General features: G+C 44.2%; 3 protein-coding genes across 3 annotated transcripts in view; 2 read left to right on the top strand and 1 right to left on the bottom strand.

The window, feature by feature from the left end:
- Window positions 1-3,730: 3,730 nt before the first annotated feature.
- Window positions 3,731-12,275, top strand: LOC143670232 (nuclear RNA export factor 2-like). Its single transcript, XM_077144900.1, has 12 exons — window positions 3,731-3,888; window positions 6,284-6,458; window positions 6,683-6,842; window positions 7,963-8,046; window positions 8,161-8,265; window positions 8,577-8,646; window positions 8,805-8,893; window positions 9,013-9,120; window positions 9,288-9,397; window positions 10,947-10,983; window positions 11,301-11,398; window positions 11,652-12,275. The coding sequence occupies exons 1-11, from the start codon at window positions 3,885-3,887 to the stop codon at window positions 11,316-11,318; spliced, it is 960 nt and encodes a 319-aa protein (XP_077001015.1). The 5' UTR covers window positions 3,731-3,884; the 3' UTR covers window positions 11,319-11,398; window positions 11,652-12,275.
- A 14,207-nt stretch (window positions 12,276-26,482) lies between these two features.
- Window positions 26,483-35,682, top strand: LOC143671870 (uncharacterized). The gene is made up of 4 exons (XM_077146976.1): window positions 26,483-26,515; window positions 31,306-31,390; window positions 34,328-34,428; window positions 34,563-35,682. The coding sequence occupies exons 1-4, from the start codon at window positions 26,483-26,485 to the stop codon at window positions 35,604-35,606; spliced, it is 1,263 nt and encodes a 420-aa protein (XP_077003091.1). The 3' UTR covers window positions 35,607-35,682.
- Window positions 35,683-65,069: 29,387 nt separating this feature from the next.
- Window positions 65,070-71,571, bottom strand: part of LOC143670257 (nuclear RNA export factor 2-like) — a 9,296-nt gene continuing 2,794 nt past the window's right edge. Inside the window, exons 2-13 of the mRNA XM_077144937.1 lie at window positions 70,674-70,848; window positions 70,290-70,449; window positions 69,085-69,168; window positions 68,866-68,970; window positions 68,669-68,749; window positions 68,485-68,554; window positions 68,237-68,325; window positions 68,010-68,117; window positions 67,733-67,842; window positions 66,147-66,183; window positions 65,766-65,829; window positions 65,070-65,481 (exon numbers count right to left, since the gene is read on the bottom strand). Coding sequence (XP_077001052.1) covers window positions 65,794-65,829; window positions 66,147-66,183; window positions 67,733-67,842; window positions 68,010-68,117; window positions 68,237-68,325; window positions 68,485-68,554; window positions 68,669-68,749; window positions 68,866-68,970; window positions 69,085-69,168; window positions 70,290-70,449; window positions 70,674-70,848 — 1,055 coding nt within the window. The 3' untranslated portion in view covers window positions 65,070-65,481; window positions 65,766-65,793. The remainder of the gene's footprint in view (window positions 65,482-65,765; window positions 65,830-66,146; window positions 66,184-67,732; window positions 67,843-68,009; window positions 68,118-68,236; window positions 68,326-68,484; window positions 68,555-68,668; window positions 68,750-68,865; window positions 68,971-69,084; window positions 69,169-70,289; window positions 70,450-70,673; window positions 70,849-71,571) is intronic.

A 71,571-nucleotide genomic window follows, 5' to 3' on the forward strand; every position in this document is an offset into this window, starting at 1 on the left:
AAAAAATTCTAAACCAAGCCCACCCTCCCCCATCTTTCTGCAACAAACCCTTACCCCATAGCTGCCTTAGCTGATTAGGCCCTGGAGGAAAGGATAGGTAAGATAGAAAGAATGAAGCCTGGTTTTCAAAGTTTTAAATGACGGTAGTAGTATTTAAGATCCCTAAGAAGGTCTTAGCATTTTTGAGAGTTTTTTGCCCTTTTTTTTATTTACCATTTTTTGTTGTAGAGTATAACATGCATACACAGCAAAGAAATAAAAAAGCAGCAGTCTTCAAAGTACTCTTCAGCAAGTGGCTACAGGATAGATCCCAGAGTTTGTCATATTATTCCTTCTAGCTGCTCCAGAATACAGGAGGGTAGAGGGCTTAAATTTTTTTTTTCATCATCACAATAGACTTTTTTCTTTCTTTTTTGGTGAAAAATAACATATATACAAAAAAAAAAGCTATACATTTCCAAGCACAGCACCACAATTAGTTGTAGAACATATTTCAGACTTTGACATGGGTTACAATTTCACAATTTTAGGTTTTTATTTCTAAGTGCTCTAAAATACTGGAGATGAGAAGAGATATCAATTTAATGATTTGGCATTCATACTCATTTGTTAAATCCTATCTTCTATATATAACTCCACCATCACCTTTGATCTTTCCATACCTCTGTTTAGGGTTGTTGGGCTATGTCAATTCTAAATATTTGATATTGGAAGGGTCTGCCACTAATATGGGGTAGGGAGATGATGCTATTTAATGTTCTGGAGAGGCTGGGCTACGTTTCAGGACTTATGTGGACTAGGGACCCATATGGAGGTTGTAGGTTTCTGGAAAGTTACTCTAGTGCATGGAACCTTTGTGGAATCTTTTATATTGTCCTAGGTGTTCTTTAGGATTGGCTGGAATGGTCCTGGTTGGGTGTTGTATTTTGCCCTTTTAATTGTTTCCAATTATTAGATTATTTTGCCTAAAGCTGTGACCTGGAAAATTGGGAAAGTCTTTGCCTTTTCCTAAGGTAGCTCTCTGCCACCTACATGAAATTTCAGAGGTTCGTTTATTTCCAATTTTTAGGTTTGTTTACAGTAATTACGGTACTAAGGCTTTGACTCTTGGTGCCCAGAGGATTCTTCCGATTCTTCTTTTTGGGACTCCAGGAGTACTAATACATACATACATACATATATATATATATATAGTTTATCCTTAAGCAATTTGAATAGAACTCTTTAAAGAATTTTTGTTTACCAATTGGTATCACCATCTGGATATAGGAAAATATGCATTACACCAACAAGACGCCAGTCACATATAGAAAGTTACACAAACACAAAAAACCCAGAAACATAGAAATATAAACCTCACCAACTTGAACGCCACTTTTTCATCCTTTTCTGATACCGTGCCTGTGATTTGAAAGGATTATGTACCCTAGAAAAGCCATGTTTAATACTGATCCATCTTGTGGAAGCAGCTGTTTCTCTTAATCCCTATTCAGTACCCTAGGTTGGAAAATTGATTAGATTATCTCCATGGAATTGTGGCTATTAACCTTTGATTAGAGGGAGATGTGACTCCACCATTCCAGGTGGATCTTGATTCGTTTACTGGAATCCATTAAAAGAGGAAACACTCTGGAAAATGCTTGACAGCACCAGAGCCATGAGAACTGCAACAGCCCCCACGGTAAGGGAGTTTTGGAGATGAAGAAGGAAAACGCCCCTGGAGGAGCATCATGAAACAAGAGGCCTGGAGAGAAAGCTAGCAGATACCGCCATGTTCGCCATGTGCCTTTCTAGTTGAGAGAGAACCCTGAACTTCACCGACTTTTCTTGAGTGACGGTAACCTCTTGTTGGTGCCTTAATTCGAACATTTTTTATAGACTGGCTTTAATTGGAATATTTTCATGGCCTTAGAACTTAAACTGGTAATTTAAAAAAGTCCCCTTTTTGAAAGCTGTTCCATTTCCAGTATACCACATTCTAGCAGCTAGCAAACTAGAAAAGATATGCTTGAATATCAGTTCCAATTTGTTGAGCTATAGATTGAACTGGACTTTCTATTTTCTTAGGGCCTTGTCTATAGAGTAGAGTATTATTTTTGAAATTCATCTAAATCTCACGTTGAGAATGGGGTATGCACATATACAAATCCTCTCAGGCCTCCCTGTCCATTTACTGCTATAGGCACTTGCTGAAGGGGTAGAAGTTTTGCAGGTGGCTCTGCTGCTGGTTTTAGAGAACAGCCTTGGCCAAATTGAGTACACTGGCATGTATGGGAGGGGGAGACCATTTCTATCTCGGAGTCTTTGACCTCTGATAAAGAGGGATACTGAAGAAAATTTTAACCGAGAAATGAAGAATTAGTAAACGATTCTGATTACTGAACCATATATAGATGGTTTTCTTTCTCTATTGTAGAGTAGGCAGAAGTTAATACCTGAAATTACTGAAGCTCAATTGGTCTCACCCTTGTTTATACTTTCTATTATAATGGTCACTCTTGCTGGTATCAGCCTTGTGTATACTTACTATTGTAATGGTAACAACTCCACCCGCCCCCTTGTTTGAATCCATAAAAACCCTGCACTCTTAAACTCGAGGAGATAGATTTATTTTATGTGCTTTCCTGCTTTGCACGTAACATTAAACTGTTTCTCTCTATGAAACTCCACTCTCATTGATTGGTTATTACGCAATTGGGCAGAGAACCCAGTGCTTCTGTCCAGTATCAGATAAGGGGTAAGAGAGCTTCCTCCTTTCCCGATCTATTGGCCCCTTGGTTGTAGGACAGAGGTGGAGCCAATGTTAATAAAGGGTCTATTGGAGCCTCTAGATTTGAATAGTGAGGGCATTTTTCTTTTCCCCACAAACATTTACAGGCAAAAATTTTACGTTTTATCATCAACATACATCGCTGGGAGAGAGAAAAGATTAAACATGCATCATATCATCCCATTTCTGTTCTTTTCCAGAATAACTTTAATACAGTGTTCTTTTCCATACAGCCATTCTCAGGCCACTTCTCTCCTAAATCTAAATCATGATGAGTCCAGGTTGTGTTATACAAATAAACTATTATTTGTTTTTTAGAGGCTTATAATTAAAATCTTTCCAATTTTTCAAAAACAGCCCAAAGCGCTCTGTTTAGGAATGCTATTAGATTTAGAATTACCCATTTTACAGAATTTCCACAAGCAGTAACCAATTAAAACACTTTTACAATACAAATGCAGTAACATACCAACAAAATTTAAACAGATGCTTAACCCTTGCTGTATATTTAAGTAACACACCAATTAATTACTAGACTGAACACGCAGATTAAGAATTAAACAGCATTAAACACTTACTATACCTAGGTAATATGCCAGTTAACAGTTAAACGGGCATATTAATTTCATTAAATACCAGTTAATTGTTGGATTACTTATTTTCTAGGAATATACTCAACAAACAACTCAGGGCAGGGCCTTGAATCTCATACAGATGGACACAGGTCCTCAGAGTTCTCTGTATTTGCAGAATGAAGGAACACGATGTAATGCCGAACGGAGATTGAACTAAAGCCTCCCTGACTAGTTAAGCACATCTGCAGGGATGGCTCCTTTGGAAACAGCTCCCTGGTTGTTAGGCTGGTAGCAAACCTTAGGGGGCAGTAAGAACAGGAAGTTGTCGCCCCCAGCCCCCCCCTCCCCGTGCCCTCAGGACAGGGACTTCCTGTGAGGACTCCATCTTGTGGCGGTGACAAGGTGGTTTGGAGCTTGCGCTAACTTTTCTCTTCAGCCTCTCTCGAACTATCGTAAACCCCGATCTCCCGATCCTGCAGACTCCCCCACGAACAGTCTGTGAGGACAGTGGTGACAAGTTTCTGTCCACAGGCCACACCATGGGTGAGTTGATAGTGCCAGGGCTCCGTCTCAGCCTCCACACGCAGGGGTTCTGGGCCCCCCCCCACCCACCTCAACGGACACCCAGGGGACCCCGTTTAGTTGGGGTGGGTGTGAGGGCACAGGCTCACTTTTCTACTCTCCTGTGGCTGTGGTCACGGCTGAGGTGAAATTGTCCCTCTGGTTGAGGGGAAAGACCTGTTGTATGATCCTCTCAGGTTCAAGGTTTGGGTGACTGGAGGGCCACCTGGGGTGGAGGGTGTTGGAAATTAAGGTTTTGGGGATTCATGCTAGAAGTGGGGGAGGGGCGGGGAACCCACCATTACTCGGTAATTCCCTTGTTCCAGCCATTCAAGGTAGATTGAATTGCCCCTGTAGAAACTTTGGGTGGCTTGCTTTATGGCCAATGTATGATGTATTGTGGAATGTTCCGTGTAACTTAAAGTGTTCTATGTCAGTATAGTAAATTTTGTTTACTTAAATAATCTCCATTTAATTGCTTTTTGTCTGCCTATTTATCTGTCAGTCAGTGAGGTATGTTAACATGTCCCACTGTGACTGTGGACTTGTCTATTTCTCCATATATTCTGTCAGTTTTCACTGTGTATATTTCTGCTCTATGATAAGAGGTCCACACAAATTTTAAATTGTTTTATTAATATTCTCTTTTTGAATTGAACCATCATGAAATCTCCCTCTTTTCTTGTGGTAATGTTTTTCTTTAAAGTATACTTTTTCTATCCTTAATATGGTTATACCAGCTTTCAGTCGTTCAGTGTTGAAAGGTCATGATTCTTGCCATTTTTTTATTTCAAATTTTCTATATTGCTGAATTCTACATGTGTTTCTTTAAGAGTGTATGATTGTATGCTTTTCATCTAGTCTGATAACGTCTACCTTTCTATTTGGAATATTTAGTCTGTTTTACATTTGAAGTAGTTACAGATATAATTTGGTTTAAATATACATATCGCTGTTTGTTTTACCTTATTTTTGCCTGTTCCAAGTTCTTTTTCTTTTCTTTTCCTTCGAAATGATTAATATTTCTAAGTATTCAGTTTTTATCTCGTTTGGTTAGGTAGTTAAACCTCCTTTGACCATGCATGTAGTGTTTACTCTTATAATTGCAACATCTTTGCCTTATCAGTCTAGTGTACATTAGTTCTTTTACATGTCTACATACAGTGCAGGAACTTTCAAACAGACTGAATCCATTTGACTTATTGTCATGCATTTTAATTATATATATATTAAATCCCTGCAGAAATTATTGCAATTGTATTATACAGTCAACACTCATTTAGTTTTGCCTACATATTTGCCAGTGTCACTGTACTTCCTTTCCTGCATCTATGTGGTTCCACTTAGGATTGTATGTATTCTACCTGAAGAAGAACTATTAGTATTCTATTTGAGTCTTTTAATAACAAATTTGCCTGAAGTTTGTAACATTAGCATTTCTATGTCTTCCAAATTTAAAAGATAACTTCTTTCTAGATTTGGAATTCTAGGTTGACAGTTACTTTTCTTTTGCAGTTTGAAGACATAATTTCACTTCAAGCTACCATTGTGTCTTCTAAAATAGGCCAGTTTGTTGCTCCTTTAAGGGTAATCTCTCTTTTTTTCCTGTTAGCTTTGAATATTTTTTTTTCCCTTTCTTTGGTTTTCCACAGTATTACTAAGAGAGGCCTAGGTTTGATTTTACTCATACCCTTCCAGGCTTGGCATACATCGTGCTTCATGAATCGTGACTTGATGTATTTTGTCACTTTTGGAAACTTCTCAGCCATGATCTCTTCACTGCTTCTGCACTGTTCTCTCCACTCTGGGACTCCAATTAAGCATATATTAATTTTAAATATTATTCACTGTATCTTCTTTAACCTTTCTTTTCAGTATTCTCCACTTTTTCTTGCCAGGCTTAATTCTGGTTATTTTCTTCAGACTTATCGTTCATTTCTCCTATTCTCCATTCATATGGAGAACTCAACTTTAACCCTTGCAACAAAACACCACACATTCAGGGTAGATTGTATTATCCACCTAGAGTACAGGAGCGAAGTGCGGGTTACAAATGTTAAGCAGTTTGTCTCGATCACTCAGCCTGAAAACAGTATAGAAAAGGCTAACATCCCAAGCTGGACCCTCTGCCCAAACCCTTCCCCCTATCCTCACCTTCTGCTCTAAATGCTCCCCACCTCTCATGCCCCTGGAGGCAGAACAAAGGCAGAGTCTCCCAAATTTTAAGCACTGTGTTATCTGTCTTGCAGAATATAAAAATCAGGGATATTTCTTCATTAATTGCAAGGCATTGGTCTATTATTCAGATTACTGATGTGTTTTCTACCTTGCTTTGGTTTGAGTTTTATTTATTTTATTCTGTTCTTCCTAATTTCAGAGTACAATGAGAGCCGTGCCCCCTTTCAAAGAAGAACAAGATGCTGGGGTATTTTCCGAAGGAGGTATAGAAATTGGTATGAACGAGGCAGTTCTGCCATTTATCGTTCATCCTACCAGGAAGAAGAAGGAGATACAGCAATGAGTGGTCCCTATATGGGACCCGGAAAAAGATAGTAAGTAACCTGTCAGTATGGCTGGCATGTACTAGTCAGTGGAATAAATACCCCTGTCGTTAATTATATAATTTTTCTCTTCTGCAACCCAGCAGAGTGAGGAATGCTAGGACAAGATTACTGGTTGTGCGAACTTTATTGTAGCCTGGTATCGGTGGGGCAAGGGAGTGGAGAAGATGTTTTTAGCACTCTTAGACCCCTTCCTTCCATCTGCTTCCTCATAGTAATCCCCATGCGAAGCAATCCTACCCTAAGAGTGGCCAATGGCATTATCAGTGCCACGTCCGTACTGATATAGACATGTGGAAAGAGAGATATCCTCTAGAGAGAGCAGTGGAGGAGGAAAGGCGGGATGGAACCCCAGGAAGATGGTTCAAGGTCACAGTGAGTATCTTGGCAAAAAGTATGGAATGTACAGGAGATACAGATCAGGGGAAGTTATGTTGGTCTATGTAGAGACACGAGGTGCTTTTCTGGGGAACAGGTGGGGTTTGTAATCTGTCTCTTTTATGGCTATGAGTTAACATCCTTGATCATCTAAAGGCAGGTTCAGAGAAGCAGTGTAAATGGAAAAGGCTGGCTGCAGGATGGCTGGGGGAGGTTGGCTAAAGGCAAAGGTGGAAATTACTGCCAAGAAATTGGAGCAAGTTCCCACCAGATGCCTCAGTTTTGCTGTAGCTGTGTGTATGGGAAGGGGAGGTATGGTGAATCTCTAGAGTCCTTGGTGAGAGGGGCAGGCAGGATCTGCATTAGTCAGGCTCTCCAAAAATCTTTAAAAAGGAAGATCACGTCTAACACCTTAACTTGATTAATTGCAGGAGAGTGTTTGAATGGACAGAAAGGGGATTTAGAAAATCTACTTTTGGCACACAAAAAAAGAAATCATGGTGTTTTAGTTTGTAATTTGATGGAATGCAATATACCAGAAATGGAACAGCTTTTAAAAAGGAAATTTATTAAGTTGCAAATTTACAGTTCCAATGCTACAGAAATGTCTAAACTAAGGAATCCAGATAAAGATACCTTAACTCCAAAGAAAGGGCTGATGATGCTCAGGGTTTCTCTCTCAGCTGAAAAGGCACATGATGATGTCTGCTAGCTTTCTCTTCTCATTTCATAACGCTTCCCTGGAGGCATTTTCCTTCTGCGTCTCCAAAGGTCCCTGGCCATGTGGGCTCTGTGGGCTCTAAAGCTTTTTCCAAAATGATTCTGTCTTAAAGGGCTCCAGTAAGCAACTCCACCTTGAACGGGTAAAGACACATCTCCACGGAAACCATCTAATCAAAAGTTAGCACCCACAATTGGTGGATCACATCTCCGTGGAAACAGTAAAAAATTCCCACTCAACAATATCGAATGAGGATTAAAGAACATGGCTTTTGGGGTACACAACAGTTTCAAATCAGCACGCATGGCAATGGTCATTTCTTTAGAAAAAGGTCTGTTCTCCAGCCTTAATTCCATGTGGTCACTCCTGTCTCTCATCCTTCCTTTTCAACTCTAGGTTCCTTATGGGAGAAAATATAACAGGGCATGGCTACTGGACTCAATCCAGAGTTTTTGCAGTGTCCCCTTCACCCCAGTCGATGTAAGAAAGAATGGTGAAACTGTATGTGTGGGCACAGGGGAGAATAAAGGGGGCCTTGCTGAGCAAGTGGGATCATGCCTACAACACTATTGCTGTTGTCTCCTTTTCCTACAGTTTCACTACGTGAAAGGTCGGGCCAAATTCTTTGTTCAGGACTCTAGCACTGCCTCTGCATTGAAGGATGTCAACCTCAAGATTTGTGATAAGGAGAACCGAAAGGTTTGTGTCGAAGATATTAACCATGCCAAACCGAGGTGCAGGAGTACAGGCCAGGGACTGGGTTGTCTTCTTTGGGATTAGAGTTCCTAGTGCTTACCCTACCTCTCTTTATGCAGATATCTATCTTTGTCAACCCCTCTTCTGTTCCCCACTCTGTGCAGAATCAGTTGAATCCAGAACAAATGGAGCAGCTAAAGCTAATGCAGACTCAAGATAATGTTGTGATTCCATATCCAGACCCACCTCTTCTTGCCTCCCCTCCCAATTTCCCCATCACTCCCCATAGCTCAGAGTTGTATCTGTTTCTGCAGCTGACCATGTACAAACGATATGATGTCTTCCGGGGAGCTCTTGACCTCCAGAGCTTATGCTTTGATCCAGGTATGACTGACAGTAGTCATTTTAGGGCAGCAGAGGGCAGATTAGGGGTCTGCTTATGAGGCAAATTTAGGGATGGTAAATTATAACGGGGTTGGGCCTGGCTCTAGTCCAACTGGGACCCTCTCAACCTTCTTATCTCTTCTCTCGGCTTCCTGAAGTCTTGGTGGGCCATGGTATTGACATGATCCTGAATAGAAGAAACTGCATGGTTGCCACCCTGAAGATCATCAGAGAGGAGTTCCCTGAGGTGATGCCTCAGGCCCAGAGCCTGTATTTAGGTGGAGGGGCGAAATAAGGAGATAGAGAGCAGATTTTTCTCCAAAGCCCAAGATAATAACTATCACTCTAATTCTTCTTCCCCAAAAGCTGTTCTCTTTGAATTTGCGCGGTAACAAACTGTACCAGCTGGATGGCTTATCTGACATAATACAGGAGGCCCCCAAAGTCAAGATCCTGAACCTCTCCAAAAACGAAGTGAGAAGTGGGAGTCTGATCAAATTTAGAGTGTGGGTGGGGGTAGTGCTCATCTAGGTGATGACAACAGACAGATGGAGGTAGTTGTGGGTGAGGATGGGAGCTCGGGGTGCAGGGGCCCAGATATTTCTCTTTCACTGGTTTTTCTTTTCCCTGATTCCCCCCAGCTGAAGTCAGTGTGGGAGTTGGACAAGATGAAAGGGCTGAATCTGAAAGAGCTGTGGCTAGAAGGAAACCCATTGTGCAACAACTTCTCAAATCAGTCCACCTACGTAAGGTCAGTGTTATCCACGATCACTCCTCCTTGGGCACTTTGCCCTTTTAGAAGCCTGAGCTACCCTGACGTGCCCACCTGCAGGAGGTGTTAGCCCTCGTCCTATGAGAGGACTACATATCATCCCCACTTCTCTCTCTGTGCCTCTCAGCTGTGCTTAGATCTCCTTGCCTTCTTATCTGGCCCACTGGGGCTGGGGTCTGTTTCCCGTCTCTCTGCATCCAGCCTTCTGTAGCCCTAGAATGACTGCTACCACTGCATTGCTTCCTCTGTCCTCTGGCCCAATGCCAGGACTGGGCCATCCTAGAGAGAAATCTGGGTTCCCTGAGTTAGGGGAACAGAGGTGAGCCACGGCCAGCAAGCAGAGGACAACCAGAGGCAGGGGCAGTGTGAGGAAAGCAGAGGGGCAGAGGTGGAGGAGAAGATAGGAGGACAGCCCTCTGAGAGGCATGCCCCTCTCCCACTCTCCGTGTCACAGGCTCCTGCCCATCCTTCACAGGAGCACAGAGTAGCCCAAGGCAGGTGGGATTCCTCAGGCAAGGAACCAACTAAGGCCCAGTGGCACAGGGGACATCAGGAGAAAATGTGGTGACCATAGGAGGTGACCAGAGACCCTCAATCCCCTGCTGTATGGGGCCCTGGCCTTTTACTCCTGGGAAGAGCTCCTGCCCCTAGGGCTGCTCTTTTCCCATGCCCAGCTGATACTGGTAGAGCTCACACAGGTGACAAAAGCTCAAATGCTGGGCCCAGCCCAACAAGTGTATGTTTTCCGTTCCTCCCTTGGGCCTCAGGACCAACCAGCAGCAGAACAAGGCAAGGACTGCAGCAGGGAAGCCATTTCTCCATTATCTCTCTTTTCTTTCCTTAGCCCACACCACCACAGTAGAGCTCTTTTCCATTCCCTTTCCTATTTTTTCCTTTCTCCTTTGTGTTGACTGACTCTCCTATATCTCCTCCGTATCTACCTCCCACACCTACACTCCCTTGCTGTCCTCATCCCTCGCCTGTGTCATTCCTTCCCTGTTTCCTGAGCCTTGTCCCACTCATCTCCCTACCCCAACATCCTGGGTCATCACCCCTGAGTAATATCCTGGTCTTGTATAAGGCCAGTCCTGGCTGAATGCTGGACACTTAGTGAGGTTGGGGCCTCCCTCCCCATTCCCTGTTCCCTTCAGAGCCTTCTCTGATGACTTGAAGGAGGTGAGGGAGCCAGGGAGGGGAAGGAACCCCTGGATCCTGGGCTCAAAATGCTACTTCTTGTGGCCTGACATGGGAATCAGAGCAGTCCATGCTGAAGCTGCCCAGGAGGAAGGAAAGGGAGGGGAGAAGTAGAAGGAGAGTAAGGGAAAGAGGAAGAGAGAGAGTGTATGTGTGTGCTCTCCCTCTTTTGTCACTCCATAGCAGGTTCCAGGGTCCCTGAAGAGGCAGTGGACCTGGAGTGAAGGTGGGGCATATGGGGTTATGTCTCAGGTGTAAGTGTGCTTGCTTCCATAAGGCAGGGCAGCTCCACGCTTTCACTTTCTTTTCTCTCTTTGGTCTTAATTTTTGACAGCTCCATCCTGGAATTGTTCCCCAAGTTACTACGCCTGGTAAGTGTATTCCTTTATCATTGACTCATCTGTCACTGATGCCACCCATGACCTCCCTTAGGTCTTTCCCAAGTTACATTTTTGTTTCTGAACCTCGTTGGAAGAGACCCATGTGGAAGCCAAACAAAGCCTACAGACATTCTCTACGGGCTTCCAGGATGCCCTGGAGAAGACCCTAATGGTAGACTTGCCCATGGAATTTCTAGGACCCTTTGACCCCTGACCTCTCACTCCCATTCTTTCCTAGTCATGTTCATCTCACTGCTCATCCAATGCCACCTCCCTGGTCTGCACTAACTTCCTCTTTCCTTCTCCAGGATGGCCAGGAGTTATGATCAATCACCGTTGGCATTGAAGCCCCCAAGAGGCTTCCAACCTGCCAAGAGAGGAGGCCACCTCAAGCCGGCTTGGGGTGGTACACATGGAGGGGATATCATCTGTGGTCCTAGGACTGTTTTAATTCCAGGGGAGCTTCTTTGGTTCTGAGACCTTGAAGAGTCTAGTCCTGCAATTCCTGCAGGAGTGACTACCCCTAGGACACCAAGGCAGGGAGGGCTGGGATGGGACAGGCCAGTCAAGCACAGGTCTGCTCATTGGGAGGAGGGGCATTTAAGTCCCCTTAGGGGCTGAGACCTCACAGATAGCCTGTCCCCTTTGCTTCCCTACAGATATTACTTGATCTATGACTGTGGAGCCTCGAGCAGAACTGAAGCATGCTGCATTTCATACTTACGTGCATTTACTAAGTGAAGAACGTGAAGCCCGGAGAAGGAAAGGGATAATGTTGAGGTCACATGGAAGAAGTTGCCACTCAACCTAAAATCGTGAAATTCTAATGCATACCACACTCTGAAATCTACTCTAAAAGTAATCGTTGCGATGTGCTTTGAAATGTACTGCTTTGTTTTTATTTTTTTTATTAATTAACGGGAACAAAGAAATTAACCCAACATTTAGAAATCATACCATTCTACATATGCAATCAGTAATTCTTAACATCATCACATAGATGCATGATCATCGTTTCTTAGTACATTTGCTTCGGTTTAGAAGAACTAGCGACACAACAGAAAAGATATAGAATGTTAATATAGAGAAAAAAATAAAAGTAATAATATTAGTAAAAAACAAAACAAAACAAAACAAAAACCTATACCTCAGAGGCAGCTTCATTCAGTGTTTTAACATGATTACTTTACAATTAGGTGTATTGTGCTGTACATTGTTGAGTTTTTGTATCTAGTCCTGTTGCACAGTCTGTATCCCTTCAGCTCCAATTACCCATTATCTTACCCTGTTTCTTAACTCCTGCTGGACTCTGTTACCAATGACATATTCCAAGTTTATTCTCGAATGTCGGTTCACATCAGTGGGACCATACAGTATTTGTCCTTATTTTTTGGCTAGACTCACTCAGCATAATGTTCTCTAGGTCCATCCATGTTATTATATGCTTCATAAGTTTATCCTGTCTTAAAGCTGCATAATATTCCATCGTATGTATATACCACAGTTTGTTTAGCCACTCGTCTGTTGATGGACATTTTGGCTGTTTCCATCTCTTTGCAATTGTAAATAACACTGCTATAAATATTGGTGTGCAAATGTCCGTTTGTGTCTTTGCCCTTAAGTCCTTTGAGTAGATTCCCAGCAATGGTATTGCTGGGTAGTATGGCAATTCTATATTCAGCTTTCTGAGGAACCGCCAAACTGCCTTCCACAGTGGTTGCACCATTTCACATTCCCACCAACAGTGGATAAGTTTGCCTCTTTCTCCGCATCCTCTCCAGCACTTGTCATTTTCTGTTTTGTTGATAATGGCCATTCTGGTGGGTGTGAGATGATATCTCATTGTGGTTTTGATTTGCATTTCTCTAATGGCCAGGGACATTGAGCATCTCTTCATGTGCCTTTTGGCCATTTGTATTTCCTCTTCTGAGAGGTGTCTGTTCAAGTCTTTTTCCCATTTTGTAATTGGGTTGGCTGTCTTTTTGTTGTTGAGTTGAACAATCTCTTTATAAATTCTGGACACTAGACCTTTATCTGATATGTCGTTTCCAAATATTGTCTCCCATTGTGTAGGCTGTCTTTCTACTTTCTTATGAAGTTCTATGATGCACATATGTGTTTAATTTTGAGAAGTTTCCATTTATTTATTTCCTTCTTCAGTGCTCTTGCTTTAGGTTTAAGGTTCATAAAACGGCCTCCAATTGTAAGTTTCATAAGATATGTCCCTACATTTTCCTCTAAATGTTTTATGGTCTTAGACCTAATGTTTAGATCTTTGATTCATTTTGAGTTAACTTTTGTATAGTGTGTGAGATATGGGTCTTCTTTCATTCTTTTGCATATGGATATCCAGTTCTCTAGGCACCATTTATTGAAGAGACTGTTCTGTCCCAGGTGAGTTGGCTTTACTGCCTTATCAAAGATCAAATGTCCATAGATGAGAGGGTCTATATCATAGCACTCTATTCGATTCCATTGGTCGATATATCTATCTTTATGCCAATACCATGCTGTTTTGACCACTGTGGCTTCATAATATGCCTTAAAGTCAGGCAGCGCGAGACCTCCAGCTTCGTTTTTTTTCCTCAATATGTTTTTAGCAATATGGGGCACCCTGCCCTTCGAGATAAATTTGCTAATTGGTTTTTCTATTTCTGAAAAATAAGTTGTTGGGATTTTGATTGGTATTGCATTGAATCTGTAAATCAATTTAGGTAGGATTGACATCTTAACTATATTTAGTCTTCCAATCCATGAACACGGTATGCCCTTCCATCTATTTAGGTCTTCTGTGATTTCTTTTAACACTTTTTGGTAGTTTTCTTTATATATGTTTTTTGTGTCTTTAGTTAAATTTATTCCTAGGTATTTCATTCTTTTAGTTGCAATTGTAAATGGGATTCGTTTCTTGATTTCCCCCTCAGCTTGTTCATTAGTAGTGTATAGAAATGCTACAGATTTTTGAATGTTGATCTTGTAACCTGCTACTTTGCTGTACTCATTTAGTAGCTCTAGTAGTTTTGTTGTGGAATTTTCCGGGTTTTCCACGTATAGTATCATATCATCTGCAAACAGTGATAGTTTTACTTCTTCCTTTCCAATTTTGATGCCTTGTATTTCTTTTTCTTGTCTAATTGCTCTGGCTAGAACCTCCAACACCATGTAGAATAATAGTGGTGATAGTGGACATCCTTGTCTTGTTCCTGATCTTAGGGGGAAAGTTTTCAATTTTTCCCCATTGAGAATGACATTAGCTGTGGGTTTTTCAGATATTCCCTCTATCATTTTAAGGAAGTTCCCTTGTATTCCTATCTTTTGAAGTGTTTTCAACAGGAAAGGATGTTGAATCTTGTCAAATGCCTTCTCTGCATCAATTGAGATGATCATGTAATTTTTCTGCTTTGATTTGTTGATGTGGTGTATTACATTAATTGATTTTCTTATGTTGAACCATCCTTGCATACCTGGGATGAATCCTACTTGGTCATGATGTATAATTCTTTTAATGTGTTGTTGGATACGATTCGCTAGAATTTTATTGAGGATTTTTGCATCTATATTCATTAGAGAGATTGGTCTGTAGTTTTCTTTTTTTGTAATATCTTTGCCTGGTTTGGGTATGAGGGTGATGTTGGTTTCGTAGAATGAATTAGGTAGTTTTCCCTCCACTTCAATTTTTTTTGAAGAGCTTGAGGAGAGTTGGTACTAATTCTTTCTGGAATGTTTGATAGAATTCACATGTGAAGCCGTCTGGTTCTGGACTTTTCTTTTTAGGAAGCTTTTAAATGACTAATTCAATTTCTTTACTTGTGATTGGTTTGTTGAGGTCCTCTATGTCTTCTTGAGTCAAAGTTGGTTGTTCATGTCTTTCCAGGAACCCGTCCATTTCATCTAAATTGTTGTATTTATTAGCGTAATGTTGTTCATAGTATCCTGTTATTACCTCCTTTATTTCTGTGAGGTCAGTAGTTATGTCTGTTCTTCCATTTCTGATCTTATTTATTTGCATCCTCTCTCTTCTTCTTTTTGTCAATCTTGCTAAGGGCCCATCAATCTTACTGATTTTCTCATAGAACCAACTTCTGGTCTTATTGATTTTCTCTATTGTTTTCATGTTTTCAATTTCATTTATTTCTGTTCTAATCTTTGTTATTTGTTTCCTTTTGCTTGCTTTGGGATTAGTTTGCTGTTCTTTCTCCAGTTCTTCCAAGTGGACAGTTACTTCCTGCATTTTTGCCTTTTCTTCTTTTCTGATATAGGCATTTAGGGCAATAAATTTCCCTCTTAGCACTGCCTTTGCTGCGTCCCGTAAATTTTGATACATTGTGTTTTCATTTTCATTTGCCTCGAGGTATTTGCTAATTTCTCTTGCAATTTCTTCTTTGAACCACTCGTTGTTTAAGAGTGTGTTGTTGAGCCTCCACATATTTGTGAATTTTCTGGCACTCTGCCTATTATTGATTTCCAACTTCATTCCTCCATGATCCGAGAAAGTGCTGTGTATGATTTCAATCTTTTTTAATTTGTTAAGACTTGCTTTGTGTCCCAGCATATGGTCTATCTTTGAGAATGTTCCATGAGCACTTGAGAAAAAGGTGTATCCTGCTGTTGTGGGATGTAATGTCCTATAAATGTCTGTTAAGTCTAGCTTATTTATAGTAATATTCAGATTCTCTATTTCTTTATTGATCCTCTGTCTAGATGTTCTGTCCATTGATGAGAGTGGTGAATTGAAGTCTCCAACTATTATGGTATATAAGTCTATTTCCCTTTTCAGTGTTTGCGGTGTATTCCTCACGTATTTTGGGACATTCTGGTTCGGCGTGTAGATATTTATGATTGTTATGTCTTCTTGTTTAATTCTTCCTTTTCTTAGTATATACTGTCCTTCTTTTTCTCTTTTAACTGTTTTACATTTGAAATCTAATTTGTTGGATATTAGTATAGCCACTCCTGCTCTTTTCTGCTTGTTATTTGCATGAAATATCTTTTCCCAACCTTTCACTTTCAACCTATGTTTTTCTTTGAATCTAAGATGTGTTTCCTGTAGACAGCATATAGAAGGATCCTGTTTTTTAAACCATTCTGCCAATCTATGTCTTTTGATTGGGGAATTCATTCCATGGACATTTAGTGTTATTATTCTTTGGCAAAAATTTTCCTCTACCATTTTGCCTTTTATATTATATATATCATATCTGATTTTCCTTCTTTCTACACTCTTCTCCATACCTCTCTCTTCTGTCTTTTCGTATCTGACTCTAGTGCTCCCTTTAGTATTTCTTGCAGAGCTGGTCTCTTGGTCACAAATTCTCTCAGTGACTTTTTGTCTGAGAATGTTTTAATTTCTTCCTCATTTTTGAAGGACAATTTTGCTGGATATAGGAGTCTTGGTTGGCAGTTTTTCTCTTTTAGTAATTTAAATATATCATCCCACTGTTTTCTAGCTTCCATGAAATCTGCTGAGAAATCTACACATAGTCTTACTGGGTTCCCTTGTATTGATGGATTGTTTTTCTCTTGCTGCTTTCAAGATCCTTTCTTTCTCTTTGACTTCTGACATTCTGACTAGTAAGTGTCTTGGAGAACGCCTATTTGCGTCTAATCTCTTTGGGGTGCACTGCAGTTCTTGGATCTGTAATTTTAGGTCTTTCATAAGAGTTGGGAAATTTTCAGTGATAATTTCTTCCATTAGTTTTTCTCCTCCTTTTCCCTTCTCTTCTCTTTCTGGGACACCCACAACACGTGTATTTGTGCGGTTCATATTGTCATTGAGTTCCCTGGTCCCCTGTTAAATTTTTCCATTCTTTTCCCGATAGTTTCTGTTTCTTTTTGGAATTCAGATGTTCCATCCTCCAAATCACTAATTCTATCTTCTGTCTCCTTAAATCTATCATTGTAGGTATCCATTGTTTTTTCCATCTTTTCTACTTTTTCCTTCACTTCCATAAGTTCTGTCATTTGTTTTTTCAGTTTTTGTATTTCTTCTTTTTGTTCAGCCCATGTCTTCTTCATGTCCTCCCTCAATTTATCGATTTCATTTTTGCAGAGGTTTTCCATTTCTGTTCGTATATTCATCATTAGTTGTCTCAGCTCCTGTATCTCATTTGAACTATTCGTTTGTTCCTTTGACTGGGCCATATTTTCAATCTTCTGAGCGTGGTCTGTTATCTTCTGCTGGCATCTGGGCATTTAGTCAGATTTCCCTGGGTGTTGGACCCAACAGGTTGGAAGATTTTTCTGTGAAATCTCTGGGTTCTGTTTTTCTTATCCTGCCCAGTAGGTGCCGCTTGTGGCACACGTTTGTCTCACGTGTTTGGAAGGGATCCGCCCAGTCGCCGTTCTCCGCGGCCTGGGGATTTCCGATCCAATTCTCTCAGTTGGTCCGGGGGGCCGTGCGTGGTGGGGTCGCCAGCCGCCACAGCTTGAGGGGACCCTGTGGCTCTTTTATTAATGCCCCTATTGGTGTTTGGTTGGACCCAGTCCCTGCCACTGTAGTAAATTCCCTCCTCTCCCTGAAGGGGTGCCGGTCGCCGGCCGCCGCGGCCCAGGAAACTCACCACCGGACCAGGAAGCGGCCCTCAGGGGCGGCGCGCTGATTGCCGGCCACCGCGGCTTGGGTAGCCCTCTGATCCGAGACTCGTAGCCGGTCCAGGAAGCCGCCCGCAAAAGAGGGGCACTGACCGCTGCGGCTTGGGAAACTTGCCTCTCCGAGATGCTCAGCTGGCCCGAGAAGGAGGGAGTGAGGAGCTCCGGCCACCAACTGCTGCTAGTCGGGGAAGCACGCGCCACTCGGGGATCTCACCGCAGCAGAGTCTCGCAGTTAGTCTAGCCAGTCCAGACTGGGGTACGCTGTGTGTCCATTCCGTGCCGTGGCCCCGGGAGCTGTTCTGCACTGTTCCTGTTCATCTAGTAGTTGCTCTGGAGGAGGAAGTAAGACGCCTGTACCTTACTAAGCCACCATCTTCCTCCCAGCCTGCGCTGTGTTTTCTTTGCATTTCCCTAATAGAAAATGACGTTGAGCATCTTTTCTTCTATGTGTCTGTGTGTGTGTGCATGTGTGTGTGTGTGTGTGTGTGTGTGTGTTTTAGCCATTTGTAAATCCTCTTTGGAGAAATGTCTATTCAAGTATTTTGCCCATTTTCAAATTGGGCTGTTTTTCTTTTATTGCTTGGGTTGTAGGATTTCTTTATATATTCTGGATAGTAAACCCTTTTCAGATAAACAATTTCCAAATATTTTCTCCCACTGGGTATGTGACTTTTCACATTCAATGATAACGTCCCTCAATGAACAAAGCTTCTTAACATGGATGAGGTTCCATTTCTCATCTTTTCTTTTGTTGCTTGTGCTTTGAGTGTAAAGTCTATGATGTCGTTGTCTAACACAAGATTCTGAAGATTTTTCCCTACATTTTCTGATAGGAAGTGTATCATCCTGTTTCGTATATATGAGACTTTGGTCCATTTTGAATTAACTTGTGAATGGGGTGTGAGTAAGGTTCCTTCTTTATTCTTTTACATATGGATATCCAGTTCTCCCAACACCTTGTGCTGAAGAGTTTCTTCTTTCCAATGAAGTGGATGTGGCAACCTTGTCAATAATCAGTTGGGATTTCTGGAAAGATGGCAGGATACGAAAGATAGAGTTCCACTGTGCACCAAGGAACATGGAAGGACAGAAAAAAGACAGGGGTAACAATTCCCGGGTGTAAGTTACCAAGGAGGGTCTTCTCCACCATCTAGGGAGAAACTAGTGGCAAAAGCTGAGGAATTGAGATACAGTGATCCAGAGCCTGGCCAGCTCATGCAAGCAGCCCAGCATGTCCATTTTCACACGGAAACTCGGAGCACTCAGGAGTGCATGGACAGACAGACAGGTACAAGGAAGTAAGCCAAGCCTACCGCCCTGGCTCCGTGACCTGCGACTACCCCCACACCCCACACATCTGAACCTGTCACCCGGGCCCCACCACTGAACCCCTGCTTTGATACCCTTCCCCACGCATCCCTCCCCCACACCCATGCCCCATGCATGCATGCAAGCCTGTCCCAGCCTGACTCACCTCTGCCACACGAGTGCACGGTATCACCCAGCCTTTCCTGAAAACTGTTTAACCGTGGCCAGCACCTCGATTCCCACCTCCCCCTCCCTGCTCCCTGGAGGCAGTCACCTGCACATCCATGGTGCAGATGCTCACCTTCATAACCGGGCCACCCCTGCACCCAGCCCGTATGGTTCTTCAACCCGAACCGGCCCCCACCTGCACACGTGCACATCAGCATCTGGCACCCACGGATGTACGCACGTGCACACGCCCACTCATGCCGTACCCCTCAGCTCTGCACAAGCACTGACCTGCGTATCTGGACCACACCTGTCCCCGGGCCACACTGGCAAAATCCCTCCCCGCTGCGCCTGAGCTCTGTCCTCGTGCACAGCAGTGCCGTGCTCCCCAGGTCCATGCACCGGCATAGCCATATCCTCCCTGGTGGGTACCCACGTATCTGCACTTACCGCTGAACCCCTACACTCCACCTTGCCTGCCCCACACACATGCAACCACTTGCACCACCCCACGACACAACTGCCCTTCTCCAACACCTGGTAGGTGATCTTGGGTATATCTGTTCCACGTAGCCTCTGCTTTGCACAAGCAGGCACCCTTACCCTACCCAACCCGTGCACCTGCAGACACATGCCAGGGCCCCACCCACCCTACATCATCCACCCCGACACACTTTCGATACCTCCGTGACCTGTGCCCCACCCCTACACACATGCCCATCCTCACCCCAACCCCTTCGGAGTCCTCCCTCTGTGAAAGGACACAAACACACCCCAACCCCCCCCGTGCCACTATTTTTATGCTCTGTATTCCACAACCTGACACCCACAACGCACACACTTCATGCTGCCCCCTGAATCCTGTCCATACACTAGCCCCTTTAGCTCAACACCCCCATCTGCCTCATACCAGCCCCATTTGCTCAACACCCCCATCCGCTTCAAGCCAGTCCCATTTGCTCAACACCCCCATCCGCCTCCTGCAACACCCTAGCTATGTGTCAGCCATGCTGCACACTGCTACTGTGCTCCAGATTCCCTCTGTATAACATGGGAATCCCCAAGATTATCATAGGGATGCCATGACCTTAAATAACACCTGAACACACAGATGCATATATAGCCCTGTTACTAATGGCTGTCTGGAAAGCGTGTCTGTATTCAGGAAATTTTTTTATTCTCCATGCTACCTGTCCCTATTTGCAACTCTGGGGCTTATAGGAAGGAAGTGGTACCAGGATAGAGCTGAATGAGTTTCCAAAAGTGATAGATATGTTGGAAACCCATAGCCTTCTGCTACATCTATAGCTGACCACTGCTTCTAGAGTACAGAAATAGTTCCAATCTTCATCCCTAATGTAAAGCATAGCCAGAGAGCACTTGGATATTGCATGGGTTTCTAGGGCTTGAATTAAGGAAATGGGACAACTGTCTCTGATAAAAAGGAAGAAAGATGAGGAATACAGAGGGTGTGAGTCTGTGTGTAAGGAGGTGGTGTCTTAAGGATTGTGGCAATCATTCAGTGGAATTGGAGGCAGTTTTCACTTTTTGCATCACCAAAATGCTTGGTAGAATCCTAGGTTTGTGACTGTTGGTTTTCAGGGAGGGAAACTAGAGTGAGAGTCCGGAGCTTGGCCTGGGTCTCAGTGCCTGAGCCATTCTAGGGTGATTTCCTTCCCCTGACTTGGCCCGCACCATCAAACCGGTGTTCCCTGAGTATCCTTCACTGTTCACACCCCCAGTGGCCCAGGGTCTGCAGAGGTCTTGGTGATTACCACACAGGATGCAGGTTCTTGTGGAAGTTACTGTGGTCTCTGCCCACAGAGACCTCTCGGGTTTCAGAGACCCCTGGAAAAGGTGTTGGGCCTGGTATAATGGGCAGGACTTGTGAGGAAATGGATGGGTGAGAGGGTCCAGAGAGCCCCACCTGTCTGAAGTGAATAATAGAGGCCTCCCAGGTGAGCAGATAGCGCTCCAAGTCAATCATAAATCTAGGAGTCTGAGGACATACAGGTTGAAGACTCATCAAGAAATGGCTACTGGACTGGATGATCAGTAAGGCTTCATCTGTTAACAGAATGGTCATTAAGTGCTGACCGGTGCCAGGCATTGTGCTGCCAGTGAGAACATGTTTTGGATCCCATGCTCAACAATGGCATTCTACAGAGGAAGAGCAAGGTCCTGGATTACTCTGGCTACTGGACTTCCTCAGGGTGTGCCTTTGATGTCACCCTCTCCAATCCCCAGAAAACGTGCCCTCCTACCGTTGCATCATCACCTTTCTTTGATGCAGGTTAGGGTGATAAAAACAGCCAGACACAACTTCTTTCCATTTTATTTTTATGGGGTTGAGGGACAGTGCATAACCTCGCTTGATCTAGGTTTGAGATTTCTGCGCTCAGATAGGGCCCTGAGAGGGGTGAAGTGCTCGCATCCGATCCCTGGCATCTTGATCAGGAGTTGCGGGAGGATTGCATTACAAGGGATGGTGCATGGAGGGGAAGGCTGTGATCATTAAGGGCACGGTGCCATTAAAGGCTTAGATCAGCCAAGTGGGACCAGGCGAATCCATATTTAGGAAGACAAGCAGAAGTTAACTCTAGGGCTGGAGCCAGGGCCTATAGGCAGGGAACCTAGAGGCAAGGTTATCTGATGAGTTTGGAGACAAATGCTGGAACAAAGTGTGGGGTGTGGAGAGTGAAACAAGGAAGCCAGAGATATTCTCAAAGAAGGCACACATGTGAATTAGAGAAAAGGGCTTTATTAAGGCCACTTCCCAGGAGTTTCTGCAGCCGTTTCTGGGTCCCCTTCCCTACAGAGGTTTGCACTCTCTGTTGGGGACGGGGGGTGGTTCCATCACCACTATGGCCCTGTCTGGCCCCACCCCCACCATGAACACTTGTAAGAAGTGTACCTCATCGGAGATGCCCTTGAGCTTGATGCCTTTGTACATGATGAGGCATGGAAAGAAGAGGCTTATGGGAAATAATGCTGCCCCTTGAAGCTAAGCCCGTGGGAATCCCACAGCCCCAACCTCCTTACCACCCTGTCCTTAAGCACAGTGTGCCAGAGCCCAGGGGGGTGGACAGAGCAACTGAAGCTGGACCCTCCTGTACAAGGCTCCCATTTGCTGCCTTCTGTTCTAATCAGCCTGCCAACACCATGTTCCATACCATACCACAGGCAATCTACACACTTCCTTAGCATAGGCATCTGGAATAGAATCTGACACTCTCATTGATCAGTGTGGAGCCAAAATACCGTGGAAACAAGGAGTGACTGGGCTTAGGAATCCCTGCACTGACACCTCAGGATGGCCCGTCAGTTCAGCACCATCACACTGCCAGTGTTCTCTAGCCAAAAGACCACCATGCTTATACCTGCTTATAACCAAGCAAACCTGGGGATTTTACTCATTGCAGGAAGGGAAAATACGCCCCGTGGAGATTCTCGTATCCTGCAATATGAGGATGTTATGAATGATTTATTATGGGATTTGGGCTTGTGGTAGGTCTTTTTGGGGAAAGGTTCAGGAAAGTCAGGTGTGCTCTGGTGGTGGTGCTGTCAAGAAGCAAGAGTAATTCAGAGTGGGTATCTTAGTGAATTTTATCTAGAAGGAGGGAAGAATACAGCAAGGCTAAGGATGTATTTGGTAAAGAAACAAGTCACTCACAGTAGCCAGGAGAAGGGGCGTTTGATTATTTTTGTGGTGTGCACAGTGGTCTTGTATTTTTCTCGCTTCATTATAGTCACAGAGTGACTTTTCCTGAAGTTGGTGTCTGTGAGATGGTTTCCGTTCAGCAGGAGAACAGTACTATCCAGCTGTGAATAAGCCAATTCATGATGGAGAATGATAGGATGGCAGGCAAAGCAAACCTGAGAGGCTGAGTACTTAAGGGGACAGGCAGTGTACTGGACTAGACAAAGCCAGGTGTAGATGAAGGATGAAGCCAATGAGGACGGCCAGACCAGTTACCCAGAGATAAAGATCTTCTGTATTGTTTTCATATCTGAGTGCATGATGGACAAACTTGGACACCACTGTGCTTGGAGGTAATGGAACCAGAACTTAACCCCATATCTGCTTCACTGTCATGTGCTCTGTCCTGACCACTGAGATTCGGTGCTGTCCTCTTTTACAGATGAGACCGGCACAGGGGAAAGGACTCACTTCTTCCAGGGGGTGTTTATTCCATGTAAAAGAACGAGCCGACAGACCGAATAAGTCCTGAAATGCCGAGGGGCCAGCCCTTCTAGAACATCAACTAGTTCAATCTCCCTACTCCATATTATCGACAGCCCCTTGCAACATGAAAATGTTAGAATGGGCATGACCCAAATACCCCTGAAAGAGTGGGAAAACGATCAAAAGTGGTAGTGGAGTTGCACAGAGAAGGCCGAGTTTGACAAACGAGTATGAGTGCTGAATCATTATACTGATATTTCTTGTAGCCTCCAGTAGCTTAGAGCAGCTAGAAAGAAAAAGCCAAAATTGTGGCATCGTAATTCATACCAAACTCTGAAATCTGTTCTACAACTAATTGTTGTGATGTACTTTGAAATTTAGTATACGCACACACACACACACACAGACACATATATATATGTTATTTAAAGAGAATCAGGAGTATAACAGAGGAGATAGGATATAACAAATGAGTACGACTGCTGAATCATTCTATTTCTGTTTCTGTTGGTCTTCAATGTCTCGGAGCAGCTAGAAGAAAAAACGAAAAATGTGGGACGGTAACCCATACCAAACTTTAAAATCTGTTTTAACCTACTTGTTCAAATGTACTTGAGAACTTATTGCTTTTTTTGTATATGTGTTATAGTTCACAATTAAAATAATTATTAAAAATTTGCTCTGTAACTACTTGTTAAACTGTATTGGAAATTTATAGCTGTTTTGCATATATGTTATATTTTTCAATGAAAAGAAACATTCCAATAAAGAAAAAACAAATGAGCCAACAGGTAGAATGTAGCCTGTGCAGTCAGGAAAGGACTGGGTTGAGATAAGTGAAGTGTGGCTGTTTATGTTCATATAGTGCACCATCACACATGCCTGTGATTTCCAAAGAGGAAAGCATGCTGTGAATGAAGTTTTCAAACTTTGTCTTCTCGTGCTGTTTAGTGCTCAATGTAAAGTATGAATATGTCATTCTTTCTCCAGTAGAAAGTCAATTTCCCTTCGATTGTGAACATTCACCACTGTGCTTTAAACTAACAGGCTGTACTCAAGCCTTCTGCCAAATCACTTATTTTCCAAGGAGCTGAAAATTAATTGTCTCGATGGGAAGAAAATGAGTGAGTCGCACTCAGGCATATTTGTTTTGAGAATACGATGGATGGCATTTAAATGGCATCGTGGTGTATCACATAAATGGGCAGATTCAGGAATTTTGTTCAAGTTTCCTATGAGCAGGTATGAAAGCAACTTAATTTTACCCTCGGTTTCTACCTGCATTATCTATAAGTAAATATGTTGGAAGGCAGATTGCAATGGCAATTTGATTTAAAATGAAACACTCTCTCAGAAAACAAGGAACAATGTTCCTTGAGGGTTTCTGCCTGGGTTTGGCAGTGATATTCTTGCAATAATTATGTCATTCTGAAACATAAATGATACTTAACTTTTCTCCTCTGTTAAAAAGAATATTCATGTAATTGATGTAAAACTGTAGAAATGAAGACAAACAGTTGTCGCAAACATCACAGTAAGTTGAAACTAGGTTTTAAATGGTTTTCAAGTGTCAGAAAAGAAACCCCAAAAGTTGAGCGTAGTTTGTTACTGGGTTGTGGGAATGTCGGTTAGCGGAACTTCCCCTCCATCCTTGAATCTGTCTTCCGTATTGCCTAAAATGAGTGCAAATCCCTCTATGGTCAGAAAAAAAGCCCATACAATTCTTATATCCAACAATCAATGCGTGGCCGGGTGAAGTAGTGGACAGAGTAAGGGCTTTGGGGTCAAGAAGGCATGGATCCCATTCTGGACTCTCTTAATGACATGTGGCCGGGGAGGACAGTTACGCTCCCCAAGCCTCAGGTCCCCTACCCAGGGAGTGGGGAGAGGATTCCCTCCCGCATAGGGTCCTTGTGGGCATCTGAGGAAATCACAAAGGCAGTGAAGGTCATCCAGAAGCTTTGGCCTCAGTCATGCCAGAGATCTGAAACTCAGTTTCGTCAACTGTAAAGAGGGAACCATCAGGTCAACTGTGAAGGTTAGCTAAATGGATTAAATGTTATGTAAATTACAAGATGTCATTGCCCTATTGAAGCAGGGTAGGACAGGGGCCTGGGAGGGGAGATAAGATACTGTGAAGGAGCCTGTTTCGGTTTGCTAAAGCTGCCAGAATGTCATATACCAGAAATGAGTTGGCTTTTGCAGAGGGCATTTATTAAGTTACAATTTTACAGTTCCAAAGCCATGAAAAGGTCCAAATTAAAACATCACCAAGATGATACGTGGACTCAGAAGAAAGGCCACTGGCATCTGGAACACCTCTGTCATCAGGGAAGGCACATGGCTGGCTCTGCTAGTACTTGCTCCTGGTACGCTGCCTTCAGTTTCTGATTCCAGGGGCCTCCTCTCTGTGTCCTGCAGGTCTTCTCGTAGTGTCTCCAGAGCTTTTCACTCTCTAGGCATCTGTGGCTCCTCTCTTTGTATTGTTGGTTGGGACCTTTGGGTTAGATTGTTTCAATGGAGATGTGATCCGACCCATTTAAAGTAGGTCTTAATCCACTTTTTGGAGTTCATTAACAGATAGACACTTTGGAGACAGCTTTGGAAAATAGAACATAGATGCTTGAAATCAGAAAATGCCCTGGAAGATGCCAAGCTAAGTGATGAAATCCAGAGTTGCCCCAGAGAAGAAAAGAGAGGTGAGTCAAGGGTGATTGATGAAGGGTGGGCGGGGCCCTGGCACGTGTCTTCAGGTGCACGGGTGGGGTGGGGTAAGGGTGCTTGCTTGTGCAAAGCAGAGGCTACGTGGCACAGATATGCCCAAGAGCACCTACCAGGTGTTGAAGAAGGGCAGTTGTGCCGTGGGGTGGTGCAAGGGGTTGCATGTGTGCGGGGCAGGCAAGCTGGAGTGTAGGGGTCCAGCGGTAAGAGCACAGATACGTGGGTGCCCACCAGGGAGGATATGGCTATGCCGGTGCCTGGATCTGGGGAGCATGGCACTGCTGTGCACGAGGACAGAGCTCAGGCGCAGCGGGGTGGGATTTTGCAAGTGTGACCTGGGGACAGGTGTGGTCCGGATACGCAGGTCAGCGCTTGTCCAGAGCTGAGGGATACGGCATGAGTGGGCGTGTGCACGTGCCTACATCCGTGGATGCCATATGCTGATGTGCACGTGTGCAGGTGGGGGCCAGGTCGGGTTGAACAACCATACGGGCTGGGTTCAGGGGTGGGCCGGTCATGAAGGTGAACATCTGCAGCCTGGATGTGCAGGTGACTGCCTCCAGGGAGCAGGGAGGGAGAGGTGGGAATCGAGGGGCTGGCCATGGTTAAACAGTTCTCAGGAAGGGCTGGGTGACACCGTGCACTCGTGTGGCAGAGGTAAGTCGGGCTGGGACAGGCTTGCATGCATGCAGGGGGCATGGGTGTGGGGGAGGGATGCGTGGGGAAGGGTATCAGGGCAGGGGTTCAGTGGTGGGGCCCGGGTGACAGGTTCAGATGTGTGGGGTGTGGGGGGAGTCGCGGGTCGCGGGGCTGGGGTGGTAGGCTTGGCTTACTTCCTTGTCCCTGTCTGCCTGTCCATGCACTCCTGAGGGCTCCGGGCTTCGGTGTGGAAATGGACATGTTGGGCTGCTTGCACGAACTGGCCAGGCTCTGGATCAATGCATCTGAATTCCTCAGCCTTTGCCACTAGGTTCTCCCTAGATGGTGGAGAAGACCCTCCTTGGTAACTTACACCCGGTTATTGTTACCCCTGTCTTTTTTCTATCCCTCCATGTTCCTTGGTGCATAGGGATACTCTATCTATCCTATCCCGCCATCTTCCCAGAAATCCCAACTGATTATTGACAAGGCTGCCACATCCACTTCATTGGAAAGAAGAAACTCTTCAGCACAAGGTGTTGGGAGAACTGGATATCCATATGTAAAAGAATAAAGAAGGAACCCTGCTCACACCCCATTCACCAGTTAATTCAAAATGGACCAAAGTCTCATATATATCAAAGAGGATGATACACTTCCTATCAAAAAATGTAGGGAAACATCTTCAGAACCTTGTGTTAGACAACGACATCATAGACTTTACACCCAAAGCACAAGCAACAAAAGAAAAGATGAGAAATGGAACTTCATCCATGTTAAGAAGCTTTGTTCACTGAGGGACGTTATCATTGAATGTGAAAAGTCACATACCCAATGGGAGAAAATATTTGGAAACCATTTATCTGAAAAGGGTTTACTATCCAGAATATATAAAGAAATCCTACAACTCAAGCAATAAAAAGAAAAACAGCCCAATTTGAAAATGGGCAAAACACTTGAATAGACATTTGTCCAAAGAGGATTTACAAATGGCTAAAACACACACACACACACACACACACACAGAAGAAAAGATGCTCAACGTCATTTGCTATTACGGAAATGCAAATGAAAAACAGTGCAATACTGTTTCACGCTTACTACAATGGTTACCATTAAAAAAACAAAAAAATTACAAGATTTGCAGAGGTTGAGGAGAAATAGGAATACTCATTCATTCTGGTGGGAATGTAAAGTGGTGCCAGTGCTGCGGAAGGCAGTTTGGCAGTCCCTCAAAAAGTTAGGTATAAAGTTAGAAGGTGACTTGGCAGTCCCATTTCTAGGTATATATTCAAAAGATTTTAACGCAGAGACTCAAACAGGTATTTGCACACCAATGTTCACGGTGGCATTATTCCCAATTGCCAGAAGGTCAGGGCAACCCAAATGTCCATCAACCAATGACTCAACAAGTAAAATGTGGTACAGGCACACAACGGAACATTACTCAGCCATAAAAGGGTACGAAGTTCTGAAACATGTGACCACACGGATGAACCTCTGGGACATTATGTTAAGTGAAATAAGCCAGACATAAAAGGATGGACACGTATGATGTCATGGATATAAATGATTAGAACAAGCAAGCCCATAGAGGCAGAATCTTGAATCTAGGTTACCAGGGGTTGGATTGGGGGTAGGACATGGGGACATTATGCTTACATCGTACTGAATTTCTACAGTGCTTGACTGTAAAGTCTTGGTCATGGATGGTGGTGATGGCAGCACTGCATTCTGAATATAATTAACAGCACTGAATTATATTTGTGCATGACATTACAGGAGAAGTTTTATGTTGTATATATGTTATTAGGATAAAAATAAAAACCAAAACACAAGACTGTAGGACACAAATACCTGACCCTATGGTAAATGATGGACTAGAGTGAATCATACTACAGTTAATAATGCAATTATACTATAGTACATCTATAACACAATTGTGCTATAGGAAATTGTACAATTATGAAAAGGAATGTCCTCTCATGGATTGTTACAGATGAGCCACACTAATGCAAGGTGTTTATAATAGGGTGGTAAATGGGATCCCTGTGTTTTATGCATGATGTTTCTGTAAACACATGCCTTCTCTATTAAAAGAAAATGGGGAGAGGATTTGAATGAACATTTCTCCAAGTAAGATATTCAACTAGTCAATGAGCACCTGATAAGTTGCTTAATATCACTAGCCGTTAGGGAAATGCAAATCAAAACACAATGAGATACACCTTACACCCACAAGAATAGTTCTTATTTTTAAAACCTTGATTGAAAATAACAAGTGCTGGTGAGGATGTAGAAAAATGGGAGTCTTAGTACATTGTTGGTGGAAATGTAAAATAGTGTAGCTGTTGTGGAAAATAGTCTGATGGTTCCTTAAAAAGTTCAATATTTGACCTGGCAATCCCACTTCTAGGTACATTCCCCAAGGAATTGAAAGCATGGAGTCTGACAGATAACTAACTGTACACTAGTGCTCTCAACCACATTATTCTCAGAGGTGGAAAGAACCCAAGTGTCTGTCGGCAGATGACTGGATAAACAAAATGTGCTATATACATACAAGAGAATATTATTCAGCCATGAAATGAAATGAAGTTCTGATGATTTTTGCTACTACATGGATGAACCTTGAAGACATCATGCTAAATGAAATGTTAGCCACAAAGAGACAGATATGGTATGATTCCACTGATACGAAATGGCTGATACGCAAAATCATAGAGTCAGAAAGCAGACAGTTTTCCAGGGCCAGGAGAGCAGGGAGAAGGTGGAGTTAACGCATAAACGGTGTAGGGTGTCTCCTTGGGGTGACTGGGAAGTTATGCTAATGGATGGTGATCAGGGTAGCACAACATTGTGAGTGTGATTAAACCCATGAGTTTTATCCTTGGGAGGGTCTGAGACGGAAAAGTTCACGTTGTAGAAATGTTTGCACAGTCGTAGAAAGAGAGAGAGAGAGAGAAAGAGAGAGAGAGATTAAAGAGACAATAACAACTAATGGCAATAGACAATCCTGAACCAGATTAAATAATGGAGGAAAAAATGTCCAAAAGGTCATCATTGGGATGTATGAAAAATTGGAGGACACATTGTAAGCTTTAAATCAGGTGAACTTGATGACTGTGCTTAAGGTGGTTATATAAGTGAGTACCCTCATCCTTAGGACAAGTATTACTAAGTGTTCAAGGAGCATGATGTATACAACCTACTCTCAAATGTTTAAAAATAGGTAAATAGAAAGACGGATAGACAGAATGATAAAGACAAATGAGGCAAAACTTTAAAGTTGGTGGATCTGAGTATCTGGGTGAGGGATCTGTTAGCGTTCTCTGTATGGGTTTTGTATGAACTTTGCAACTGTACCATACTTTGACATTATTTCGAAATAAAAAGTTAAAGAAACAAACAAACAACCTTCAGATGGCATTATGGGGAGGGAGTCAGAGAAATTCTCCAAACGCATTTTTCTCTAGTGCATAAGCATTAACCACCTCTTCCCACCCACCCTCTCTAGGACAAAAAGCAATATAAGCACTGCCATTTCTAGCGGGGCAGCTAAATAGCTAGCGTGTAAGATGGTGACAGGGTGGTACATTAGAGTTCTGGGCTTCTCAGACGGAGATCATAAACCCAAGGGAACTGTCTCAAGGGACTGCCAGTGAGAAGAGAATTTTGTCATGAAAAATAAAGATTTACTATTACAAAACGAACAGAGAGGGCACGACCATCCAAAGAGAACAATATCTGTTTCCCCATTGCCCTCATGATAAAACCCACGTCCCTATACCTGAACCCTAACGCCCAGCCTCCTCTCCCACTGCTGCTCACTGCCACAGGCACTGCTCCAGCCCCTAGGCTTCAGACCTTCTCTTCGCTCTTCCTAGAACCCTCTTCCCTATCATACCCCCTCTTCTGGCTAAAATGAATATCATCTCCTCCAAGAAGCATTTCTTTATCTCCCAGCCTGGGTCAGGCACCTCCTAGGGACTTTCGCTGCCCCTGTGCTTCTGCTATCACTGCCTGGTGATTCATCTCTCATCTCTGCAAAGGGCCTCTCTGAGGGCAGGGACTGGCTCCCATTCAGGTTAATAGCCCCGGATGCTAAGGCCTAGTAGTCACTCCATAGTGGTTGCTGAATGAATGCATGTGTTCAAAGGCCGACTCAGCTCCAGTAGCCTGTGGAAAATAGCAGCCCAATGTTACCAGATCATCTGATGTTTTTCCAGAGATGCTTGAAACATACATTTCTAAATGCCAAACCTTTTGATTTATAAATATCATCAGTGGTTTAATTGCAAACATTGTGATGGCCAAACAAAACATTTCTATAGTCAGGTTATGGCCTGGTGTCCCAGGTTTCTGAAGTCTGACAGACCTGGGTACAAATCCCAGCTTTACCATTTATCATCTGTGTGCCGTCAATGACATGATGCAAGTAAAATGCTTAACAGAACAGACATAGTGAGCATTCAATAAATGTGAGCATATCATTTTCTCCCACGCAGCCCAAGAACTCAGCCCATTGGCCCAGCTCTGGCCTTCCTTTCCACATTCCGGTTCATTTTCTTCAGACACGTATCTCTGAAGCGGTTATAGCAAGGGCCTCATTGGCTGCTAAGCCCTCTCACACACTCCCTTTAGTGAGGTTCCTAGTCTTGGCCCCAGAGCTGTCCGTGGCCTGCTTTTGTGCCCCTTAGGACACACATTTTGCCGACAGCTTCAGCGTGCTGCAATCTCTGCACTTTTTTTCAAGAATCGTCCAAGGCCCTTCTGATCAGTCAGGTACTGATCTGACCAGTTGGCACCTCATGTTTCCAGCACTTGTTTTAATACGGATTCCACTCTGCTACTTTTCTCCCTTGGAGAACCAGCAGCAAGTTGGAAGAAAAGGAAAACGCTCTTCAAGTGAGTCAATGTTTCCATTAGCTCTGCTGTGCATGGTGAATGATTCTCCAGCGCTGGCAACATCTCCAGCACCCACTGAACTGGAACGCACATATTTTACTGACCACGGAGTGGTGACCAGTTTAGGGACGCCATCAAATTTATTTCCCTTGCTCTGACTCCGGGAAGGATACCAACATGCCACTTTGTTTGAGGAAAAGAAGTTTGAACAGAACTTTGGAGATGAAGGGTACACTGTGGGATAAACGTGTAATTAATGCAGTATTTTCCAAGCCTCTGCAGGTACATGACATAATTTTAAGTGGTACACAGATACTTTAAAAAGAGTCATGCAGTTTGACTGAATTAAAATATATAAATAACATGTACTCTATGATTTCATAGTAAATATGGCTTAGGAAAATACGCAAACATATAAAAAGAAGTTTATTAGAATAGCTTTACTAAATAAATGACCGTATAGGTGATAGGTAGAGATGTCGGAAAAGCATCAAACTGTTAGGGAATGATTGAAACAGTTACATGCTGTCAAAATGATTATAAGGTTAGGAGACAGACAAAATTTGTTCCAACTTGTCTGTCACTTACTGGCTGTGTGACCTTAGGGAAATCACGTAATCTCTCTGATCATCAGGGCTAAATGGGGATAATTGTAGTGACTCGTTCACTGGGCTGTTGTTAAGCTTAAGTAAGGGGCATCATGTTGTATTGCTGGGGTGCAGAGTCTGGAGTCAGGTGGCCTCGTTTCAAATCTCAACTCGACCACTTACTAGCTAAGTGGCATTGAGCAACTTACTTAACGTTTCTGTGCCTTACTTCTCCCATCTATAACAGGGGGAAAATATCAGTACTTGAACGGAATTGTTAAGAGGGTTAAATGAGTTAATATCTTTCAAGGGCGTGGAAACATTACTGGAATATGTTAAGCATTATGTGCTGGTTAGATTAAAAATAAATACCTGTAACGATTCTGACACCTCGTGTGTCCTCATAAAATGTTTCTCGTTGATATTGCCTTGTACTCCCATTGCCTGGAACAGAAAAATATATACTTAACCTTTTACTAAGACGTCGCATTTGGTTGCTCAGCACACATGTAGAATTGACAAAGTCCAGAACCTCTTTGAATTATGAATCAAAAATCATGCCCCGTGGTGGCATGGGAGATGACTCCCAGGGATGAGCCTGGCCCTGTCACCGTGGGACCAACAATGGCATCCTGAACAAACGGGGGAACAGAAGTGTGACCGATAAGGTATCAGTGGCCGAGAGAGTCCCAATAGAGTGTAAAGGCTACTCTGGAGGTCACTCGCAGGCAAGGTTCAGTTAGACATTGCTACCTACTTGCATAACTGCCAAACCCCAACCGAAACCATTCCTGCCAATCCTAAAGAACACTGTTCCAGTTTTCTGGCTGCCAGAATGCAATATACCAGAAACAGAGTGGCTTTGAAAAAGGGGACTTTAATAAGTTGCAAGTTCACAGTTGTTAGGCCGTGGAAATGTCCCAGTTAAGGCAAGTCTATGGAAATGTCCGATCGAAGGAATCCTGGGAACGATACCTTGGTTTAAGAATGCTGATGAGGATCAGAGTTTCTCTCTCAGCTGGAAGAGCACATGGTGACCATGGCGACAGCTTCTGGTTTCCTCTCCAGGTCTCTTGACTCCGCAGGAGTTTTGTCCCTCTTCATCTCCAAAGGGCGCGGTGGTTCTCTGGCCCTTCTCGTGACGCTGCTCGGTTGCTCTTGCATCTGTCTCTTCGTCCTCCCGTCATTGTCCTTGTTCTGCAGCCTTCTGCAAAATGTCTCCTCTTTTGTAGGCTTCCAGCAAACTAATCAAGACCCACATAGAGTGGGTGGAGACGTGTCTCCATCTAATCAAGTTTAAAACCCACACTTGATTGCGTCACATTTCCGTGGAGATAACCTAAGGAAGTTTCTTACCTACGGTATAGGGATTAGAAGAAACCATTGCTCCCGCAAGATTGACTAGGATCCAAACATGGGCTTTTCTAGGGTACGTAAATCCTTCGAAACCAGCACACACACCTAGGCAGTTATATAAGATTGTACAAAGGTTCCACGCATTAGGGTAACTTTCCAGATGCCTACCACCTCCAGATGGGTCCCTGGACCAGGTAAATCCTGAAACCCAGAGAGCCCAGACTCTCCAGAACATCAGCGAGTTCCAGCGCCCTACCCCATATGATTGACAGCCCCTTCCAAAACAAAAAAGTTAGAACGGTGATAGCCCAAATGTCCCTAAAGAGAAAGATCAAAGGGGTGATGGTGGAGTTATACAGAGAAGCTAAGGTTTAGCAAACGGGTATGACTGCTGAATCATTATATTGATATTTCTTTGAGTCTCCAGTGTCTTAGAGCAGCTGGAAATACAACCCTCCAACTGTGGAATTGCAACCCATACCGAACTCTGAAATCTGTGCTATGACTACTTGTTGCGATGTGCTTTGACATTTATTGCTCTTTTGGGTACATGCTATTTTTCACAAAAGGAAAGAAAGGAGAAGGACGAGTTATAACAGAGATGATGGATCAAACAATTGCGTTTGACTGCTGAATCATACTGATATTTGCGTTAGTCTCCAGTGTCTTGGAGCAGCTAGAAGGAAAACTGAGGAACTGTAACCCACTGATCGCTAGTATTTCAAGCGGGATTTTTGCATACTCGTTTATGGGTGGTAGTGTTCAGAGCTTTTGCCATCGTGGTACCTTCAGTCGATTTCATCATCGTGCTATAACTTGTCCTAATAAACATGAGATCTTCACCCTTCCAAATCTGGACCCTTATTTGTAGAAGAACGCACCAGAAAGCTTACCGCCAGTCCGAAAACCCCTCACATCCTGATTGGTCGGTGTGACGCCAAGGAGGCGGGCTGTCCAATAGCGTTTAACACGGTGTGTCTTTTGACAGGCTTTGGGGCCTTGCGTCACATCCAATCAAATACCGAGGTTGCCCTTGGGGCGGGTATACCAAGTACGTAAAAGGGTCAATGGCCTGTCACCGGCTGCCACTGTCTTTTCTTCCACAGTGGTGCAGCTCTTGCTCTCCAATGGCCGAACCTTCTGAGGTGTACCACGGCACCAACGCTCCTGAGGTGGCGGATCCCGATCCTGGGGTGGCCGATCCCCCTCCTGAGGTGGCGGACCCTGATCCTGAGGTGGCAGGTCCCGATCCTGGGGTGGCCGATCCCCCTCCTGAGGTGGCCGATCCGGATCCTGGGGTGGCCGATCCCCCTTCTGAGGTGGCGGATTCTGATCCTGAGGTGGCAGTTCCCGACCCTGGGGTGGCCGATCCCCCTCCTGAGGTGGCCGATCCTGATCCTGGGAGGGCCGATCCCCCTCCTGAGGTGGCAGATCCCCATCCTGGGGTGGCCGATCCCCCTCCTGAGGTGGCGGATTCTGATCCTGAGGTGGCAGTTCCCGATCCTGGGGTGGCCGATCCCCCTCCTGAGGTGGCGGATCCCGATCCTGAGGTGGCAGTTCCCTATCCTAGGGTGGCCGATCCCCCTCCTGAGGTGGCGGATCCCGATCCTGAGGTGGCAGTTCCCTATCCTAGGGTGGCCGATCCCCCTCCTCAGGTAGCGGATCCCGTTCCTGAGGTGGCCGTTCCCCCTCCTGAGGTGGCCAATCCCGATCCTGAGAGGCCCGATCCCGATCCTGAGAAGGCCATTCCGGATCCGGAGATGGCTGAGCCGGAATCTGAGGTGGCCAGGCCTGATCCTGAGGAGGCGGAGTCCGAGCCTGAGTCAGCCGACTCGAACACCCAGAAGCAGAAGAAGCGAAAGCGATGCCGCCGGGAGACTTTCGCCACCTACATCACGAAGGTGCTGAAGCGGGTTCACGTGGATCTCGCCATCTCTCAGAAGGCCTTGAGCGTCATGGATTCCTTCGTTAACGACATGTTCCAGTGCGTCACGCACGAGTCCGCTCACCTGGCCCGGTCCAACAAGCGCTCAACCATCACCTCCACAGAGATCCAGACCGCCGTGTGCCTGCTGCTGCCGGGGCCGTTGGGCAAGCACGCCGTGTCCGAGGCCACCAAGGCCATCCGCAGGTACACGCGCCACAAATGAGCTGCCTCAGGAGCACCTGAGCATCGAACCCAAAGGCTCTTTTCAGAGCCACCCAAGTTTTCATTAAAAGTTTTCACCTGCCAAAGTTTGACCTCCTTTAGTCTAGGACTCGTCGCATTCTGCCGACTTTTAAAATAGTTTTTCTGTGAAGTAAATGGCAGCTCTGCTTAATGGAGCTCTAGCGCCTGGCGGGCAAGGGAAAAGAGTGGGTTGGGTTCAATCGCGTGGCTTTGAACTACTGGACTAAACGGCCGTTTCTGCTAGCTGCTGTTCTAGGTCAGCCTTTATGGGGTGTCGGTAAGGGCAGAAGTATGTGTTCATAGAGCTTTTTCCCTGTTTCGGTGCCATCCGCTCACGTGCAAGTGGAGGAACTTTCCAGAAGTTTGTGACATGTGCTCTGGCGACAGACAGGGTGCGGCATTGGTCAAGGAATCCAGCCGACTTCCCTGAGGCCAGTTGGTCAGGAGGTTTTCAAACGTCTAAGGCAATGCTGATGTCCTCCCTGTGTTTTTGTTGGTATTTTCATTCCTTTAGATTTCCCTATGCTTTGGTAGGAAAACGAAAACAAAAACATTTTCTCCCAAGACTTTGTGATTGAGGTCAGCACGATGAAAGCGATTTTTGTGGTGGCTTTGAAATCAATGACAAATGCGTCTATTTTACCTTCCGTTCTAGTCTGTACAGCACATATTGGCAGGTATTACCCACGTAACAGCTCTTTGGGTCTCTATCAATTTTTTTTCAACCTTTTTTCTTGTATAATATACGTACAAAGCAAAGAAAGAAAAAAGCAAGCGTTTTCAAAGCACGCTTCCACAAGTAGTTACAGGACAGATGCCAGAGTCTGTCATGGGATACCATAGGATCCACTCAGATTCTCCCTTCCAGCCGCTCCAGAATATAGGAGGCTAGAAGGAATAAATATTTCTTTGCCGTCACAATCGACCGTTGTTCCTTCTCTGGTGAAACACAACATATATATACAAAAAAAAGCAATACGTTTCAAAGCACAGCACAACAAATTGTAGAGCACGTTCCAGAGTTCGGCATGGGTTCCAATTCCACCATTTTAAGTTTTTACTTCTAGCTGCTCTGATGTGGGAAGCTGCTTATGACACAGGCCGTGTGCTGGCCATCAGCTTGGTGTCTGTCGCCACCTACTGACCACCTTGTTGTCCAACACCATCTTGGATACTAACTCAAGTTAAGTTTTTATCTCAAGTAAAGTTTCTATTTTCTTATGTCTGCTCTGCTCTGCCCAGAAATCTGCTGACTAGCCTCGGCTGGTCCGCCTTTGCTATCTTAGTTTCTGTGGATTGGCCTAGCCACCGTGCAATTCCTATCACCTGCTAACGCCTGATACAAGGTACTTCCCCCGACCCGCTGGATGTATACCCTGGATTTGCCCTCAATAAATTGAGACTTGATCAGAATCCTGTCTTGTCTCCATTCTCTGTGTCTTTTGTCCCATTTGTTCTCACTCCCTCCCTCAGGTCCAGGTTCATCTGTCCCGCGGGTCGGGTCACTCTGAGATGCTGGAGTCTAAAACAAATATCCATTCAGTGATTCAGCAGTCATATTCGTTGGCTAAACCCTGCCTTCTCTGTATCACCCCACCATCACGTGTGATCTTTCTATCCCACTCTTTAGGGGTATTGGGGCTATGGTCATTCTAACTTTTTTCACGTTGGGAGGGGCTGCCGGTAATATGGGGTAAGGAGATGGAACTAGCTGATGCTCTGCAGAGGCTGGGCCCCCTAGGTTTCAGGATTTATCTGGTCCACGGACCCATCTGGAGGTTACAGGTTTCTGGAAAACGACGCTAGTGCATGGGACCTTTGAGGAATCTTATATATCGGCCCAGGTGATCTTTAGGATTGGCTGGAACGGTTTTGGTTGGGGTCCTATTAATTTTTAAAAGTGTAAGTTATCCCGAGGCCAAAACCGTTGTAGATACTTACTCGCTTGCGGTGGGTTCAAATCAACTGAAAATAGCCTCGTTGTCAGTGGATCAACTCCTTGAAAATTCTTTGCCTGATAGTTGTGAAAGCTTGCAAATAATAATGCGGATTGACAGCTTTCTTCTCACACTCCTGCTCCGTGACAATATCTGTCTTTTACGGGTTGAGTGTAAACCACATACAGCTGTTAAGGCCGAGTTATTCCGTGCGGTAGGCCTGGGTGTGTACTGCAGTCTGTTCTCATCTTTCCATTCCTGCCTTTGTGGCTTTCTCTGGGCTTCGCTTCTCATTTCTTTTGAAAGCCATTGACGCTTTTGTTCAATTTCCTGCCCCTGTCACAGGCGAACACCACACCCCCACACATACACGCAGATACACACGCACACAACACACACACACACACACCCTGCCAGGACCCAAGGTTGGACACTGAACCTCTAGATCTTATATTTTAACGGACTTCATCAGCATTCTGACAAGCATGCTTAACACAGGCCTATATTCAGGCAGCACCTTTGCTCTACTCCCACACAGTTTGGAGTATTTTAACTCTGACCCGCCCCCACGATAAGCATGTTTATTATCCAGTGTTTAGTTCTAGCTTGTTTTATTCCCCACAGCAGCCATCACCGTGATGAGAATTGTTTTATACAACCACTGCTGGTTCTTATTTGCTCATGTTTGGGGTTTGATTCTATTATCGTTCCTTCCTGCAGCTCACGTCACCTTTGTGTGATCATTTTCCTTCTTGCTAAAGCATGTTCCTTAGAAGCGCCTCTCGAGAGGTGTCTGTTGGTGGAGGGGCTGCTAGTGTTTTGTTCGTCTGGACGTGTCTTTACCTTCAGGTTAGGTTCTTCAGGACGCAGGCCCTGAGATGGAATTGAGTATGCAGGGCACTTATTCAGGATCAACACCTGTGGAAAGGGACCAGGAGGCGGCAGACGTCGGCAGAGGGAGAAGTGAGCTGTAATGCAGGCCCAGCAAAAGCTTCGTTGGCCTGCATGGGGAGCTCCGAAGGTCAAACGACCCCTCAGAGTTATTCTGCACTGGGCCAGAATAGCCCAGACATTTACAGCCCCTCCTGGATCGGTCATTTCTGGTGAGTCATCTCGGGAAGGGCGTGACCTTGGTTGGGCAAGGCAGCTCTCTGCAGCTCAGCTAATACTAGAAGGGGCTAATGGCCGACGGCTGGCTTTCAACCGCACACCCAGCAGTTGGCACAGACGGATCTGGGGGTTGGTGGGTTCTATCTTCATGTTCATCTCACCCTCATTCTTAAATAGCATTGTGGCTAGGGAGGCAACTCTGAATGCACAGTGACGCGTCTCTCATCACTCACCTTTGGTTGACATTTGTTGATCAGAAGAGGATTGCTCTCAGTCTGTCTGTCATTCCTTTGTAGGAAATCTGTCCTTTCGTCTGCTTATTAGGTCACCTGGACCTCAGTGTTCTGTAGCTCTCCTAGAATATGCCCAGGTATACTTTCTGAATCTAGGGACCCGTATCTTTGCTTACTTCTGGGAAATTACCAGCCATTTCCTCGTTGAACGTTACTCAAACTCAGACCCGCTCCCCACCCACCACCGACACCACCACCATTTTCTCTTTCCAGTGCACCTATTAGGTGTATTTTCCGTCTTCTCATTTCATTCCTTATCTCTCGTCTCCTCTCTTTTATCCATTATTTCTCTTTATCTCTCTGAAGCATTAAGTATAATTTCTTTCATCTATCTTCCAGGTGATTAATTCTCTAGCCTGCTGGGTATCATCTGTTGTTTGAAATTACATGATTTTCTTTTTTTGTCTCGGTAGTTTTCTTCTAGACAGTCTGCTTGCCTTCAAAAAAAGTAATTAGTGGGCGTTGGCTCATATATTTAAACGTATTGAACACCTATTTTAGTAATCGGCATCCGATACTAAGGAAGACCTCTTTGGAGGTCGGCAGATTTGGTTTATTGCCTGTGTGGCGGTGGCTTGTTTTGGGATCACGTGTATGTTTGGATAGGCTTTGCCTGTGGGAATATTGTTTAAGCCTCACTCAGAGGTTGGCACCTCCAGAACGGAATCGGTTTGCTTGTGCACAGGTCTGATTTTGCTGCCAGGAATTAATTGGGCCATGCTGATTGTGTTCATTTGAGCTCCAAAGCCACATGTGGGCAGGCCTGTGATGACAAATTCTCCAGGGGACACGTCATGCCTTCCCCCAACTTGAGCCAAGGCCGAGGGATGTGAGTTTCCTTGTCATGTCCTTTGCCCAGAGGCAAGCCGTCTTCCCATCCGCTGAGGGTGTCTCCTTCAGGACTCTACGCTATATACGAAGGTCTCAGTTCTTGATTGTTTTCTGGCTCCTTCCAAGCGCAGCTGAGCCTTTAAGTGAATATTTATGGTGCTTTTATCAATGCTTTCTCTGTGCTTGGAACGGGAGGGTTTTCACTTTCTTCATTCCACATATGCGTTGTCCCAAGAACAGTCGTACGGGACCGTTGAGACATAAAAAGCAGCCTAGTGCCACGCAGTGGTATCCAGTGGATATCAGACCTACTCTGGAAGTTGCAGGACAGCGTCCACTCACGTGCCAGGTGCCTTAGAGGGGCTTGTTGCATGGCTGGGCCCGGATGCGTCGCTCTCCCTCTCTGAAACGTCTCAGAGAGTCTCTCTGTGGACTCTCCAGCAGGGTAGGCAGACTTCTCACACGGCGGCTCAAACCTCTCCAACAGCAAAGGAACCACCAGTCCTCTTAAAGATCAGGTGCAGAATTGGCATTATGTGACAGTCACCATACTCCATTGGTCCACAACATCACAGGCCAGCTCACATTTAAGAGGAGGGGGAGACTGTTCTCAAAAGGGGGAAATATCAGATGGCCTATAAGGTAATGGAAGAAAGGTTTTTTAAAAGTCCCTGGAGGGCGGTGCAACGGTAGCTCCGTGACAGAATTCTCACCTGTCATGCCAGAGACCCAGGTTCAATTCCCGGGGACTCCCCATGACAGAAAAAAAAAAAAAAAAGTCCGTGGAACTACACAATGGTGAATGGTAAGTTAAACCGTGGACTATAGTTAATAGTACAATTATATAAAAGTGCTTTCATCAATTGTCCCAAATGTTCCACAACAATGCAAGGTGTTAATGATATGGTGATATATGGGAATCCCGTATTGTGTGTACGATTTTTGTAAACCCACCACGTTTCTAATAAAAATATTAAAATTTAAAGAGGAAAGGCAAACAGACATGAAGGAATGTCCAAGAATGAGAACCCTTCCAATATCCTGCCAGCGAGGACGTTGCAGCCACGCTTCTTGACATCCTGCTGGGTTTACCCGTACTAATCAATTGTTAAGTAGGCTAGTGTCATGGAATTTTGGACTGGCTTTAGGCTTCCCCTGTCCCTCGTGTGGGGACGCATCCATTTCAGTGATCCACATTCCTTTCATCTGAGCCAACACCCTTGAAGTGGCATGAAATTTCTAACTGATACTCTCATCTCCCACAGATGAGGGTCTGAGCATAGACACACTCATAGGCGGAAAGGAGAATATAGGGCATGACTGGGCCGGGACGTGCTCCCATAGCTGCGTGTCCTGACTCAAGGCCACCGAGGGTTCACAAATTCCTCATGCTCCTCTCCCGCCAGGGTTCCTTACACCGAACCCGTCACTGTAAATCGTCCCTCTCCTTGATGCCTACAAAAGGAAGTACCCACTCCATCATTAACGGGGAAGGTCTGAGGCCACAGAAGGAATCTAGGAGGCTGAAAATAAGAAGCAGCACCCAACTTATCCGCCATCCCCAGCTGCTGGTATTTGGCTACGGAAACAATATGCTTATGTATATTCATTTGCATTAATTACCCATTGGAGAGCAAAGTAGTGAAAGCAATTGAATACTGCATTTCCTTTTTTCTGAATGTATTACCCAACAAACAGGTTAATGCAGAGATGCAGGTTTTTTCTCTGAGCAAACGACAGTCCCGAAAGCTCAAAGGGTAGTCACATGCTTAGTGGACTAGACATTCAAATAAGAGTCAGCAGATCCGCTTGGGTTCTGACGTCAGTTTGAACAATGCAGAAGGCCTGCCACCTATCCTGGATCCCTTCTAGGAAAGTTCTCTTCATGTCTAGAAGCAATGGAATTCACGATGCCAGTTTAGTTATTTCAACGACATGGTAACCGTGCCTGTTATTAATTTTAAGGCAAAACTCCCAGTGATCCGTGCCAGAATACCTGGTCAAGCACGATTTCCTCCCAAAGAGATATGGTCCCGCCCTTGTGCACCTCCCATAGGCTGCTGTAATTCACAATAATTTCATGTGCAGGAAGACCTTGAAGCAGAGTAAAATCATGGGCAGGTTGCAGGATTTCAGAACATTCACGTGGCAACGGCAGAGGCAGCGGGTGTCAGTAGGGTGACTGTGACAAGCCTCACATGCACCCTTCGCAGCAGAGGCACAATCTGCTTGAAAACACCATGGGGAGGAGGCCTGATGCCCTCTTGCTCGCCTAATGCTTGCCTCAGGGAGGGGCCCACCTTGTCAGGTCTGCGATCCTAGATTTCTTGAAATCCCTTCTCATAAGGAGAAAGAACAGATCGCCCCATTTGTAAACTTCCTCTCCTCCGCCAGCCTGCACCATCAACCCTTTATTCATTACTTCAGCCAGATGACAGACCCTGTTCAAAGAGAAGGGGCGTGGTGACCTGCCAGAGAACAGATGAATCCCGCTTTACTGGCCACTGCACTGGGGTAGGAGTTGTCACTACGCCGGGTTAAAGCGATTGGCTTTATTTGATCAGGCGCATGAGTTTGATGTGTAAAGATTAAACCAATATTCAAAGAGATTGAGCAAAAAGCGCAGGCAATCAACGTTTTTCTTTGTTCATCACCAACACACTCTTCCTTTGATGGAAGAAGCAAGAGAGATGTCCACTCCCAGCTCTGAATTTCGAATCTGAAATGCTGCAGTTAATAGCAGATGATATGAAAAGCAAAAACAATAGGCAGATACCCACGCCCCCTTCTTGCTCCTTCCCCAATTCAGAACGTCCCAGGACAGCCCTTATTGGCTCCGCCAGATAAACCTTTCCACATTTCGGGCCAATCGCTGTGAGTGTGGGCTGCGGTTCTTTCATTGGCTGAACCAGTGTAGCGTGGGGGCAGGGCCTGCTCTCATTGGTTGCTCCCAGCTTCCGAGTGATTAACGGGATAGCGGATTTTGAAGGTTTCTGTTTCAAAACAGAAAAGGCAAGGGGCTAGCCTGGAGACGAGTACAATCAGATAAATCGAGGTGAATTGGAATAATGCTTTCAGAATCCAAGGGGCTTGGGTCAATATCAATAGTTGACAGTTTACTTCTCGCTACTTCTGTACTGTGTTTTGGGTCCGCCGTTATGTAGAGCAACAAATTCCTTGATATAGGTCATAAAGAAGGAAGTTAAATTGGGAGTATGTTTGTTCTATCAATTCTGAATCCCCGCGGGTGTTGCTTATACTTTTTCATTTGCAATGGTAAAACTGTTTCCCTTAACATCGCCTTTTCTCCAAACACAACACTTAGATCGGGACTGCTCGCTCGCTTACCGCACGTCTTCCTCGTTCACCACTGACAGATTTACTCATTTTCCCTTCCAGCCTTCAACCCAACCCCAACCTTCCTCTGTGCAGACGAGATTTCTGATCTCACTTATCCCGCTCGCACAATCCTCAACCCACAGCCCAGTGAGCCTGCATTTAACTTGGCCAGCATGTTTTACTAGGCTTCTATATGCTTTCTTCACTTATGAAAACAGCCACTTCCAAGCCATGCGATGGTGGCTGTGACAGAATTCTCGCCTTCCATGCCAGAGACCCGGGTTCGATTCCCGGTACCTGCCCATGTAAAAAACAAACAAACAAAAAAAGACAAAAAACAACCACTTCACACTATAGTTCTCCTATTGGATGTGCAATCTTAAAATGACCTCTCATTTTACAGAGGTACTATATGTATGAGACCACACGCAACAAAAGCTTTGATGAAATATTTTCATGGACTCTTGTTAAACACTGGGCATTTGAAGCAGCAACAATTTTAGCATGATAGAAATTAGGTACATAGTGATATGCAGGTCTTTGAACTTGTCTACAGGTCTTTCCTGAAGAGGCTGGAGGCTCTGAAAACAAAAAGCTGTTTTCTTTCAAAACATTTATTAAAGGGTTCTAAGAAGATGAAGTACCTCTGCTCTTGGAGATTTACTCCCTGCTGATGTAACCTTATTTCTTTTCTTTTCCTTTCCTTTTTTTCTTTTAAAACTTTTTAGTGTATAATATATATATACAGAAGAGAGGGAAAAGCAATAATTTTCAAAGCAAACTTCAACGAGTCATTACAGAAGAGACCTCAGATTTTGTCAATAGGCTACCATTCTGTCATCTCAGATTTTTCCTCCCAGTGGCTCCAGAAACTGGAGGCTAGAAAGAATTGTTTTAATATGGTGATTCAGCAGCCACACTTGTTTATTAAATCCGATATTCTCTGTCATCCCTTCTCCTTCTTTAAACCTTCTCCCCATCTATAGGGATCTTTGCAGAATGCTTGTTCTTAATTTTCAATGCCAACAAGGGGTATCCACACTAAAGGATAGGAGAATGTAATTAACTGATAATCCTGGAGAGGCTGGTCCCTCTGGGATTCAGGATTTATCTGACCTAGGAACTCTCTGGGAATTGTGTGTTCCAGGAACGCAAAGGTAATGCAGGAAACCGTTATAGAGTCTCAGTTCGAGCCCTAGGCGTTCTTAAGAGTCAACAGGAGTGAGGTTGATTGCAGCGTACCAAACCATAACAATTAGCACTATCTAACTGAAGCTTGTCTCCAGAACAGCCTCTTGACTCCGTTTGATCTCTCTTGGCCACTGATGCCTTATTTTATTACATTCATTTCCCCCTTTTGGTCAGGAAGGTATTATCGATCCCAGGTAGCCAGGACTAGACTCATCCATGGAAGTCATACCCCATGCTGTCAGGAAAGTTTTCATCCCTCAATGGTTTGTACCACGTAGTGGGGAAGGTAACGATTTTCCATGCAGAGTTGAGTTTAGAGAGAGAAAGTTTACATCTGAGCAACAAACAGGCTTCTTGTAAGCAACTCTTGGGCCTTATTATAAGTAGTCTTAACTTCTTCCCTACAGAAGTAAGTTTCATAAGAGCAAACCTCAAAATCCAGGAACTGGCCTAGTTTCCTGGAAGTCCCCAGTGGTTGGGAGGGTACCGGGGTTTCACAGATGGGTGAGTTTAATAGTTCCATACATATCTGTACATATATTTTTTCTTCCCTTCAGATCCCTAGGAGACTCTACCGATACTTTCTTTATGCTTTCTTCTTTTCTCTTTTAAAGTCTTTATTGATATATATTATATATTCACATACCATGTAATCATACAATGTGTACAGTCAGTGATTCACAACACCATCAGAGAGCTGTGCATCTATCATCACAGTCGCCTCCTTCTTCCTTCTTTTGGGAAAAATAATATAAATATTAAAAAGCAATACATTTGAAAGCACATCGCAACGATTCTTTTAGAGCAGATTTCAGAGTATGGTATGGGTTACAATTCCACAATTTTAGGTTGAGTGGCAACTTCTTCCATGTGACCTCAACATTATCCCTTTCCTTCTCCAGGCTTCAGTTTCTTCACTTAGTAAATGCATATAAGTATGCCATGCAGCATGCTTCAGTTCTGCTTTAGGCTCTGCCATAAAATTTCCTCTTTTACTTTTCCCCATAAATGTAGCTGCTACAGCAGAGATTCAGTGCTATCTGTTTTTCAATTAATAAATGGATTCAGGGCCCTAAGTCTCAATCCCTGCTTATTGTGGGCTTATTGAAAAAAACAAAACTCCTCTAAATTGGAAAGTGAATCTAGTGATTAGTGATTAGAGAAGCAGTCCGGCATTAGGTGTTTTCGAAATGGAGGGCAAAACTACTCCAGAAGAGCACTTATTTTTCCCATCTCCCATCTATATGAATATTCACTTAGCAGCTATGTGTCTTTCGCCTCCCTCCATGTACCTTCCATCTGCTCTCTCTCAGTTCAACACTTACACAGTCAAGGGTGGAATCAATACTTTAAGGTCAAGGATGGTTACCAGTTGTAGCTGAACACTGGGGTTACTGTCTAACCCCAGGCACCTGACAACGTTCATCCTGTTCTTTAGGGTCTTTTAAACGGGCCTTATCTTGTCTGGATTAATGCACAAATGCAGAGGTTGATGAATCTATCAAAATGTGTAGCAGGTTTATCAAATATTCTAAGGGCAACACTGAAAGGATCGTGTGCCGTTTGAAAGTATTAAGTACCCCAGAAAAAACATGTTTTAATCCTGATCCATTCTTGTGGGACCAGCCATTTCTTTTAATCCTAAACTAACAGGGTAGATTAGAAGTTTGATTAGATTATGTCCACGGACTTGTGATGTGTCCAATTGAAGGTGTGACTTTTTATTCGATGGCGATCTACCCATTCCAGGTGTGTCTTGATTAGTTTACTGGTATTCTTTAAAAGAGGAAACATTTTGGAGAGAGAGCCAGATATGACAGAAAGGACAGAGTGACAAATTTCACAGCAGAGCTGTTCTCTTTGGTTGGTCGTGCCCTCTCTGTTCGTTTTGTAATAGTAAATCTTTATTTTTCATAACAAAATTCTCTTCTCACTGGCACTCCCCTGAGACAGTTCCCTTGGGTTTATGATCTCCGTCTGAGAAGCCCAGAACTCTAATGTACCACTCTGTCACCATCTTACACGCTAGCTATTTAGCTGCCCCTCTAGAAATGGCAGTGCTTATATTGCTTTCTGTCCTAGAGAGGGTGGGTGGGAAGAGGTGGTTAATGCTTATGCACTAGAGAAAAATGCGTTTGGAGAATTTCTCTGACTCCCTCCCCATAATGCCATCTGAAGGTTGTTTGTTTGTTTCTTTAACTTTTTATTTCGAAATAATGTCAAAGTATGTTACAGTTGCAAAGTTCATACGAAACCCATACAGAGAACGCTAACAGATCCCTCACCCAGATACTCAGATCCACCAAATTTAATGTTTTGCCTCATTTGTCTTTATCATTCTGTCTATCCGTCTTTCTATTTACCTATTTTTAAACATTTGAGAGTAGGTTGTATACATCATGCTCCTTGAACACTTAGTAATACTTGTCCTAAGGATGAGAGTACTCACTTCCATAACCACCTTAAGCACAGTCATCAAGTTCACCTGATTTCAAGTTTACAATGTGCCCTCCAATTTTTCATACATCCCAATGATGACCTTTTGGACATTTTTTCCTCCATTATTTAATCTGGTTCAGGATTGTCTATTGCCATTAGATGTTATTGTCTCTTTAATCTCTCTCTCTCTCTCTTTCTACTCCTGTACAAACATTTCTACAACGTGAACTTTTCCGTGTCAAACCCTCCCAAGGATAAAACTCATGGGTTTAATCACACTCACAATGTTGTGCTACCCTGATCACCATCCATTAGCATAACTTCCCAGTCACCCCAAGGAGACACCCTACACCGTTTATGCGTTAACTCCACCTTCTCCCTGCTCTCCCGGCCCTGGAAAACTGTCTGCTTTCTGATTCCATGATTTGGCGTTTCAGCCATTTCATATCAGTGGAATCATAGCATATCTGTCTCTTTGTGGCTAACATTTCATTTAGCATGATGTCTTCAAGGTTCATCCATGTAGTAGCAAAAATCATCAGAACTTCATTTCATTTCATGGCTGAATAATATTCCCTTGTATGTATATAGCACATTTTGTTTATCCAGTCATCTGCCGACAGACACTTGGGTTCTTTCCACCTCTGAGAATAATGTGGTTGAGAGCACTAGTGTACAGTTAGTTATCTGTCAGACTCCATGCTTTCAATTCCTTGGGGAATGCACCCAGAAGTGGGATTGCCAGGTCAAATATTGAACTTTTTAAGGAACCATCAGACTATTTTCCACAACAGCTACACTATTTTACATTCCCACCAACAATGTACTAAGATTCCCATTTTTCTACATCCTCACCAGCACTCGTTATTTTCAATCAAGGTTTTAAAAATAAGAACTATTCTTGTGGGTGTATGGTGTATCTCGTTGTGTTTTGATTTGCATTTCCCTAATGGCTAGTGATATTAAGCAACTTATCAGGTGCTCATTGACTAGTTGAATATCTTACTTGGAGAAATGTTCATTCAAATCCTCTCCCCATTTTCTTTTACTAGAGAAGGCATGTGTTTACAGAAACATCATGCATAAAACACTGGGCTCCCATTTACCACCCTATTATAAACACCTTGCATTAGTGTGGCTCATCTGTAACAATCCATGAGAGGACATTCTTTTTCATAATTGTACAATTTCCTAAAGCACAATTGTGTTATAGATGTACTATAGTATAATTGCATTATTAACTGAAGTATGATTCACTCTAGTCCAACATTTACCATAGGGTCAGGTATTTGTGTCCTACAGTCTTGTGTTTTGGTTTTAAAATCTTTTGAATATATACCTAGAAATGGGACTGCCAAGTCACCTTCTAACTTTATACCTAACTTTTTGAGGGACTGCCAAACTGCCTTCCGCAGCACTGGCACCACTTTACATCCTCATCCTCTGCAAATCTTGTAATTTTTTTGTTTTTTTAATGGTAACCATGGTAGTACTCGTGAAACAGTATTGCACTGTTTTTTATTTGCATTTCCCTAATAGCAAATGACGTTGAGCATCTTTTCTTCTGTGTGTGTGTGTGTGTGTGTCTGTGTGTGTGTGTGTGTGTGTTTTAGCCATTTGTAAATCCTCTTTGGAGAAATGTCTATTCAAGTATTTTGCCCATTTTCAAATTGGGCTGTTTTTTTTTTTTATTGCTTGAGTTGTAAGATTTCTTTTTATATTCTGGATAGTAAACCCTTTTCAGATAAATGGTTTCCAAATATTTTCTCCCATTGGGTATGTGACTTTTCACATTCAATGATAACGTCCCTCAATGAACAAAGCTTCTTAACATGGATGAGGTTCCATTTCTCATCTTTTCTTTTGTTCCTTGTGCTTTGGGTGTAAAGTCTATGATGTCGTTGTCTAACACAAGATTCTGAAGACGTTTCCCTACATTTTCTGATAGGAAGTGTATCATCCTCTTTGGTATATATGAGAATTTGGTCCATTTTGAATTAACTGGTGAATGGGGTGTGAGTAGGGTTCCTTCTTTATTCTTTTACATATGGATATCCAATTCTCCCAACACCTTGTGCTGAAGAGTTTCTTCTTTCCAATGAAGTGGATGTGGCAGCCTTGTCAATAATCAGTTGGGATTTCTGGGCAGATGGCGGGATAGGATAGATAGAGTTCCCCTATGCACCAAGGAACATGGAGGGATAGAAAACAGACAGGGGTAACAATTCCCGGGTGTAAGTTACCAAGGAGGGTCTTCTCCACCATCTAGGGAGAACTTAGTGGCAAAGGCTGAGGAATTGAGATGCAGAGATCCAGAGCCTGGCCAGCTCGTGCAAGCAGCCCAGCATGTCCATTTCCACGCCGAAGCCCGGAGCCCTCAGGAGTGCATGGACAGGTAGACAGGGACAAGGAAGTAAGCCAAGCCTACCGCCCCAGCCCCGCGACCCGCGACTCCCCCCACACCCCACACATCTGAACCTGTCACCTGGGCCCCACCACTGAACCACTGCCCTGATTCCCTTCCACACGCATCCCTCACCCACCTCCATGCCCCTTGCATGCATGCAAGCCTGTCCCAGCCCGACTCACCTCTGCCACACGAGTGCACGGTGTCACCCAGCCTTTCCTGAGAACTGTTTAACCGTGGCCAGCCCCTCGATTCCCAACTCCCCCTCCCTGCTCCCTGCAGGCAGTCACCTGCACATCCAGGCTGCAGATGCTCACCTTCATAACCGGGCCACCCCTGCACACAGCCCGTATGGTTGTTCAACCCGACCCGGCCCCCACCTGCACACGTGCACATCAGCATCTGGCACCCACGGATGTATGCACGTGCACACGCCCGCTCATGCCGTACCCCTCAGCTCTGGACAAGCGCTGACCTGCGTATCCGGACCAAACCTGTCCCCGGGCCACACTGGCAAAATCCCACCCTGCTGCCCCTGAGCTCTGTCCTCGTGCACAGCCGTGCGGTGCTCCCCAGATCCATGCACCGGCATAGCCATATCCTCCCTAGTGGGCACCCACGTATCTGTGCACTTACCGCTGGACCCCTATACTCCACCCTGCCTGCCCCGCACACATGCAACCCCTTGCACCACCCCATGGCACAACTGCCCTTCTCCAACACCTGGTAGGTGCTCTTGGCCATATCTGTGCCACGTAGCCTCTGCTTTGCAAAAGCAGGGACCCTTACCCCACCTCACCAGTGCACCTGTAGACACGTGCCAAGGCCCTGCCCACCCTTCATCATCCACCCCTGACTCACCTCTCGTTTCTTCTCTGGGGCAACTCTGGATTTTATCACTTAGCTTGGCATCTTCCAGGGCATTTTCTGATTTCAAGCATCTATGTTCTATTTTCCATAGCTGTCTCCAAAGTGTCTATCTGTTAATGAACTCCAAAAAGTGGATTAAGACCTACCTTAAATGGGTCGGATCACATCTCCATGGAAACAATCTAACCCAAAGGTCCCAACCAACAATACAAAGAGAGGTGCCACAGATGCCTACAGAGTGAAAAGCTCTGGAGACACTACGAGAAGACCTGCAGGTCACAGAGAGGAAGCCACTGGAATCAGAAACTGAAGGCAGCGAACCAGGAGCAACTACAAGCAGAGCCAGCCATGTGCGTTCCCTGATGATAGAGGTGTTTCAGACGCCAGTGGCCTTTCTTCTGAGTCCACGTATCATCTTGGTGATGTTTTAATTTGGACCTTTTCATGGCTTTGGAACTGTAAAATTGTAACTTAATAAATGCCCTCTGCAAAAGCCAACTCATTTCTGGTATGTGATATTCTGGCAGCTTTAGCAAACTGAAACAGACTCCTTCACAGTATCTTATCTCCCCTCCCAGGCCCCTGTACTATCCTGCTTCAATAGGGCAATGACATCTTGTAATTTACATATCATTTAATCCATTTAGCTAACCTTCACAGTTGACCTGATGGTTCCCTCTTTACAGTTGATGAAACTGAGTTTCAGATCTCTGGCATGACTGAGGCCAAAGCTTCTGGATGACCTTCACTGCCTTTGTGATTTCCTCAGATGCCCACAAGGACCCTATGCGGGAAGGAATCCTCTCCCCACTCCCTGGGTAGGGGACCTGAGGCTTGGGGAGCGTAACTGTCCTCCCCTGCCACATGTCATTAAGAGAGTCCAGAATGGGATCCATGCCTTCTTGACCCCAAAGCCCTTACTCTGTCCACTGCTTCACCCGGCCATGCATTGATTGTTGGATATAATAATTGTATGGGCTTTGTTTCTGACCATAGAGGGATTTGCACTCATGTTAGACAATACGGAAGACAGATTCAAGGATGGAGGGGAAAATTCCATTAACCAACAATCCCGCAACCCAGTCACAAACTACGGTCAACTTTTGGGGTTTCTTTTCTGACAGTTGAAAACCATTTAAAAACTAGTTTCAACTTACTGTCACGTTTGCGACAACTGTTTGTCTTCATTTCTACAGTTTTACATCAATTACATGAATATTCTTTTTAACAGAGGAGGAAAGTTAAGTATCATTTATGTTTCAGAATGACATAACTATTGCAGAATATCACTGCCAAACCCTGGCAGAAACCCTCAAGGAACATTGTTCCTTGTTTTTTGAGAGAGTGTTTCATTTTAAAGCAAATTGCCATTACAATCTGCCTTCCAACATATTTACTTATAGATAATGCAGGTAGAAACCGAGGGTAAAATTAAGTTGCTTTCATACCTGCTCATAGGAACTTGAACAAAATTCCTGAATCTGCCTATTTATGTGATACACCAAGATGCCATTTAAATGCCATCCATTGTATTCTCAAAACAAATATGCCTGAGTGCAACTCACTCATTTTCTTCCCATCGAGACAATTAATTTTCAGCTGCTTGGAAAATAAGTGATTTGGCAGAAGGCTTGAGTACAGCCTGTTAGTTTAAAGCACAGAGGTGAATGTTCACAATCGAAGGGAAATTGACTTTCTACTGGAGAAAGAATGACATATTCATACTTTACATTGAGCACTAAACAGCATGAGAAGACAAAGTTTGAAAACTTCATTCACGGCATGATTTCCTCTTTGAAAACCACAGGCATGTGTGATGGTGCACTATATGAACATAAACAGCCACACTTCACTTATCTCAACCCAGTCCTTTCCTGGCTGCACAGGCTACATTCTACCTGTTGGCTCATTTGTTTTTTCTTTATTGGAATGTTTCTTTTCATTGTGAAATATAACATATATGCAAAACAGCTATAAATTTCCAATACACTTTAACAAGAAGTTACAGAGCATATTTTTAATAATTATTTTAATTGTGAACTATAACACATATACAAAAAAAGCAATAAGTTCTCAAGTACATTTGAACAAGTAGGTTAAAACAGATTTTAAAGTTTGGTATGGGTTACCGTTCCACATTTTTCGTTTTTTCTTCTAGCTGCTCCGAGACATTGAAGACCAACAGAAACAGAGATAGAATGATTCAGCAGTCGTACTCATTTGTTAAATCCTATCTCCTCTGTTATACTCCTGATTCTCTTTAAGAGTTTGAGGAGAGTTGTTACTAATTGTTTCTGGAATGTTTGATAGAATTCACATGTGAAGCTGTCTGGTCCTGAACTTTTCTTTTTAGGAAGGTTTTGAATGACTAATTCAATTTCTTTACTTGTGATTGGTTTGTTGAGGTCTTCTATGTCTTCTTGAGTCAAAGTTGGTTGTTCATGTCTTTCCAGGAACTCGTCCATTTCCTCTAAATTGTTGTATTTATTAGCGTAAAGTTGTTCATAGTATCCTGTTATTACCTCCTTTATTTCTGTGAGGTCAGTAGTTACGTCTCCTCTTCCATTTCTGATCTTATTTATTTGCATCCTCTCTCTTCTTATTTTTGTCAATATTGCTAAGGGCCCATCAATCTTATAGATTTTCTCATAGAACCAACTTCTGGTCTTATTGATTTTCTCTATTATTTTCATGTTTTCACTTTCATTTATTTCCGCTCTAATCTTTGTTATTTCTTTCCTTTTGCTTGCTTTGGGATTAGTTTGCTGTTCTTTCTCCAGTTCTTCCAAATGGATAGTTAATTCCTGAATTTTTGCCTTTTCTTCTTTTCTGATATAGGCATTTAGGGCAATAAATTTCCCTCTTAGCACTGCCTTTGCTGCGTCCCATAAGTTTTGATATGTTGTGTTTTCATTTTCATTCACCTCGAGGTATTTGCTAATTTCTCTTGCAATTTCTTCTTTGACCCAGTCGTTGTTTGGGAGTGTGTTGTTGAGCCTCCACGTATTTGTGAATTTTCTGGCACTCCGCCTATTATTATTATTATTATATTTTTTTTTCATTTTTAAACATTTTCTTGTTTTATTATATTTTGTTCGTTTGTTTGTTTTTTACATGGGCTGGGGCCGGGAATCGAACCGGGGTCCTCCAGCACGGCAGGCAAGCACTCTTGCCCGCTGAGCCACCGCGGCCCGCCCTCCGCCTATTATTGATTTCCAACTTCATTCCTTTATGATCCGAGAAAGTGTTGTGTATGATTTCAATCTTTTTAAATTTGTTAAGACTTGCTTTGTGACCCAGCATGTAGTCTATCTTTGAGAATGACCCATGAGCACTTGAGAAAAAGGTGTATCCTGCTGTTGTGGGATTTAATGTCCTATAAATGACTGTTAAGTCTAGCTCATTTATAGTAATATTCAGATTCGCTCCTGATTCTCTTTAAATAACATATAACATATATACATATATATCTGTGTGTATGTGTGTGTGTGTGTGTATATATACTAAATTTCAAAGTACATCACAACAATTAGTTGTAGAACAGATTTCAGAGTTTGGTATGAATTACGATGCCACAATTTTGGCTTTTTCTTTCTAGCTGCTCTAAGCTACTGGAGGCTACAAGAAATATCAGTATAATGATTCAGCACTCATACTCGTTTGTCAAACTCGGCCTTCTCTGTGCAACTCCACTACCACCTTTGATATTTTTCCCACTCTTTCAGGGGTATTTGGGTCATGCCCATTCTAACTTTTTCATGTTGGAAGGGGCTGTCGATAATATGGAGTAGGGAGATGGAACTAGTTGATGTTCTAGAAGGGCTAGCCCCTCAGCATTTCAGGACTTATTCGGTCTGTCGGCTCGTTGTTTTACATGGAATAAACACCCCCTGGAAGAAGTGAGTCTTTTCCGCTGTGCCGGTCTCATCTGTAAAAGAGGACAGCACCGAATCTCAGTGGTCAGGACAGAGCACATGACAGTGAAGCAGATATGGGGTTAAGTTCTGGTTCCATTACCTCCAAGCACAGTGGTGCCCAAGTTTGTGCATCATTCGCTCAGATATGAAAACAATACAAAAGATCTTTATCTCTGGGTAACTGGTCTGCCCGTCCTCATTGCCTTCATCCTTCATCTACACCTGGCTTTGTCTAGTCCAGTACACTGTCTGTCCCCTTAAGTTCTCAGCCTCTCAGGTTTGCTTTGCCTGCCATCCTATCATTCTCCATCATGAATTGGCTTATTCACAGCTGGATGGTACTGTTCTCCTGTTGAACGGAAACCATCTCACAGACACCAACTTCAGGAAAAGTCACTCTGTGACTATAATGAAGCGAGAAAAATACAAGACCACTGTGCCAACCACAAAAATAATAAAACACCCCTTCTCCTGGCTACTGTGAGTGACTTGTTTCTTTACCAAATACATCCTTAGCCTTGCTGTATTCTTCCCTCCTTCTACATAAAATTCACTAAGATACCCACTCTGAATTACTCTTGCTGCTTGACAGCACCACCACCAGAACAAACCTGACTTTCCAGAACCTTTCCCCAAAAAGACCTACCACAAGCCCAAATCCCATAATAAATCATTCATAACATCCTCATATTGCAGGATACAAGAATCTCCACGGGGCGTATTTTTCCTTGCTGCAATTAGTAAAATCCCCAGGTTTGCTTGGTTATAAGCAGGTATAAGCATGGTGGTCTTTTGGCTAGAGAACACTGGCAGTGTGATGGTGCTGAACTGACGGGCCATCCTGAGGTGTCAGTGCAAGGATTCCTAAGCCCAGTCACTCCTTGTTTCCACGGTATTTTGGCTCCACACTGATCAATGAGAGTGTCAGATTCTATTCCAGATGCCTATGCTAAGGAAGTGTGTAGATTGCCTGTGGTATGGTATGGAACATGGTGTTGGCAGGCTGATTAGAACACAGGGCAGCAAATGGGAGCCTTGTACAGGAGGGTCCAGCTGCAGTTGCTGTGTCCGTCCCCCCTGGGCTCTGGCACACTGTGCTTAAGGACAGGGTGGTAAGGAGGCTAGGGCTGTGGTATTTCCAAGGGCTTAGTTTTAAGGGGCAGCATTATTTCCCATAAGCCTCTTCTTTCCTTGCCTCATCATGTACAAAGGCATCAAGCTCAAGGGCATCTCCGATGAGGTACACTTCTTACAAGTGTTCATGGTGGGGGTGGGGCCAGACAGGGCCATAGTGGTGATGGAACTACCCCCCGTCCCCAACAGAGAGTGCAAACCTCTGTAGGGAAGGGGACCCAGAAACGGCTGCAGAAACTTCTGGGAAGTGGCCTTAATAAAGCCCTTTTCTTTAATTCACATGTGTGCCTTCTTTCAGAATATCTCTGGCTTCCTTGTGTCACTCTCCACACCCCACACTTTGTTCTAGCATTTATCTCCAAACTCATCAGATATCCTTGCCTGTAGGTTCCCTGCCTATAGGCCCTGGGTTCAGCCCTAGAGTTAACTTCTGCTTGTCTTCCTAAATATGGATTTGCCTGGTCCCACTTGGCTGATCTAAGCCTTTAATGGCACCGTGCCCTTAATGATCACAGCCTTCCCCTCCATGCACCATCCCTTGTAATGCAATCCTCCCGCAACTCCTGATCAAGATGCCAGGGATCGGATGCGAGCACTTCACCCCTCTCAGGGCCCTATCTGAGCGCAGAAATCTCAAACCTAGATCAAGCGAGGTTATGCACTGTCCCTCAACCCCATAAAAATAAAACGGAAAGAAGTTGTGTCTGGCTGTTTTTATCACCCTAACCTGCATCAAAGAAAGGTGATGATGCAATGGTAGGAGGGCACGTTTTCTGGCGATTGGAGAGGGTGACATCAAAGGCACACCCTGAGGAAGTCCAGTAGCCAGAGTAATCCAGGACCTTGCTCTTCCTCTGTAGAATGCCACTGTTGAGCATGGGATCCAAAAGATGTACTCACTGGCAACACAATACCTGGCACCGGTCAGCACTTAATGACCGTTCTGTTAACAGATGAAGCCTTACTGATCATCAGTCCAGTAGCCATTTCTTGATGAGTCTTCAACCTGGATGTCCTCAGACTCCTAGATTTCTGATTGACTTGGAGCGCTATCTGCTCACCTGGGAGGCCTCTATTATTCACTTCAGACAGGTGGGGCTCTCTGGACCCTCTCACCAATCCATTTCCTCACAAGTCCTGCCCATTATACCAGCCCAACACCTTTTCGAGGGGTCTCTGAAAACCCAGAGGTCTCTGTGGGCAGAAGCCACAGTAACTTCCACAAGAACCTGCATCCTATGTGGTAATCACCAAGACCTCTGCAGACCCTGGGCCACTGGGGGTGTGAACAGTGAAGGATACTCAGGGAACACCGGTTTGATGGTGCGGGCCAAGTCAGGGGAAGGAAATCACCCTAGAAAGGCTCAGGCACTGAGACCCAGGCCAAGCTCCTGACTCTCACTGTAGTTTCCCTCCCTGCAAACCCACAGTCACAAACCTAGGATTCTTCCAAGCATTTTGGTGATGCAAAAAGCGAAAACTGCCTCCAATTCCACTGAATGATTGCCACAATCCTTAAGACACCACCTCCTTACACACAGACTCACACCCTCTGTATTCCTCGTCTTTCTTCCTCTTTATCAGAGACAGGTGTCCCATTTCCTTAATTCAAGCCCTAGAAACCCATGCAATATCCAAGTGCTCTCTGGCTATGCTTTACATTAGGGATGAAGATTGGAACTATTTCTGTGCTCTAGAAGCAGTGGTCAGCTATAGATGTAGCAGAAGGCTATGGGTTTTCAACATATCTATCACTTTTGGAAACTCATTTAGCTCTACCCTGGTACCACTTCCTTCCTATAAGCCCCAGAGTTGCAAATAGGGACAGGTAGCATGGAGAATAAAAAAATTTCCTGAATACAGACACGCTTTCCAGACAGCCATTAATAACAGGGCTATATATGCGTCTGTGTGTTCAGGTGTTATTTAAGGTCATGGCATCCCTATGATAATCTTGGGGATTCCCATCTTATACAGAGGGAATCTGGAGCGCAGTAGCAGTGTGCGGCATGGTTGACACACAGCTAGGGTGTTGCAGGAGGCGGATGGGGGTGTTGAGCAAATGGGGCTGGCTTGAAGCGGATGGGGGTGTTGAGCAAATGGGGCTGTTATGAGGCGGATGGGGTGTTGAGCTAAAGGGGCTAGTGTACGGGCAGGATGCAGGTGGCAGCATGAAGCATGTGGGTTGTGGGTGTCAGGGTGTGAAATACAGAGCATAAAAATAGTGGCACCGGGGGGTTTGGGGTGCATTTGTGTCCTTGCACACGGGGAGGACTCCGAAGGGGTTGGGGTGAGGATGCGCGTGTGTGTAGGGGCAGGGCACAGGTCACGGAGGTATCGAAAGTGTGTCAAGGGTGGATGATGAAGGGTGGGTGGGGCCCTGGCACGTGTCTGCAGGTGCACGGGTGGGGTGGGGTAAGGGTGCCTGCTTGTGCAAAGCAGAGGCTACGTGGAACAGATATACCCAAGAGCACCTACCAGGTGTTGGAGAAGGGCAGTTGCACCGTGGTGTGGTGCAAGGGGTTGCATGTGTGCGGGGCAGGCAAGGTGGAGTGTAGGGGTCCAGCATTACGTGCACAGATACGTGGGTGCCCACCAGGGATAATATGGCTATGCCAGTGCATGGACCTGGGGAGCACGACACTGCTGTGCACGAGGACAGAGCTCAGGCGCAGTGGGGTGGGATTTTGCCAGTGTGGCCCGGGGACAGGTGTGGTCCGGATACGCAGGTCAGCGCTTGTCCAGAGCTGAGGGGTACGGCATGAACAGGCGTGTGCATGTGCATACATCCGTGCTGATGTGCACGTATGCAGGTGGGGGCCGGGTCGGGTTGAACAACCATACGGGCTGGGTGCAGTGGTGGCCTGGTTATGAAGGTGAGCATCTGCAGCCTGGATGTGCAGGTGACTGCCTTCAGGGAGCAGGGAGGGGGAGGTGGGAATCGAGGGGCTGGCCACGGTTAAACAGTTCTCAGGAAGGGCTGGGTGACACCGTGCACTCATGTGGCAGAGGTGAATCAGGCTGGGACAGGCTTGCATGCATGCAGGGGGCATGGGTGTGGGGGAGGGATGCGTGGGGAAGGGAATCAGGGCAGGGGTTCAGTGGTGGGGCCCGGGTGACAGGTTCAGATGTGTGGGGTGTGGGGGGAGTCGCAGGTCACGGGGCTTGGGCAGTAGGCTTGGCTTACTTCCTAGTCCCTGTCTGCCTGTCCATGCACTCCTGAGGGCTCCAGGCTTCGGTGTGGAATGGACATGCTGGGCTGTTCGCATGAGCTGGCCAGGCTCTGGATCACTGCATCTCAATTCCTCAGCCTTTGCCACTAGGTTCTCCCTAGATGGTGGAGAAGGCCCTCCTTGGTAACTTACACCCGGGAATTGTTACCCCTGTCTTTTTTCTATCCCTCCATGTTCCTTGGTGCATAGGGGAACTCTATCTATCCTATCCCGCCATCTTCCCAGAAATCCCAACTGATTATTGACAAGGCTGCCACATCCACTTCATTGGAAAGAAGAAACTCTTCAGCACAAGGTGTTGGGAGAACTGGATATCCATATGTAAAAGAATAAAGAAGGAACCCTACTCACACCCCATTCACCAGTTAATTCAAAATGGACCAAAGTCTCATATATACCAAAGAGGATGATACACTTCCTATCAGAAAATGTAGGGAAACGTCTTCAGAATCTTGTGTTAGACAGCGACATCATAGACTTTACACCCAAAGCACAAGCAACAAAAGAAAAGATGAGAAATGGAACCTCATTCATGTTAAGAAGCTTTGTTCATTGAGGGACGTTATCATTGAATGTGAAAAGTCACATACCCAATGGGAGAAAATATTTGGAAACCGTTTATCTGAAAAGGGTTTACTATCCAGAATATATAAAGAAATCCTACAACTCAAGCAATAAAAAGAAAAACAGCCCAATTTGAAAATGGGCAAAACTCTTGAATAGATATTTCTCCAAAGAGGATTTACAAATGGCTAAACACACACACACACACACACACACACAGAGAAGAAAAGATGCTCAACGTCATTTGCTATTAGGGAAATGCAAATAAAAAACAGTGCAAGCTGGGAGGAAGATGGCAGCTTAGTAAGGTACACGCATCTTTGGTCCTCCTCAGAGTAACAACTAGGTGAACAGAAACAGTGCAGAACAGCTCCGGGGGCCACAGCAGGGAATGGACACACAGCGTACCCTCGTCTGGACTGGCTAGACTGACTGCGAGACTCTGCTGCGGTGAGATCCCCGAGCGGCGCGCTCTTCCCCGAGAAGCAGAAGCTGGTGGCCAGAGCTCCTCCCTCCCTCCTTCCCAGGCCGGCTGAGAGTCTCAGAGAGGCACGTTTCCCAAGCCGCGGCGGCCGGTGCCCTTCTTTTGCAGACGGCTTTCTGGACCGGCTACGAGTCTCGGATCAGAGGGCTACCCAAGCCGCGGTGGCCGGCAACCGGCGCCCCTCCCCTGAGGGCGGCTTCCTGGTTCAGTGGTGATTTCCCAGGGGCGCGGCGGCAGGCGACTGGCACCCCTCCAGGGAGAGGAGGGAATTTCCAACAGTGGCAAGGACTCGGTCTAACCAAACACCAATAGGGGCACTAATAAAGGAGCCAAAGGGTCCCCTCAAGCAGCGGCAGCTGGCATCCCCACCACGCACGGCCTCCCGGACCAACTGAGAGAATTGGATTGGAAATCCCCAGGCCGCGGAGAACGGTGAACAGGGGGATCCCTTCCAAACACGTGAGACAAACGTGTGCCACGAGCGGCACCTACTGGGCAGGATAAGAAAAACAGAACCCAGAGATTTCACAGATAAATCTTCCAACCTGTTGGGTCCAACACCCAGGGAAATTTGACTAAATTCCCAGATGCCAGCAGAAGATAATGGACCACGCTCAGATGATTGAAAATATGGCCCAGGCAAAGGAACAAACCAATAGTTCAAATGAGATACAGGAGCTGAGACAACTAACGCTGAATATACGAACAGAAATGGAAAACCTCTTCAAAAACGAAATCGATAAATTGAGGGAGGACATGAAGAAGACATGGGCTGAAGAAAAAGAAGAAATAGAAAAACTGAAAAAACAAATCACAGAACTTATGGAAGTGAAGGATAAGGTAGAAAAGATGGAAAAACAATGGATACCTGCAATGATAGATTTAAAGAGACAGAAGATAGAATTAGTGATTTGGAGGATGGAACATCTGAATTTCAAAAAGAAACAGAAACTATCTGGAAAAGAATGGAAAAATTTGAACAGAGGATCAGGGAACTCAAGGACAATATGAACCGCAAAAATATACCTGTTGTGGGTGTCCCAGAAGGAGAAGAGAAGGGAAAAGGAGGAGAAAAACTAATGGAAGAAATTATCACTGAAAATTTCCCAACTCTTATGAAAGACCTAAAATTACAGATCCAAGAAGTGCAGTGCACCCCAAAGAGATTAGACGCAAATAGGCGTTCTCCAAGACACTTACTAGTTAGAATGTCAGAGGTCAAAGAGAAAGAGAGAATCTTGAAAGCAGCAAGAGAAAAACAATCCATCACATACAAGCGAAACCCAATAAGTCTATGTGTAGATTTCTCAGCAGAAACCATGGAAGCTAGAAGACAGTGGGATGATATATTTAAATTACTAAAAGAGAAAAACTGCCAACCAAGACTCCTATATCCAGCAAAATTGTCCTTCAAAAATGAGGAAGAAATTAAAACATTCTCAGACAAAAAGTCACTGAGAGAATTTGTGACCAAGAGACCAGCTCTGCAAGAAATACTAAAGGGAGCACTAGAGTCAGATACGAAAAGACAGAAGAGAGAGGTATGGAGAAGAGTGTAGAAAGATGGAAAATCAGATATGATATATATAATACAAAAGGCAAAATGGTAGAGGAAAATATTAGCCAAAGAGTAATAAGACTAAATGTTAGTGGACTGAATTCCCCAATCAAAAGACATAGATTGGCAGAATGGATTAAAAAACAGGATCCTTCTATATGCTGTTTACAGGAAACACATCTTAGACCCAAAGATAAACATAGGTTGAAAGTGAAAGGTTGGGAAAAGATATTTCATGCAAATAACAACCAGAAAAGAGCAGGAGTGGCTATACTAATATTGAACAAATTAGACTTCAAATGTAAAACAGTTAAAAGAGACAAAGAAGGACACTATCTACTAATAAAAGGAACAATTAAATAAGAAGACATAACAATCATAAATATTTATGCACCGAACCAGAATGTCCCAAATTACGTGAGGAATACACTGCAAACACTGAAAAGGGAAATAGACTCATATACCATAATAGTTGGAGACTTCAATTCACCACTCTCAACAACGGACAGAACATCTAGACAGAGGATCAATAAAGAAATAGAGAATCTGAATATTACTATAAATGAGCTAGACTTAACAGACATTTATAGGACATTACATCCCACAACAGCAGGATACACTTTTTCTCAAGCGCTCATGGATCACTCTCAAAGATAGACCATATGCTGGGTCACAAAGCAAGTCTTACAAATTTAAAAAGATTGAAATCATACACAACACTTTCTCGGATAATAAAGGAATGAAGTTGGAAATCAATAATAGGCGGAGTGCCAGAAAATTCACAAATATGTGGACTCTCAACAACACACTCTTAAACAACGAGTGGGGCAAAGAAGAAATTGCAAGGGGAATTAGCAAATACTTCGAGGCGAGTGAAAATGAAAACACAACGTATCAAAACTTATGGGACGCAGCAAAGGCAGTGCTAAGAGGGAAATTTATTGCCCTAAATGCCTATATCAGAAAAGAAGAAAAGGCAAAAATGCAGGAAGTAACTGTCCACTTGGAAGAACTGGAGAAAGAACAGCAAACTAATCCCAAAGCAAGCAAAAGGAAACCAATAACAAAGATTCGAGCAGAAATAAATGAAATTGAAAACATGAAACAATAGAGAAAATCAATAAGACCAGAAGTTGGTTCTATGAGAAAATCAATAAGATTGATGGGCCCTTGGCAAGATTGACAAAAAGAAGAAGAGAGAGGATGCAAATAAATAAGATCAGAAATGGAAGAGGAGACATAACTACTGACCTCACAGAAATAAAGGAGGTAATGACAGGATACTATGAACAACTTACACTAATAAATACAACAATTTATATGAAATGGACGGGTTCCTGGAAAGACCTGAACAACCAACTTTGACTCAAGAAGACATAGATGACCTCAACAAACCAATCACAAGTAAAGAAATTGAATTAGTCATTCAAAAGCTTCCTAAAAAGAAATGTCCAGGACCAGACGGCTTCACATCTGAATTCTATCAAACATTCCAGAAAGAATTAGTACCAACTCTCCTCAAGCTCTTCAAAAAAATTGAAGTGGAGGGAAAACTTCCTAATTCATTCTACGAAACCAACATCAACCTCATACCAAAACCAGGCAAAGATATTACAAAAAAAGAAAACTACAGACCAATCTCTCTAATGAATATAGATGCAAAAATCCTCAATAAAATTCTAGAAAATCATATCCAACAACACATTAAAAGTATTATACATCAGGACCAAGTAGGATTCATCCCAGGTATGCAAGGATGGCTCAACATAAGAAAATCAATTAATGTAATACACCATATCAAAAAATCAAAGCAGAAAAATCACATGATCATCGCAGTTGATGCAGAGAACGCATTTGACAAGATTCAACATCCTTTCCTGTTGAAAACACTTCAAAAGATAGGAATACAAGGGAACTTCCTTAAAATGATAGAGGGAATATATGAAAAACCCACAGCTAATATCATCCTCAATGGGGAAAAATTAAAAACTTTCCCCCTAAGATCAGGAACAAGGCAAAGATGTCCACTATCACCACTATTATTCAACATTGTGTTGGAGGTTCTAGCCAGAGCAATTAGACAAGAAAAAGAAATACAAGGCATCAAAATTGGAAAGGAAGAAGTAAAACTATCACTGTTTGCAGGCGATATGATACTATATGTCGAAAACCCAGAAAATTCCACAACAAAACTACTAGAGCTAATAAATGAGTACAGCAAAGTAGCAGGTTACAAGATCAACATTCAAAAATCTGTAGTATTTCTATACACTACTAATGAACAAGCTGAGGGGGAAATCAAGAAACGAATCCCATTTACAATTGCAACTAAATGAATGAAATACCTAGGAATAAATTTAACTAAAGACACAAAAAACATATATAAATAAAACTACAAAAAACTGTTAAAAGAAATCACAGAAGACCTAAATAGATGGAAGGGCATACCGTGTTCATGGATTGGAAGACTAAATATAGTTAAGATGTCAATCCTACCTAAATTGATTTACAGATTCAATGCAATACCAATCAAAATCCCAACAACTTATTTTTCAGAAATAGAAAAACCAATAAGCAAATTTATCTCGAAGGGCACAGTGCCCCGAATTGCTAAAAACATCTTGAGGAAAAAAAACGAAGCTGGAGGTCTCGTGCTGCCTGACTTTAAGGCATATTATGAAGCCACAGTGGTCAAAACAGCATGGTATTGGCATAAAGATAAATATATTGACCAATGGAATCGAATAGACTGCTCAGATATAGACCCTCTCATCTATGGACATTTGATCTTTGATAAGGCAGTCAAGCCAACTCACCTGGGACAGAACAGTCTCTTCAATAAATGGTGCCTAGAGAACTGGATATCCATATGCAAAAGAATGAAAGAAGACCCATATCTCACACACTATACAAAAGTTAACTCAAAATGGATCAAAGATTTAAACATTAGGTCTAAGACCATAAAACATTTAGAGGAAAATGTAGGGAAATATCTTATGAAACTTACAATTGGAGGTCGTTTTATGAACCTTAAACCTAAAGCAAGAGCACTGAAGAAGGAAATAAATAAATGGAAACTTCTCAAAATTAAACACATATGTGCATCATAGAACTTCGTAAGAAACTAGAAAGACAGCCTACACAATGGGAGACAATATTTGGAAACGACATATCAGATAAAAGTCTAGTATCCAGAATTTATAAAGAGATTGTTCAACTCAACAACAAAAAGACAGCCAACCCAATTACACAATGGGAAAAAGTCCAGAACAGACACCTATCAGAAGAGGAAATACAAATGGCCAAAAGGCACATGAAGAGATGCTCAATGTCCCTGGCCATTAGAGAACTGCAAATCAAAACCACAGTGAGATATCATCTCACACCCACCAGAATGGCCATTATCAACAAAACAGAAAATGACAAGTGCTGGAGAGAATGCAGAGAAAGAAGCATACTTATCCACTGTTGGTGGGAATGTCAAATGGTGCAACCACTGTGGAAGGCAGTTTGGCGGTTCTTCAAAAAGCTGAATATAGAATTGCCATACGACCCAGCAATACCATTGCTGGGAATCTACCCAAAGGACTTAAGGGCTAAGACACAAACGGACATTTGCACACCAATATTTATAGCAGCGTTATTTACAATTGCAAAGAGATGGAAACAGCCAAAATGTCCATCAACAGACGAGTGGCTAAACAAACTGTGGTATATACATACGATGGAATATTATGCAGCTTTAAGACAGGATAAACTTATGAAGCATGTAATAACATGGATTGACCTAGAGAACATTATGCTGAGTGAGTCTAGCCAAAAAATAAGGACAAATACTGTATGGTCCCACTGATGTGAACCGACATTCGAGAATAAACTTGGAATATGTCATTTGTAACAGAGTCCAGCAGGAGTTAGAAACAGGGTAAGATAATGGGTAATTGGAGCTGAAGGGATACAGACTGTGCAACAGGACTAGATACAAAAACTCAACAATGCACAGCACAATAATACCTAATTGTAAAGTAATCATGTTTAACACTGAATGAAGTTGCATCTGAGCTATAGGTTTTTGTTTTGTTTTGTTTTGTTTTTTACTAATATTATTACTTTTATTTTTTTCTCTATATTAACATTCTATATCTTTTCTGTTGTGTTGCTAGTTCTTCTAACCGATGCAAATGTACTAAGAGACGATGATCATGCATCTATGTGATGATGTTAAGAATTACTGATTGCATATGTAGAATGGTATGATTTCTAAATGTTGGGTTAATTTGTTTTTTCCCGTTAATTAATAAAAAAATAAAAACAAAGCAGTACATTTCAAAGCACATCGCAACGATTACTTTTAGAGTAGATTTCAGAGTGTGGTATGCATTAGAATTTCACGATTTTAGGTTGAGTGGAAACTTCTTCCATGTGACCTCAACATTATCCCTTTCCTTCTCTGGGCTTAAGTTTCTTCACTTAGTAAATGCATGTAAGTATGAAATGCAGCATGCTTCAGTTCTGCTCGAGGCTCCACAGTCACAGATCAAGTAATATCTGTAGGGAAGCAAAGGGGACAGGCTATCTCTGAGGTCTCAGCCGCTAAGGGGCTTAAATGCCCCTCCTCCTCATGATCAGACCTGTGCTTGACTGGCCTGTCCCATCCCAGCCCTCCCTGCCTTGGTGTCCTAGGGGTAGTTACTCCTGCAGGAATTGCAGGACTAGACTCTTCAAGGTCTCAGAACCAAAGAAGCTCCCCTGGAATTAAAACAGTCCTAGGACCACAGATGATATCCCCTCCATGTGTACCACCCCAAGCCTGCTTGATGCTGCCTCCTCACTTGGCAGGTTGGAAGCCTCTTGGGGGCTTCAATGCCAACGGCGATTGATCACCTCCTGGCCATCCTGGAGAAGGAAAGAGGAAGTCAGTGCAGACCAGGGAGGTGGCATTCGATGAGCAGTGAGATGAACAAGACTAGGAAAGCACGGGGATCAGAGGTCAGGTGTCAAAGGGCCCTAGAAATTCCATGGGCAAGTCTACCATTAGGGTCTTCTCCAGGGCATCCTGGAAGCCCGTAGAGAATGTCTGTAGGCTTTGTTTGGCTTCCACATGGGTCTCTTCCAACGAGGTTCAGAAACAAAAATGTAACTTGGGAAAGACCTAAGGGAGGTCATGGGTGGCATCAGTGACAGATGAGTCAATGATAAAGGAATACACTTACCAGGCGTAGTAACTTGGGGAACAATTCCAGAATGGAGCTGTCAAAAATTAAGACCAAAGAGAGAAAAGAAAGTGAAAGCGTGGAGCTGCCCTGCCTTATGGAAGCAAGCGCACTTACACCTGAGACATAACCCCACATGCCCCACCTTCACTCCAGGTCCACTGCCTCTTCAAGGACCCTGGAACCTGCTATGGAGTGACAAAAGAGGGAGAGCACACACATACACTCTCTCTCTTACTCTTTCCCTTACTCTCCTTCTACTTCTCCCCTCCCTTTCCTTCCTCCTGGGCAGCTTCAGCATGGACTGCTCTGACTCCCATGTCAGGCCACAAGAAGTAGCATTTTGAGCCCAGGATCCAGGGGTTCCTTCCCCTCCCTGGCTCCCTCACCTGCTTCAAGTCATCAGAGAAGGCTCTGAAGGGAACAGGGAATGGGGAGAGAGGCCCCAACCTCACTAAGTGTCCAGCATTCAGCCAGGACTGGCCTTATACAAGACCAGGATATTACTCAGGGGTGATGGCCCAGGATGTTGGGGTAGGGAGATGAGTGGGACAAGGCTCAGGAAACAGGGAAGGAATGACACAGGCGAGGGATGAGGACAGCAAGGGAGTGTAGGTGTGGGAGGTAGATATGGAGGAGATATAGGAGAGTCAGTCAACACAAAGGAGAAAGGAAAAAATAGGAAAGGGAATGGAAAAGAGCTCTACTGTGGTGGTGTGGGCTAAGGAAAGTAAAGAGAGATAATGGAGAAATGGCTTCCCTGCTGCAGTCCTTGCCTTGTTCTGCTGCTGGGTGGTCCTGAGGCCCAAGGGAGGAACGGAAAACATACACTTGTTGGGCTGGGCCCAGCATTTGAGCTTTTGTCACCTGTGTGAGCTCTACCAGTATCAGCTGGGCATGGGAAAAGAGCAGCCCTAGGGGCAGGAGCTCTTCCCAGGAGTAAAAGGCCAGGGCCCCATACAGCATGGGATTGAGGGTCTCTGGTCACCTCCTATGGTCACCACATTTTCTCCTGATGTCCCCTGTGCCACCGGGCCTTAGTTGGTTCCTTGCCTGAGGAATCCCACCTGCCTTGGGCTACCCTGTGCTCCCGTGAAGGATGGGCAGAAGCCTGTGACACGGAGAGTGGGAGATGGACATGCCTCTCAGAGGGCTGTCCTCCTATCTTCTCCTCCACCTCTGCCCCTCTGCTTTCCTCACTCTGCCCCTGCCTCTGGTTGTCCTCTGCTTGCGGGCCGTGGCTCATCTCTGTTCCCCTGACTCAGGGAACCCAGGTTTCTCTCTAGGATGCCCCAGTCCTGGCATTGGGCCAGAGGACAGAGGAAGCAATGTAGTGGTAGCAGTCATTCTAGGGCTAGAGAAGGCTGGATGCAGAGAGACGGGAAACAGACCCCAGCCCCAGTGGGCCAGATAAGAAGGCAAGGAGATCTAAGCACAGCTGAGAGGCACACAGAGAGAAGTGGGGATGATATGTAGTCCTCTCATAGGATGAGGGCTAACACCTCCTGCAGGTGGGCACGTCAGGGTAGCTCAGGCTTCTAAAAGGGCAAAGTGCCCAAGGAGGAGTGATCATGGATAACACTGACCTCACGTAGGTGGATTGATTTGAGAAGTTGTTGCACAATGGGTTCCCTTCTAGCCACAGCTCTTTCAGATTCAGCCCTTTTATCTTGTCCAACTCCCACACTGATTTCAGCTGGGGGGAATCAGGGAAAAGAAAAACCAGTGAAAGAGAAATATCTGGACCCCTGCACCCCGAGCTCCCATCCTCACCCACAACTACTTCCATCTGTCTGTTGTCATCACCTAGATGAGCACTACCCCCACCCACACTCTAAATTTGATCAGACTCCCACTTCTCACTTCGTTTTTGGAGAGGTTCAGGATCTTGACTTTGGGGGCCTTCTGTATTATGTCAGATAAGCCAACCAGCTGGTACAGCTTGTTACCACGCAAATTCAAAGAGAACAGCTTTTGGGGAAGAAGAATTAGAGTGATAGTTATTATCTTGGGTTTTGGAGAAAAATATGCTCTCTATCTACTTATTTCACCCCTCCACCTAAATACAGGCTCTGGGCCTGAGGCATCACCTCAGGGAACTCCTCTCTGATGATCTTCAGGGTGGCAGCCATGCAGTTTCTTCTATTCAGGATCATGTCAATATCATGGCCCACCAAGTCTTCAGGAAGCCGAGAGAAGAGTATAAGAAGGTTGAGAGGGTCCCAGTTGGACTAGAGCCAGCCCCAACCCCGTTACAATTTACCATCCCTAAATTTGCCTCATAAGCAGTCCCCTATTCTGCCCTCTGCTGCCCTAAAATGACTACTGTCAGTCATACCTGGATCAAAGCGTAAGCTCTGGAGGTCAAGAGCTCCCCGGAAGACATCATATCGTTTGTACATGGTCAGCTGCAGAAACAGATACAACTCTGAGCTATGGGGAGTGATGGGGAAATTGGGAGGGGAGGCAAGAAGAGGTGGGTCTGGATATGGAATCACAACATTATCTTGAGTCTGCATTACCTTTAGCTGCTCCATTTGTTCTGGATTCAACTGATTCTGCACAGAGTGGGGAACAGAAGAGGGGTTGACAAAGATAGATATCTGCATAAAGAGAGGTAGGGTAAGCACTGGGAACTCTAATCCCAAAGAAGACAACCCAGTCCCTGGCCTGTACTCCCGCACCTCGGTTTGGCATGGTTAATATCTTCGACACAAACCTTTCGGTTCTGCTTATCACAAATCTTGAGGTTGACATCCTTCAATGCAGAGGCAGTGCTAGAGTCATGAACAAAGAATTTGGCCCGATTTTTCACGTAGTGAAACTGTAGGAAAAGGAGGCAACAGCAATAGTGTTGTAGGCATGATCCCACTTGCTCAGCAAGGCCCCCTTTATTCTCCCCTGTGCCCACTCATACAGTTTCACCACTCTTTCTTACATCGACTGGGGTGAAGGGGACACTGCAAAAACTCTGGATTGAGTCCAGTAGCCACGCCCTGTTATATTTTCTCCCATAAGGAACCTAGAGGTGAAAAGGAAGGATGGAAGACAGGAGTGACCACATGGAATTAAGGCTGAAGAATAGACCTTTTTCTAAAGAAATGACCATTGCCATGCGTGCTGATTTGAAACTGTCGTGTACCCCAAAAGCCATGTTCTTTAATCCTCATTCAATATTGTTGAGTGGGAACTTTTTTACTGTTTCCACGGAGATGTGATCCACCAATTGTGGGTGCTAACTTTTGATTAGATGGTTTCCGTGGAGATGTGTCTTTACCCGTTCAAGGTGGAATTGCTTACTGGAGCCCTTTAAGACAGAATCATTTTGGAAAAAGCTTTAGAGCCCACAGAGCCCACATCGCCAGGGACATTTGGAGACGCAGAAGGAAAATGCCTCCAGGGAAGCGTTATGAAATGAGAAGAGAGAGCTAGCAGACATCATCATGTGCCTTTTCAGCTGAGAGAGAAATCCTGAGCATCATCAGCCCTTTCTTTGGAGTTAAGGTATTTTTATCTGGATTCCTTAGTTTAGACATTTCTGTAGCATTGGAACTGTAAATTTGCAACTTAATAAGTTTCCTTTTTAAAAGCTGTTCCATTTCTGGTATATTGCATTCCATCAATTTACAAACTAAAACACCATGATTTCTTTTTTTGCGTGCCATAAGTAGATTTTCTAAATCCCCTTTCTGTCCATTCAAACGCTCTAATGCAATTAATCAAGTTAAGGTGTTAGACGTGATCTTCCTTTTTAAAGATTTTTGGAGAGCCTATCTAATGCAGATCCTGCCTGCCCTTCTCACCAAGGACTCTAGAGATTCACCACACCTCCCCTTCCCATACACACAGCTACAGCAAAACTGAGGCATCTGGTGGGAACTCGCTCCAATTTCTTGGCAATAATTTCCAACTTTGCCTTGAGCCAACCTCCCCCAGCCATCCTGCAGCCAGCCTTTTCCATTTACACTGCTTCTCTGAACCTGCCTTTAGATGATCAAGGATGTTAACTCCTAGCCATAAAACAGACAGATTGCAAAACCCACCTGTTCCCCAGAAAAGCACCTCGTGTCTCTACATAGACCAACATAACTTCCCCTGATCTGTATCTCCTGTACATTCCATACTTTTCACCAGGATACTCACTGTGACCTTGAACCATCTTCCTGGGGTTCCATCCCGCCTTTTCTCCTCCACTGCTCTCTCTAAAGGATATCTCTCTTTCCACATGTCTATATCAGTACGGACGTGGCACTGATAATGCCATTGGCCACTCTTAGGGTAGGATTGCTTCGCACGGGGATTACTATGAGGAAGCAGATGGAAGGAAGGGGTCTAAGAGTGCTAAAAACATCTTCTCCACTCCCTTGCCCCACTGATACCAGGCTACAATAAAGTTCGCACAACCAGTAATCTTGTCCTAGCATTCCTCACTCTGCTGGGTTGCAGAAGAGAAAAATTATATAGTTAACTACAGGGGTATTTATTCCACTGACTAGTACATGCCAGCCATACTGACAGGTTACTTACTATCTTATTCCGGGTCCCATATAGGGACCACTCATTGCTGTATCTCCTTCTTCTTCCTGGTAGGATGAACGATAAATGGCAGAACTGCCTCGTTCATACCAATTTCTATACCTCCTTCGGGAAATACCCCAGCATCTTGCTCTTCTTTGAAAGGGGGCACGGCTCTCATTGTACTCTGAAATGAGGAAGAACAGAATAAAATAAATAAAACTCAAACCAAAGCAAGGTAGAAAACACATCAGTAATCTGAATAATAGACCAATGCCTTGCAATTAATGAAGAAATATCCCTGATTTTTATATTCTGCAAGACAGATAACACAGTGCATAAAATTTGGGAGACTCTGCCTTTGTTCTGCATCCGGGGGCATGAGAGGTGGGGAGCATTTAGAGCAGAAGGTGAGGATAGGGGGAAGGGTTTGGGCAGAGGGTCCAGCTTGGGATGTTAGCCTTTTCTATGCTGTTTTCAGGCTGAGTGATCGGGACAAACTGCTTAATATTTGTAACCCTCACTTCGCTCCTGTACTCTAGGTGGATAATACAATCTACCCTGAATGTGTGGTGTTATGTTGCAAGGGTTAAAGTTGACTTCTCCATATGAATGGAGAATAAGAGAAATGAACGATAAGTCTGAAGAAAATAACCAGAATTAAGCCTGGCAAGAAAAAGTGGAGAATACTGAAAAGAAAGGTTAAAGAAGATACAGTGAATAATATTTAAAATTAATATATGCTTAATTGGAGTCCCAGAGTGGAGAGAACAGTGCAGAAGCAGTGAAGAGATCATGACTGAGAAGTTTCCAAAAGTGACAAAATACATCAAGTCACGATTCATGAAGCACGATGTATGCCAAGCCTGGAAGGGTATGAGTAAAATCAAACCTAGGCCTCTCTTAGTAA

Source organism: Tamandua tetradactyla, chromosome X, assembly GCF_023851605.1.
Source record: "Tamandua tetradactyla isolate mTamTet1 chromosome X, mTamTet1.pri, whole genome shotgun sequence".
Lineage (NCBI taxonomy): Eukaryota > Metazoa > Chordata > Mammalia > Pilosa > Myrmecophagidae > Tamandua > Tamandua tetradactyla.

Coding starts and splice junctions, on each gene's coding strand:
- LOC143670232 (XM_077144900.1), top strand. Junction 9,121..9,287: donor TGAACCTCTCCAAAAACGAA/GTGAGAAGTGGG, acceptor GATTCCCCCCAG/CTGAAGTCAGTGTGGGAGTT. Junction 9,398..10,946: donor AATCAGTCCACCTACGTAAG/GTCAGTGTTATC, acceptor AATTTTTGACAG/CTCCATCCTGGAATTGTTCC.
- LOC143671870 (XM_077146976.1), top strand. CDS start 26,483: ATGAAGGTGAACATCTGCAGCCTGGATGTGCAG. Junction 26,516..31,305: donor TCTGCAGCCTGGATGTGCAG/GTGACTGCCTCC, acceptor TGTGCCCCTTAG/GACACACATTTTGCCGACAG. Junction 34,429..34,562: donor GTCCAATAGCGTTTAACACG/GTGTGTCTTTTG, acceptor TTTCTTCCACAG/TGGTGCAGCTCTTGCTCTCC.